This window comes from Triticum aestivum, chromosome 1A (assembly GCF_018294505.1).
Source record: "Triticum aestivum cultivar Chinese Spring chromosome 1A, IWGSC CS RefSeq v2.1, whole genome shotgun sequence".
NCBI lineage: Eukaryota > Viridiplantae > Streptophyta > Magnoliopsida > Poales > Poaceae > Triticum > Triticum aestivum.
The window spans coordinates 86,546,162-86,618,250 of record NC_057794.1 but is presented as its reverse complement, the minus strand read 5'-3'; the positions used below and the strand labels follow the sequence as shown (position 1 = coordinate 86,618,250).

Below are 72,089 nucleotides of genomic sequence, written 5' to 3'. Positions count from 1 at the left end.
CGGTGTATGCATGGGAAAATGGAGGGAGAGGTACGGGTAACCATGTTTTTGGGACGCGCCTGTCTGAAATATGGGAAAGTTACGAACTTATCCCCCATTTCAAATTTGGACGTCTCGTTGGTTGGGGATAGGACGGTAATCTCGCATCTCCCAAATATTTGTCGGTAACTATTTCGGGCGAGGAGGGGGTGTTTTTCCGCCCACGGTTGGCGCCCACGGTGTATGAACGGGGCTGACATGTAGGGCGGTTGTGTCACATCTGATGGAAGTTACACATCTGCCCCTATTTAAAATATTAGCCTACATCTATTTCGTATGAGGAGAGGGTGTTTTGCTGCCCACCGTGTATGAATGGGGAATGGAGGGAGAAACAGAGGTCTTTCAGACGAGCTTGAATCAAATGAGTTTTGCCGCCCATGTTTGACACCCACCATGTCGGAATGGGATCAGAGGCGGTCGTGTCACGTCTAATTGAAGTTACTGACCTACCCCTATTTAGAGCAGTGGAAATCGGGCCGATGGATTGTCTGTGTAATGGGTAGACAGTAATTCCATCTTGGCTTCGGGCAGCCAATGTGGGAGTGGACATTTTGCTGTTTCTTTCGAGTTTTGGGACAATAAGCATCCACGTTTACCCTGGCAACTAAATTCGAATCCATTTTGTATTCCTATATGAATCTTTATAAATCATTCTATGTGTTTTTATATATCTTCAAAAGGACGACAAAGATGTATTCCACTGTCATATATGAATATGGTTTACAAATGCCGATACTCAAATTCAGAAACTAGAATCCAGTTTAAGGTGAATTCGAATATTTGGAACACTTCATGTCCAACTCAAATGTCACACGCAGCATAATGTGTACTCCCATTTAGATATGTACACAAGCGATGTATCAAGATTCAAATACCGAGTCAATCAACCAAGAATGTACGGAACTAACAGACATATAAACACTTATAGAGTATATGGATCAATAATATCAACTAACATACATAAGCCAGGCCGCTGTACTTTTTTTGGCTACAACAGCATCCTTTTTTTAGCCAGCATCTTGGCCCTTTCCGATGCGTGCCACTTATGGTCCATCTATACTACTATTGTTGAATGCACATTCAGCCCGATTGGCATATTTGTAGGTCTGGCACAGCAATCCAAATGAAATGTCTCCGAGTCTTATCAATTAATACAGACTTGTGCTCAAATAAAATTACAAACAAAAAAAAAACAATTATTACATGATCTCTAAAACAAATGGTTTGATTGATTACATGAACAGACAACACAAAGGTTATTCAACTATGGAAAGAACATTTCACCTATGATTTACCAAGTAGGAATTTAATTTCCTTTTTTCCTTCAGGACCTTAACAATCTGGTCAGTCTCAGCTTGCTTCGTTTTGAAATCCACCAAATATTTAATGGTTGTCTTGAGTACTGCTTGTGATTGTGTTGTTTGCTTCCTCAACATGTCAACTTCATCTCTAAGTGCAGAAGCAGAATCTCTTTCTACCACTAGTTTAGCCTCTAGAGCATCAGCAGTTGGCAATTCATAATGCACGATTGGGCCGGTGCCACTGCTGTGGGATGATGCAACGTCCATGGGGACCTCGCTCTTTGATCTTGGGCTAACCTGTTTTGCCATTAAAGTTCCGATTGGATTCAGAAAAGTTGAAGTTAGCAAAACATCTCAACTGGGAGTTATAACAGCAAACCAGTTAAACAAACAAGGAATTAAAGAGTTTCAATTGGATGCTGAAAAGTAGTTATTAACATCATTGTAACCCGCTGTTGCAGCAGCAAAGCAGTTAAACAAACAAGTAGATATTTAAGTTAAGGCAAACAGGTAATTCTTAACAGTAAGTATCAAACACATAGATAGGCGCAGTCTACAATATGATTAACAGGCTGTGCCATTATGTAATCAGTAGCAAACTAAATTAAGCCAAGCAACGTAATTGAACAATTTTGCAATAAGTGGCTAACTAAAATTCCGAGAAGCAGGTAACTGAACTTACGCTAGTTCTTTGTACAGGCACACTGCAACTTCTTTTTCGCTTACAAGGTTGTACGAAGGAGTCCATGGCATCAATTGCTTGGATACGCAGTCCCAATACTTCTTTCTTCCCACACTGCATGGGTAAGTCGAATGGTTAATCTGGTAAGATGGTGCGTCCTTGATATGTTATATGAGGACGTGTAGTCAGACTAGTTGTAGCCAAACACATCACACTGGCTTTTACTGTATATTTCATGCGATTACTTTTGGCATATCGAGATCTAAGCAATCTACAATAGGATGAAAAGACTGGCATCCTTCACATTATTGGCGAACTCAGTTCATAGAAACAAGCAATTCAACCATTCTGTGGGTAAATCAAAAGCGCCACTGGAATATTTTTCACTATCCAATCATACACGCAAAAAGGGGCGACGCCACCATAGGGGCTGGTATGGGCGGCCGCCTCAGGTGGCTGGAAAGTGTGCACCTAGTTTGAGTCGTCCAGGTTGGCCCATGCTAGTTTTGTTCGTCCCAACGCACGAGCAGGCAATGTAAAAAATGAAGAAAAATGTTTCAATTTGGATGGGCCAATAACATAAGTGCAAGGCAGGCCCTATAGCAGGCTCGCGGCCCAAACGAGCGCCTCCCATATCGATCGACAGCAGGAAAAATCCCAATTCATTCGCTCCAGCCTCCAGTCTGGTTCGCTCCTAACCTAGCCGCCGCTGGACAGACCGACACAGCACTTCCTCGCGCCCTCGTTGGAGGGCGGTCGCCGGGCTTCAAGCGAACGGAAGGACAAGAAGATGAAGATCCAACCCTGGGTGTAGCCTGCGTGGGAGGCAGCGGCGGCAGCACGGGCATGGCATCGAGCTTGCGCAAACGGACAGTCGCAGCTTGCAAGAGTAGCATGCGCAACGAGCAGGTACATCACATCCCTGATTATATCTAATTCAACTCTTCAATTTCTGGCCAATAGTTAAACCTGACGGTGTTGTAAAACTGCTTGTATGTAGGGAATCTATGAGAAAATGAAACCAATTTCTACTTATTTTATAACTCCCCCAATCAATACTGAACTGACTGAATCTGATGTATCTAATCAAGTTTCCGGTGCAAACATACAAGCTCATGTTGTTCTTGAGCCTGAAGTGTCTAATGAACAGACTGCTAATGAAGGATTTGATGCAAACATTTTACATGCTCCTGGTGATGAACATATAGTGTCTAATGAGGGATCTAATGCAAGCATTTTGCAAGCTCATTGAAGGATTTAGTGTCTAATGATGATCTACTATGTTGAGAGAGACAGAGATTTGCAGGCATTGATGACAAGCAAATTATAGTGCATTTTCATAGCTTGAGGAAACGTCGAGGCCATCTACCAGAAAGTCCCCGTATCATGACAACATAGCATAAATACTTTTCTAATCTGTTGTTTGAAACTATTGGCATACTTGTGCAGGATAGATATATTGATATGCAGTTTGCGCACTGGTTATACGTGCAATTACACTTCGATATTTTCAGCCAGAGAACGAATAATTCAAGCAGGTACAGACCATGTTTGTAGTCCTTGTACACCATGTTGCATTTTGTGTTTTTTGGTGCTTGCATCATTTAGTGTTTATAATCTGAACTACTTTGGATCATTAGCTGGTTTTCAAAGTGCATGTAGCTTCACATTTCTCAAGTTATGTTGATTTCCGGAGTGCAAGTGCCTTCGTATTTTTTAAGTTAAATGTTCGCCCCTGGTAACTTGAATTCGTGGATCAGCCACTGCACACAAATCATACACGAATGCCAGTACGAATTAAATGAAATGCAGGGACTTACGCTAGCTCGTTGTACAGGCTCACTGCAGCTCTGCTTGCGCTTGGGATGTTCCATGTACAAGTCCATGTTACCACTTGCTTGGATGTGCAGGCCTTGTGCTCCTTGCATCCCCCTCTGCATTTTTGACACGGCGAATGGTTGATCAAATAAGAGGAATCGACCTTGATGTTGTACCGGAGGACAGATACTTACAAGGTTATACGGGTGTGCAGGATGTGTACCAGATCCCGTAGCGCCGTCATGCTTCGCTAAAATATGGATTTGCTTGTTTCAGATGATATCTCCAGAAGAAATAAGAGTTAAGGTCAGAGTTGCATAGGCGTGTAAGCTAAGAGAGCAGTGAAAGGATATCCAAACATCGTCGGAACAGTGCACAAGGGAGTGATGTGTGGATACCTAGTTCGGGCCGGCGTTTGGGCATGCTCGCCTAGCTAGAGTGCGGGTCATTTCAGAGCCGTTGAGGGTGATGCACTGGTGTTGGCTGGCCGCGCACGGATGCAGATCTTGAGTGGCAGCGAAGCGCTACGATGCGGTGGACGAGACCGTTGGTGAAGCCCCAATGGCCTCGGGGGGCGGAGGTGCGACGATGTGCTCGGTGAAGTAGCCCCGGTGAGCTGGGAGACGGCATCGGTGAAGCACACCTGATGCGATGGAACTTGGTGTTTGTGAGGCACGTCGGTTGCGGCGGCCGACGTTGTCGGTGGACCACCCAGTGCAGTGGACGAGAGCATAAATGAGGTAGCTCCGGTGCAGTGGTGAAGCGCGACCATCATCGTCGTCGTCCAGCACAGAGGTGGGGAACGGTGGGGAAAGAGACAAGACGAGGGGCGATTCGAGGGTTGGCGGTGAATTAGGATTTGACCAATCTGGGCGCGGAAGGGGACGGTGGAGAAGAGAGATTTTGCACGGCTGGAATTGGGGCCGCCAGATATTTCAATCCGAAACATGGAAGCGCGAACTTATATTGTCTTCATCCTTTTTGGGGGGACGGGGGTGGGTGGCTGGGTGCTACGCGTCCGTCCGACACACGCGACCACCCCGACATGACTATGCTTCGGTGCCTTAAGGCACCTGCCTTTGTGTCCATGACATATGGGCCCAACAGGTGGCTGGCCCACATGTCAGTGACCCAAAGGCAGTTGCCTTTAAGGCACCGAAGCAGCGTCCACCCCGACACGACCCTGGTTTTCCTGGTGCACCTACATTTGAGAATGCAAACGAATATTCTTTCATTTGCAAACGAATCTGTATGTATTACCATGCCCGTGTTTTCCTTGCAATAATTAGTCATTCGAAACGAGATACTCCATCCGTTCACTTTTGTAAGTCGTTTCAGACAACTTAAAATGAACTGTTTTGCACATTGTCTGAAATGTCTTCAAGGTCTTATAAAAGTGAACAGAGGGAGTACTATAAATTAATTAATGAGGAGTTATTTGAAAAAAAATCGAAATGGTACCCACGCTAACGTGGATTAGAGTGTGTGTCACATAATTAGTTATTTGAATTAGAGTGTGTGTCACGTAGTTAGTTATTTGAATTAGAGTGTGTGTCACGTAGCGATCTCCAATTCTAACGTGGATTTCGCATTTCACTGTATCCACGCTACTTTTTTAATACAAATTCATATGTATATGATGAACACCATGGTAGTGAGAAAACTTTTGGATGGATTCAAACATATGACCTACAAAATAGCACAACAAACTGAGTCAATGTCAACTTTTCGAAACTTAGTATGGCACGAATTCGAAATAATTACCCGTATGCCTGGTCCTCGGTTCAAATCTTACAATGTACACCGAATTGAAACATCGATATTAAGTCTCGTACTATGTACATTCAAATGTTGTTTTTAGCCCCCCCCCCCCCCGCACAAACGCTACATACTTCCTGTATCGGTCAATCTTCCTCTCCTAACCACCTTAGGAAGCTATCGGTTTCCAACACACGTTCATTCTTTCTCTCCATGTTTCGATCTCTAAGTCTCTCAACTACACAACCCCTTTTTCCACTCTGTTACCAAATGTATTTACCTCACACACCCGCCATTGCACCCCATGCCGAGCTCTCTCTCTCCCCCCTCTCCCTCTCACCCTCTCGCGCTAAATACATGCATTGCCTATCTAGCCCCCAACCTCTCGTGCATGCGCACGCACGCACGTTGTATATCTAGGTCACTCCCTCGAGACTGTCTCACTCTTTCTTCCACACGGCGGGCCACACTCGCTCAATCTCGCTCTCTTTATCTGAGTCTCGTTTAACCTCGTTTTCTTTCACACACAAATGATATATCTCCCTGTTCGGGCCTCGATCGACACACTCTATACTCTCTCACGCAGATTGTCTATCTAGGTCAGTCCATCCAAGCCGCCACCACTCTTTCGACCTCATGGTGGGCCACGCTCACTCAATCTCTCTCTCTCTCTCTCTCTCTGTATGTCTCGATTGACCTCGCTCTTTCTCGGACAAAAACGATATATCACCATGTTTGAGCCCAATTCGACCTATTCACATTGTATACTCTCTCACGCACATCGTCTATCTAGGTCACTCTCTCCAACCCGTCTCACTCTTTCGATCGCACGGCGACCCTATGTGATCGGTTGACCTTGCTTCCTCCCACGCACAAAATATATCTACACGTCTGTGACTGGATCATCTCTCAAGCTCTATCTTACAGCCCTCACCCTTGCCAAAAAGCTCAATCGGACAATATCTCTCCAGAGCATATATATTTGTTCAATGAATGTCGGACCACACTCACTTTGTCTCTCTATCTATATGTCTCTCGATTGACCTCGCTTTCTCACACCGTATCTTCCACGCGTTGAAGCTACTACCTCTCCATCCCTCGCAAAGCCGGAGCTATTTACATTGCGAGGGGCACTCCAACCTTGGATTAATTTGTGTAGGCATTTATTCCGGTCGGTTTAGATTATATTTTCGTAGCATTCGGCCCACAACTACTCCAATCACCGTAGCGGGTAATTAAGCTACGGGAGCACCTAATATGAGCACCGGGGAGCCGTTGGATCGAAGATGCAGCGGCACACACGAGGCCTGAATGTTTTATTTGCAAAAAAACCTTTGGAGAGTTTGGAAATTGCGCATAATTACAAAGACTACTCCCAAGCCATTGGATCTCACTTCCAACGGTGTAAAAACTCGTATCACCATAGTATCTAAGCTGCGGGGTGGATGTGATATTCTATGCCGCTGTCATTTTTGTTCGTAAACTTGCAAAAAACGTGTAACTCGTGCCGTTACTTGTCTAACCGCGCAAAGTGTTTGTTCAAAAAAACCATCCTACACTGAAATATCGGAACAACACACGGGGGTCCCACTTGTCATTAATCAAATTTGGACCTAAAACTAACAAATCTGAAAGACGAGATTCGAACTGGCAACCTGGACTACAAAGCGTAAGTCGATAGCCTGAAAAAACGAACGGTTGTTGGCTTTGTCCCATAACTTGATTTTATACAGTACTTGCGTTGAGTAGAGTAGAGGGAGTGCTTCGTCAACACGTGCATGACCGTTATCTCACTTACTGGTGGGTCCCAGGTCTACGATCTCAATCTCTCTTCTCTCCATCGTCTAACCTTTGCATGGGCACACACGAAGAGCGGCGCTAGCTTGCCGTGCTGTTATTACAACTAAAAAAACTTGGAAAATAGAAGAATCGCCTATAACAAGAGACGTTGTGGCTGGTCGAGACGGAGCTAACCACATCTATCCTCCGTGCCACGTTTGCATGATGAAGCTATGTGGCTAGTGGGGTGTTTTCAACCGACTGACTGGGTCCCGAGGTCGAACCATAGGTACTCTACTATGTCTGATACAATATATTTTTACATGCACATTTTTCCTCCGTGCTGAGACGTGGCACACCCTACCGCGCGGTTTAGGGGTCCTCCCGGGTGGTGCACGCATATATTCTTCCTGACGTGGGACGCCCTACCATGTGTTTTCTGGGTCCTCCTCGGTCGTAGCACCGAAGCAAGTAAATGAGTGGTCAAATCACGAAAGACCACCTTTCCTGCCGAGTACATCAGTGAAGCACGGTGGCTAGCTAGTTTGGCTAGTTCGACCGATTAGCTAGGCCGCCGCCACATTTGTTTTTTCACCCCTTTTTTATCTACTTGCCGGCAGGTAAATTTAAATATCCACCGTAGCGTTGCTCTGGTGTTTGGGTGCGGCAGGATTTTTAATTTTTTGATTGACAGGAGCAGGCGCAGCAGGATTTTTAATTTTTTGATTGACGGGAGCAGGCGCGGCAGCAATTAGTCATGATGACTCCGCTTGTACCCACTGCTCCCTGATGTGAGAAGTCGTCGACTGGTGTTTTACCGTGGTGAAAACCAAAAGATTCCCTGCTCCCTCCGCCTTCCCGTAGATTGCACTACCTTTCAGCCGTTTCGCCCCCTTTGCTTCCTCTCTCCATTGCTTCTACCTGGTGCCATGCCGGCGTAGCAGATCATGGAGTCCAAGGTGAGGCTCCTAAAACAGGAGCTCCATGCCAAGGATGCGGAGCTCAGGGCCAAGGACATGGAGCTCCGTGAGCTCAAGGAGGAGAGGAGTGCCATGCTCCTCCGTTATGTGCGGGAGTTCACGGAGCTTCAAAAGCGGCAGGCGTCCACCACAAAGATGCTCGAGGCGTCGGCGGTGTTGCTGCAGAAAGCGGGAGATACGATAGGCCGTCAGGGGAGCCGACTGGAGCGCGAGCGGGCGGATCGTGACGAGGTCCAGGATCGCCTCAGCCACTTGGTGAACCAAGTTGCCACACATGTGTTGCAGTTGTGCAATGCCTACCGTCGTGCCAGCGCGACGATGTCGGACGTCGGGCTAAACCCGTTCGACCACCCGGTCGACTTCAATGAGCTGCGGCTTCCTGACCTGGTCTCCTTCTTCACCTATATCTCCGAGGAGCTGAGCCGTCTCCGCGCGATGGTGGGGGCTGAGCTAGACAAGGAGGGGTTGTGGGTTGCCGTCGCTATTGCCGGGCGAATCCTTTCAGGGCTCCGTCACCGGAATCCGTTCATGCCATTGGACGCCGTCTTTGACGAGCTGGCTCAGTCGACCGGGAGCGGGCTCTGCGGGCGGTTGCACCCTACATCACCAACGTCGTACGCTTCGAGAAGCACAGGGACTTCGGTGGTGTTTAGGCGCCCTCTGCATGGGCATGTCCATGTCTCGGCGCAACATGACCGTTGGATCAAACTCAGACGGTGCAGATCAGTCATTGTAGCACAAAGCGTGTGGGTGTGTTTGGTTGCATTCTCATCTCAATATAGTTGTTTCCTCTTCGTGTATTTTTGTCAACCTACTAGTGTGGACTCATGCACCCTTCATGCACTCTGCCAAACACCCAAAAGTGGGTCGAGAAGGGAACTTTTGCTCCCATCCCGTGCACCCTTCATACACCCTGCCTAACACTATTCGTGCTTCATATGGTTCATGTTTCGTGGAGTACTGTAGCACCGTACTCTCCGTGCGCTGTGGACCTAGTTCTGTTAACATTGATCTCACCGTCCATTCTCGACCGGACAGTCGAAAAAGCGGTACTATGTTACATATAGGAGTAGTTGACATGCGCACAACATCATTTGTTATCGTCATATCTTACTACACTAGCAACAAGATTGTGTAGTACTGACGTATGAACCACTGCACATGCCTAGTAGTAGGAGCACTGTGTATGTTCAAGTGGCTGCCGTGTTTCGCACTCCTCCGTCATAAGAGTGGAAACACTTGCTATAATCATTTTTTTCTTCTGAAAAACAGTGGACACGCTCTACCGTGTGGATCCTCCTCCATCCATGCACTAAATTACTCACTTTCGCCGACGTGTGGGACAGACAGCATCGAGGTCCACCAGCCATGCACTAAATTACTCCGTAGTAGAGTGACGGTAGACTACCCCGATCGAAGCGCCGCAGTAATGCCCAATGAGCCGTCAAATCACAAAACCCCCTCCTTTCCAGCAGTAAGTTGGACGGACGAAGCAACCATCATTTCACTCTTCTCTCTCAGCTTCCTCTCTACCCAACCCTCGCTTCTGCCTCATCTTTTTCCTCATTTCTTCAAGAAAACCCTGACCTGCTTCTGCCATTGTTCTTCTCTCCCAAAGAAGGAAAGGTGAGCGCATCAATGGTGTTGATTCTGGCCAAGGCCCGGTCTTGCAACCCCGAGACTGATCCTATAACTCCCTCTCTTTTCTTCTTTTGGGTTTGTGATTATGGTTTCTTTTCTTTTATTTCTATTTGACAGTTTCTTGATGGACGCTGGAGCACCGGCCGAAGTGATGTCTATGGCTCCGGCCAAAACCGTCGAGGCTCATGGTACGAAGAAGCGCAAGCACCCCGCCGAGACTACCGCAGACAAGCTCAAAGCCATCGCCCTGTCCAAGCCCCCCTCTCCGGGATCCCTCATTAAGCAAGTCCAGGTAATATCTCTTCTTGACGATCTTTTTCTCGATCTTGATCGTGTTTTTTCATCTAACACGCAGTACTAGTACTAGTAGTACAACTTTCTGGGTGATCTTGCATGTGATTTTTGTGTGCCAAATGACGGTTCTAAATTCCTCTTTTGACCAAAACATGCGAGAGGTTGACACTGATTTCTTATAGATTACTTTCAACTACTCCCTCTGTCCCAAATTTCTTGTCTTAGATTTGTCTAGATACGGATGTATCTAATACTAAAATGTGACTTGATACATCCGTATCTAGACAAATCTAAGACAAGAATTTTGGGACGGAGGGAGTACTTTATGAACATCAATGCTACCTTTTAAGAGGGTATATTTGCCTCAGTAACTTGTGTTATGGATATTGCATGTAATCCCTCTGCTCTCATGCCTTTGAAGACATGTTCTAGTGTCTTTGTTCACTCATTTCTGTGCGTATATGTAGTCATATATGGAGTATAATATCGAAAATCATCTTATATTTCTGAACGGAGGTAGTAATAAAATATGGTTTCTGTTTGAATTAGAACCAGGTCCGCGGTGGAGATGAAGTTCTCAAAGTCATGCCGTGTGAACTGGAAGACCTGATGATGAGTTCTACTGCTGAACTATCCAGCTGATGTGTCCTTGTCGCCACGTGTCCTGAACTAGTGTTTTCCTGTAGCATTGTTGTCAGGCGTGTTCTCGAGGCTGTACTTGACCACAACAATTTCCTGGTTGTGCCTTCGATTACGAAGGGTGTGGTTCTTGTAAAGCTTCCCAACAAATCTGATGCGGCCTGTCTTCATCATCATGTTTATGAGTGGAAAGACCACTCTGTTAGGTTCTCCAAGGTTGACAAGATGGTGATGGTGCATGTAGACATCTCACACGAAGTCCATGGCCTAGTCAGTTATGCGGGGTTCATCCCGTAGGTCGGTGGCAAAAAATAGTCTGCAGAGTTTAGTTAGTGCAACTTTGCTTGTCTGTAGTAAGTACTATTGTTCAGTACTTGATTTGTGTTTGTGAACCCTGTATTGTTTATTAGTACTGCCGCTTTTGGTGTGTGGTCAGTCCTGAGAACGGTCTATGTTAATGTCTGTCCACTCAATTCAGTCTGTATATTTTGAAGTATCCATATCATATTTTTTGTGAGGACGGTCTATCAATTATGGTTACACTCCAATATCTGTATGCATTGCAGGGTTTATCGCACCCACCAGGATTTCCAGCCCCATGGATGTTCGGTCCATACGATTTGTCACGACCTTTGGACTGTCCTGCTTGTGGGAGTAGGCGGGGCCCCTGCATGCCACGCGTAGTTGGACGATCAATCTTCTGTTTAGTACTTCAACATAGTGATTTCCTGGTAAGGATTCACTCGTGTCACATCAAGTAAATCTTATTGATTTACTGTCTAAATCTTATTGATTTAATGTCATGTTTTCTTTCTTTTCCTGCAATTTTACGATGCAGGTTTTGCCATGTGACATTCATCACAGAATAAACCGTTTGGTTTGCTCTACGATGGCTATTTTTGCAGGTTTCACTTCTTATGTCGTGTCAGTAACGAAGGCACTGTCCATCACTTATATTACTGGAAAAAATTGGATCAGTCTGTTGTCTGAGTACAAGCTGAATCCCTATGATGAACTGCAGTTTGGTTTAACAAAAACGCCACAATTAGTCCTTCTCGCGTTTAAAAGAAATGAAGAAAAAAACTGGATCACGGTCACGGATCCTAGTCAAGTTAGAAAGCTGATCATAGCAGACCAGACACGATCGCCGCTGTCTCGCACAGATCGAGCACCGACAGTTGCTCTAGCACTGACAGCGGCAGCAGCTCAGTCTGATCCAGCTGAGGATTGGGCACCGACCGCGTCAGCGGATCAGTCTGATCTACCGGAGGATCGGGCATCGACACCGGCACCTGCTCCGACACCGGCACCAGCTCTACAAGGAGCACCATCTCCGGCAGCAGCAGCGGCTTCGGCACCTGCACCAACACTTGCACTTGCATCTGCTCCGGCCCGTGCAGTTGCACCGGCAACAGACTAGGCTGCAGTTCGCACTTCATATACCAAAGTCCTTACAAAAACCGACATGTCCACCTTCTTGGTAAGCATTGGCCGCCCAAGTGCTTCGTTCTTTTTTCTTTCCATGTTGTTTCACATGATTCACTGTGTTGATCTAACTGTTTGGGTATGTCTTCTTGTTTGCAAACAGAGAATTCCTAGAGCAACGAGGGAGTCGTTCAACAATCCGGGCGACCGCGGCCAAGTTTCTCTTACCATGCGCAGCCTTGGTGTGAATGAACCTGCTCAATATATCGTAAGTACAAAGGATGGTCGCATGATGATTGATGCTAAAGGATGGTCAAGGTTCAAATCTAAATCATATCTTGCGGTAGGGGATGATGTCAAAATCGAACTTTCTCGGCAAGGAGAGCTGGTCCAAATCAACTTTGAAATTCTTCAGTAGCAGCACGCAACTGCCTAACTGATCTATCCTCCGAGAGATTTTGATGTAATAATCTGGCATGGTGAAACAAGTGTCCTGTGTGTATAAGTAGTACGATAGTATTATTTATCACATGGTATATCATTGATAGAATTGCAACTCTGATTGCTGGTTAGGAACTGTCGTTCGATTTCATTCCAACAGCTGTCGTGCTTTATTCAATTTTGTGTATTCGCCTTGCGACAGCATCTAAAACCAGCGCCGTACCGATCGCTTGCAATATGAAAAGCGCTGAGGTAGAACACATGGGCCCCCAAACATGCAGGGTCGGCCTGCGGCCCAAAGTCCAGAACCTGGTTTCGAGAAGCACTAGCTCAGTGCAGAAGTGGCGTCCTCCTCCTGCTGTGGGTTGGGCGAAGATGAATGTTGATGCTGCGTTATCTCGCAATGGTGAAAGGGGAGCCCTGGCAGTTGTGAGCCGGGATCATACAGGCTTCTTCCTTGGAGCATCGGCACTGGTGTGCGAAAGTGTTACTGATCCAGAGATCCTAGAGGCAATGGCATGTTGCGAGGGGCTATCTCTGGCTCTTGACTTAAACCTGCAACAAGTTCAGATTAGCACCGATTGTTCAGCAACAGTCAAGCATATCGGAGAGGCATACTTGGGGCCCAACAAAGTTATTATGGACGAGATCAAGATGAAGAAGAATATGTTCCAAACCATGGAGATCATACATGAAAAACGCGAGTGTAATGTTGAAGCGCGTGTGCTCACAAAAGCTGCTACTTCTTTGCCCTATGGACGCCATCTTTGGCTCATAGGAACCCCCAAAATTATTTGTATACCTATGACTGTTAATCTTCAATAAAGCAGCTTTTATCCCTCAAAAAAACATCTGAGTATTATATTCTCAGCTGAACCCTCATAATGCTCGTGCGTTGCAGAGGGAGTATATTTCTCGGCAAGGTGAGCATGTGATATAAAAGATTTGTATATTTCTTTACAGAGGGGGTATCTCTCTGTCAAAAAATATATTTATGTGTAACTAGTTACTCCTGTCTTTCTACTTCCTTTCGCTGATATGTGGGGCAACCGGCAACGGGGTCCATGTGCCATATGCACAAATTAGAGTGCACAACTTCACGGTAGACACACCCCGGTCGTAGCACCGCAGTAATGCCCAATGAGCCGTCAAATCACAACCCCTCCTTTCCAGCTTTAGCAGTAAGCTCGATGAATGAAGCGGCAATATTTCTCTGGACCGGACTCCCCTTCTCCCTCGTCTGCTTGTTCAGAGAAAACCCCCTCTCGACGATTTCATAGGGTTTTCTCATGGAGAACCAGGTACGAATTCTTCATCCATCCCTGATAAACCCAAGTCCCTTGGTCGCAGGTAACCCTAGGATGGCAGCCGCCGCCGTTGATGCATTTTTCTTCCTACTGAATCTAGTGTGTTTCATTTGCAGTTCCCAAAGTGCGAGTACCCTACAGGTTTCTGCTCCCTCGGCGAGACGCCACACTTGTTCCTTCTCATCCTAACACAGCATTTTGAAGCGCGCACAGTATGTTCCTAGAATCCTCTTTTCTATCCTAGTGTTTTCCTGACATCTGGGACCCACAACATTGGGAGCATATATAGTCAATAGACAAGAGAACAGCACAAGATCGTCTGACACCTGGGGCGTAGCTACTCGAGCAGTATTTTTTTGTTTGGTATTGTTGAGACGGGGCAGGGTTTGAACTGGGTTGTGGCCTGTCTAGCCCAGGCTTATATTTTATGTTCACCATGTGACCAGCCCAGCTATTTTTTCTTTGTGAAAATGAGCACAGTTTATTTTTTCTGAAGAATACCCAATCCAGACCTACTTATTTTTCTACGCTCTGATGGGCTGCAACTCTTTCAAGACGCCTGCAAATCTTGAAAGTAATATGAAATGGGTTGTAAATATAAAAACAGATAACAAATTGGCAATTACTTTATAATTTCTGAATTTTATTACATTTTCAGATTCCTATTTCACTGGGCATTAACCTAATTTAAATATATCTTCGAAGTACTTTAAATTTGGCTGGACAATTCTGTACTAAAAATAGTTTGGAACCCACAGAAATATGTGAAATTGGCACAGACCAACCAAAAAAACAATTGCAATGAATTGCATAAGAAGTTGCCATGAGCTATATATAAATTATTAAAAAAAGAGGGAGTGGTCTGACTTGTGGGCCTATTTAGTTGACGTGTATGCAAGATTTTCTTAGTTATTATAGACGCCAACAAATGATTCTAGCAGACGTAACCATTGGATGTCAATCCAATGGCCGTCGTGTTTCTTCAATCTATGATATTCTTGATCCAGCCGCCAAAGCAGCGCCGGCGGGACCGCCTACTCCCGCCTCCCGTGGCTGGCTATGCTGCCGCGCAGGCCTCAGCGCCCCCTACTACTCACACCGCTGGCAGGGCATCCTTCTACTCACCCACACATCCTGTTATTCTGCGGCGACGGCAGCCTCACACCGCAAATGAACCGGTAAACGCTCGTACTCCTCTTCGCGTGGGCATCCACTGCCGCGTCTTCCCCGGCTCTGCGTCGTCCCCTTCCTATGCCTCGCCGTCATCCACCGCCGTGGTGCTCTCGGCGCAGCGTGGTCAATGTGGTCAACGACCGACTTCCATTGGAAGAGTACTGTGCGTGGAGACGCTGACAGCTAGGTCCACGGCCGCAGCAAGGAAGTGCCTCCTTATTACGCGCAAAATAATTATTCCTCCACCTGACAGCGGGGACTCACCGTACAGGCCACCAGTATTTTGCAAAAAAACGTTTCCCCCTGACTGTTGGGACCCACCGGACGGGCCACTGTATTTCGCGAAAAAAACGTTCCCCCACTTCAGCTCGGACCCACCGGAAGTGCCTCCTTATTATGCACAAAAAACTGAATACTCCCCCGGCTAGCTAGGACCCACCTTGGTGGGAGGCTGACTTGTGGGCCTACTAAGCTGACGGGGACGAAGGGCTTTGTCAACTTAGTCAATATGAACGATTCTAGCTCCAGTGACCGTACGATGTCCATCCAACGCCATAGTGCTTCTTCAACCTCTGGTCTTTTGCTCTAGCCGCCCAAAGCAGCGCCGGTCGTGCCGCATGCTCCTGCCTCCCATGGCCGGCTGTGCTACCACGGAGGCCTCACCGCCCCTACTATTCCAACCGCTGGCCAGGCCCTGCGGCGACGGCAGCCTCACACTGCAGCCGAACCAGTGAACCCTCGTATTCCTCTCCGCGCGGGCTTCCACTGTCGCGTCTTCGCCGGCTCCGCGTCGTCCCCTTACTAGGCCTTGCCGTTGTCCACCGCCGTGGTGCTCTCGGCGCAGCATGGTCAATGTGGTCAACGACCAACTTCCATTGGAAGAGTACTGTGCATGGAGACGCTGACAGCTGGGTCCACGGCCGCAGCAAGGAAGTGCCCCCTTATTACGCGCAAAATAATTATTCCTCCACCTGACAGCGGGGACCCACCGGACAGGCCACCAGTATTTTGCGAAAAAAATCGTTTCCCCCTGACTACTGGGACCCACCGGACGGGCCACTGTATTTCGCGAAAAAAACGTTCCCCCGTTGTCAGCTCGGACCCATCGGAAGTGCCTCCTTATTACGCACAAAAAAATGAATACTCCCCCGGCTAGCTGGGACCCACCTTGGTGGGAGGCTGACTTGTGGGCCTGCTAAGTTGACGGGGACGAAGGGCTTTGTCAACTTAGTCAATATGAACGATTCTAGCTCCAGTGACCGTACGATGTCCATCCAACGGCCGTAGTGCTTCTTCAACCTCTGGTCTTCTTGCTCCAGCCGCCCAAAGCAGCGCCGGTCGTGCCGCATGCTCCTGCCTCCCGTGGCCGGCTGTGCTGCCGCAGAGGCCTCACCGCCCCTACTATTCTCACCGCTGGCCAGGCCTTGCGGCGACGGCAGCCTCACACCGCAGCCGAACCAGTGAACCCTCGTATTCCTCTCCGCGCGGGCTTCCACTGCCGCGTCTTCCCCGGCTCCGCGTCGTCCCCTTCCTAGGCCTCGCCGTCGTCCACCGCCGTGGTGCTCTCGGTGCAACATGGTCAATGTGGTCAACGACCGACTTCCATTGGAAGAGTACTGTGCGTGGAGACGCTGACAGCTGGGTCCACGGCCGCAGCAAGGAAGTGCCTCCTTATTACGCGCAAAATAATTATTCCTCCACCTGACAGCGGGGACCCACCGGACAGGCCACCAGTATTTTGCAAAAAAAACGTTTCCCCCTGACTGCTGGGACCCATCGGACGGGCCACTGTATTTCGCGAAAAAAACGTTCTCCCGCTGTCAGCTCAGACCCATCGGAAGTGCCTCCTTATTACGCACAAAAAAATGAATACCCCCGGCTAGCTGGGACCCACCTTAGTGGGAGGCTGACTTGTGGGCCTACTAAGTTGATGGGGACGAAGGGCTTTGTCAACTTAGTCAATATGAACGGTTCTAGCTCCAGTGACCGTACGATGTCCATCCAACGGCCGTAGTGCTTCTTCAACCTCTGGTCTTCTTTTTCCAGCCGCCCAAAGCAGCGCCGGTCGTGCCGCATGCTCCTGCCTCTTGTGGCTGGCTGTGCTGCCGCCGAGGCCTCACCGCCCCCTACTATTCCCACCGCTGGCCAGGCCCTGCGGCGACGGTAGCCTCACACCGCAGCCGAACCAGTGAACCCTCGTATTCCTCTCCGCGCGGGCTTCCACTACCGCGTCTTCCCCGGCTCCGCGTCGTCCCCTTCCTAGGCCTCGCCGTCGTCCACCGCCGTGGTGCTCTCGGCGCAACGTGGTCAATGTGGTCAACGACCGACTTTCATTGGAAGAGTACTGTGCGTGGAGACGCTGACAGCTGGGTCCACGGCCGCAGCAAGGAAGTGCCTCCTTATTACGCGCAAAATAATTATTCCTCCACCTGACAGCGGGGACCCACCGGACATGCCACCAGTATTTTACAAAAAAACGTTTCCCCCTGACTGCTGGGACCCACCGGACGGGCCACTGTATTTCGCGAAAAAAACGTTCCCCCGCTGTTAGCTCGGACCCACCGGAAGTGCCTCCTTATTACGCACAAAAAACTGAATACTCCCCCGGCTAGCTGGGACCCACCTTGGTGGGAGGCTGACTTGTGGGCCTACTATGTTGACGGGGACGAAGGGCTTTGTCAACTTAGTCAATATGAACGATTCTAGCTCCAGTGACCGTACGATGTCCATCCAACGGCCATAGTGCTTCTTCAACCTCTGGTCTTCTTGCTCCAGCCGCCCAAAGCAGTGCCGGTCATGCCGCATGCTCCTGCCTCCCGTGGCTGGCTGTGCTGCCGCGGAGGCCTCACCGCCCCTACTATTCCCACCGCTGGCCAGGCCCTGCCGCGACGGCAGCCTCACACCGCAGCCGAACCAGTGAACCCTCGTATTCCTCTCCGCGCGGGCTTCCACTGCCGCGTCTTCCCCGGCTCCGCGTCGTCCCCTTCCTAGGCCTAACCGTCGTCCACCGCCGTGGTGCTCTCGGCGCAGCGTGGTCAATGTGGTCAACGACCGACTTCCATTGGAAGAGTACTGTGCGTAGAGACGCTGACAGCTGGGTCCACGGCCGCAGCAAGGAAGTGCCTCCTTTTTACGCGCAAAATAATTATTCCTTCACCTGACAGCGGGGACCCACCGGATAGGCCACCAGTATTTTGCGAAAAATCGTTTCCCCCTGACTGCTGGGACCCACCGGACGGGCCACTGTATTTCACGAAAAAAACGTTCCCCCGCTGTCAGCTCAGACCCATTGGAAGTGCCTCCTTATTACGCACAAAAAAATGAATACCCCCGGCTAGCTGGGACCCACCTTAGTGGGAGGCTGACTTGTGGGCCTACTAAGTTGACGGGGACGAAGGGCTTTGTCAACTTAGTCAATATGAACGGTTCTAGCTCCAGTGACCGTACGATGTCCATCCAACGGCCGTAGTGCTTCTTCAACCTCTGGTCTTCTTGCTCCAGCCGCCCAAAGCAGCGCCGGTCGTGCCGCATGCTCCTGCCTCTTGTGGCCGGTTGTGCTACCGCAGAGGCCTCACCGCCCCCTACTATTCCCACCGCTGGCCAGGCCCTGCGGCAACGGCAGCCTCACACCGCAGTCGAACCAGTGAACCCTCGTACTCCGCTTCGCGCGGGCTTCCGCTACCGCGTCTTCCCCGGCTCCGTGTCGTCCCCTTCCTAGGCCTCGCCGTCGTCCACCGCCGTGGTGCTCTCGGCGCGGCGTGGTCAATGTGGTCAACGACCGACTTCCATCGAAAGAGTACTATGCGTGGAGATGCTGACAGCTAGGTCCACGGCCACAGCAAGGAAGTGCCTCCTTATTACGCGCAAAATAATTATTCCTCCACCTGACAGCAGGGACCCACCGGACGGGCCACCGTATTTCGCGAAAAAAAACGTTTGCCCCTGATTGCTGGGACCCACCAGCTACATCTTCGCACGCAAGGAAGTGCCTAACAGTCGGGACCCACCTGGTCGAAGCGTACGTAGCGTTGTCATTCTGGTCGCGAACGTGTACATACATATATACTGGTCAATGTAGAGGCGCGCACGTGTCGTAGTAGAGGCGCGCACATAGCATGTACACGTACGTACAGAGGCCAGGGTGCAAGAAAGAATAATACGGCCACGTATGTGTACATACGGGCGGGGTCTCAAACGCCTACTCGCGCATATGTACGGCCAGGGCTCGTGTACATGGCTGGGTCGGATCGGAGAAACAGCGTCATCGTCGTGTTCATGGGGAGGCAACGAAATGCGTCGTGTTCATGGGGAGGCAACTGAATACGTCGTGTTCATGGGGAGGCAACGGAATGCGTCGTGTTCATCGGGAGGGCTTGGATGGAATAGGCGATGAAAACGAGGCCTGGCGTACCGCAGAACAGAGGAAACGGCCTTGTGTTCGACCGGCCACGTTTGAAACGGGATCCTGTTGATCGGGAGGGGTCTGGTGTACCGCAAAACGGAGGAAACAGACCTCCTACGGTCGAAACAGGGGTCCTGTTGATCGGGAGGGGTGTGGCGTACCGCAAAACGGACGAAACAGACTTGTGTTGGAGCGCTACGGTCGAAACGGGGGTCCTGTTCATCGGGAGGGGTGTGGTGTACCGCAAAACGGAGGAAACAGACCTCCTACGGTCGAAACAGGGGTCCTGTTGATCGGGAGGGGTGTGGCGTACCGCAAAACGGACGAAACAGACTTGTGTTGGAGCGCTACGGTCGAAACGGGGGTCCTGTTCATCGGGAGGGGTGTGGCGTACCGCAAAATGGGACTCCATGGGATACTGTTCATCTCCACCGTCGACCCCCTCCAGCCTCCACGAGCTACTGTTCATCCACCGTCGACCTCCTCCAGCCTCCACGAGCTACTGTTCATCCACCGTCGACCTCCTCCAGCCTCCACCTGCACTGTTCATCCACGGGCTCCTGTTCATCCAGCCTCCACCGCGCGCTACTCCATCGGCTACTGTTCAACCAGCCCTCTCCATAGGCTCATGTTCAACCACCCCTCCACGGGCTACTGTTCATCCTGCCCTCCACCGTCTACTGTTCATCCTGCCCTCCACGGGGTGGTCCTGTTCATCCAGCCCTCCACAGGGTCCTGTTCATCCAGCCCCAACCGGCTCGATCGATCGGGGTCCTGTTCATCCAGAGGCAACACCACAGGGTCCTGTTCATCCACCCCCACCGGGAACTGTTCATCCAACACCCCCCCTCCCGCAACGCTCACTGTTCCTCCAGAGGCAGCATCTATCGGCTTCAGATAGCAGCAGTAGCGAAGGAATCGCTCGATCAGGTTCAGTTAACAGCCATCGATTGTTCGCTCGGGTTCAGTAATGCGTAGCCTGCAGTGCACTCGCTCGGGTTCAGTTAGAGCCCAATGCCTCGCTCGGGTTCAGTTAGAGCCAACGCCTCGCACACATGCGTGTACGTGTATGAGAGAAACGAGCATCGCTCGGCCCCCGACCTCCCACCGTAACCGGGAACTCCCCGAAATTTTCCTCACCCTCGCTTCTACCACGGTTTTTTCTGTCATGGATGGCCCAAAGAATGTCATGCAGCTGCGCCTCTGGCCCGCCCAGGATGAAAAGCCCATTTTCTGTTATGATTTTTTATCATAGAAGTAGGAGCCCACCACATCTATGATGATACCTAGTTTTGTCACAATTATCGTCATAGAAGTGTCATATGTATGACAGGAAAAGAATACGTTCGGCCAAAAATGTCACGGATGTGTCTTTTTTTGTAGTCACACTGGCCGCCCTTTGGTTCCATGCGTGTGCAGGCACGCCGCGTAGGGCGATCGGGACCAGGAAAGGCAGTGAAGCCGCCGTCGCCTGCGCCTGCCTGTTCCATGGCCGGAGATTGAGCTCAAACCATGAGGAATGCGCGTGCCCTGCATGGACCATCCTATCACGGATCGCCCCGTCCCGGCACAACACGAGGAAATCATCAGGAAAGTAAGACCGAATGGACATATCCGCCGGACCGATATCGAACATGGCATGCAAGGCCTCCGCCGCCGACGCCAGATCCACCGTAGGCCTGTGGCCAGTCACCGTAACCAGAACGGCCCGAGCAAGCTCCGCCTCCATCTGCCATAAGTCATCAGACGCCTCCGGGAAGCAAGCCTCCACCGGGTCCTCCTGCTCCGCCTGAGCACGCACCACCGCAGGCCGCACCGGCTTGTGCTGGCCGAAAGGCACCGAGAACTCCGGCCCAGCAGTCGCCCTGGCGGCCTGCAGCGTGCCCTGGGCAGGCTCCCATACCACATCACTCCAAAGCCGAATGGCACCCGAAGGAGGAGGGCCGGGCGGCGGCGGGGGAAGCGACTGCGAGGAGGCAGAGCGCCGAGGCGACGGGGGAGCGGCATCCTCCACCCAACGACGTAGAGCAGGCGTCTGCAAGGGCTGATCTACCAGAGAAGGGCTACGCGGCCTGGTACACCCGCGCGAGATGTGACCAACTCCATGGCAACGCACGCAGAAGGGCGGGTTTGAGCAGTCCACGAGATGTGCCCGCCGCTTCCGCGGTTGTAACAGCAATCATGTAGCTCCACCGGAAGCCGCGAGGAGTGCGGCGGACGAGGTGCAGGCAGCACACGAGGCCGACCCGATGAAAGACGACGCCTTGGACGCCGATCCCGGCCAGGAGAAAACCGTGGGCGGTGGCGCACCATGGTGTGCCAGGCATCCTCCGCTCGACGCGGAGCAGAGGCACGCGACGGACCACTCGCCTCCCCATGAACAATCGGGCCGAAGTCCGTGCCCAAGACAGGTGGCACGATGATGGAGCGCAGCTGGGGACATGGCCGCACCGAGGGAGACAGGGGGAGATCCGGGCGAGGAGGTGGTGGCGGGGGATATGGGAGCGCCAGATTCGCCGAGGGCGCCAAGGACGAGCCGGACCCCGACGAGAGCGAGCCCGAGAGGGAGACACGAGATATCATAGCAACGAGACGGGGGGGCGGCGCCATCGGAGCGGGGGACGATGCTATGGTGGCCGTCGGCACCGGAGTGGCGGCCGATGCCGAGCGCTAGGTAGGGGAGTGGAGCGCTAGGCAGGGGGGCGTGGGGAGCCCATTTAACACTATCATGTCACGCTACATCTCTTGTCATGTCACGTTACATCTCCAGGAGCTTGGCGTCCAAGTCTAGGTAGTTAGGGAGATCTAGTTATTGTTATGTCATTTATCTTTGTATCTCTCTACTCCCTTATCTCCATGTATCTTTCCTGGTAGTTGCTACTACCGAACCAATGTATGCCTCTGCGAAAGCTGGTCTCACCTCAATCAATATATACCCGTGGGCTGTCATGTATGACAGTTGAGATGCTTCTACAAAACCTAGTAATATAAAATCATGTAGTAAGGTTCTCATTCCCTTCGTAGAAATCGGTTACGGAATGGTCTACGCATAGTATTGGAGACCCAGGCCCTATATTTTCATCAAGAATTGGGGGGGCCAACATACCATGCCTCACCAAATATTGCCCCGATGCAAGCAATACCAATCAGATGATAGGTCTAGATACGTCAACCATATGCTTGATGAGGAAACTGTGAACCTTCCTTCTTTTTTTCCGGATGAGCATGTTCATCCTTCTGGACAATTAGACATGGCATATCTCTTTGTATAATCCTGATTTACACGTCATTTAAGACTATATTTGTTTTGTACTCATGTTAATTCATATGAGATTAAATTTATGACAATGTGCATTGCCCCCTGACATGTATATGCTTCTAGATGCATGTAGCGACCTGACCCGAATGGGTCAAGTCTCTATGCTTAAGTGTCATCCCTGGATCGGTATGCTGACACACACAGTACTCGAGGATTTATAACAGAGGTAAATCACATGTAAAAGTAACGTAAATACTATTACCTCAAATCCAAAATAGCGGAAGTAACAAGGTTGTGGATTCCCATCAACACCAACGGCAAAGTTGAGTGTAGAAATCGTAACCCTAACGTATCACTTACTCGTCGTAAGATAATCCTGCAACATGAGACGTTGCAGCCACAAAGGGTCAGTACATTGAATGTACTGGCAAATTCACACCATAGAGAATGATGAATAAAGACTATCACTACATGCATATTTGGCTGGTGGAAAAGCTCTATGGTTATAAGGTTTTTGCGTAAAGCCAATTTTTCCCTACTGCAAAGGAATAAATTTTATTTAACTATCATGGTGGTTGTTGAACATTGAGAATGGTTGACAGCATTCTCAATCCCAATTAAGTAACATCATTAAACCCAACAATATTCATTTAAAGTAACGTGATGAGATCAACAGGATAATCTAAGAACTAGATACTCAAGATGTCCATAACCGGGGACACGGCTAATCATGATTAGTTTGTTACACTCTGCAGAGGTTTGCGCACTTTTCCCCACAAGACTCGATCGCCTCCGTTGGATTTCTCGCACTACATGGTGTTTGAGAAACGGATGACCGAGACACAGTCTTTCAGAAGCGCTAGCACCTTACGATGGATAGACTGGTACACCTACTTTCCCCTACATCTGCTAGTCTACCCTATAAGAGTTCGCACGACTTAATCAACTATGCCAGAGCCCATAATGGCTTGTGGGTGCACACGGAAGTTTCTAGTTTGAAAAATCTCATGATCCCTTTGAGCCTGGGTGGCGGTCCAAAAGAAAACAGGCAAGTCCTGGATTACCCACGTGCCTAGACAGGCAATCCTAGAATAACCAGGTGCCTCAATCCACCCAGATGTGTGTTTAAGTTGCCACCTTAAGTAAACCATTAATTAACAATCTCACATATGTCATGGATACTCTCAAAACCCAATCCACGTCTACGAGCATAGCATGGCCATGTAAGCATAACGTAAAAGTAACTCCCAAGGTTTGAATGCAGGGCAATAGGTTCCTACCTCATCAACTACTTCCCAATACCCCCAATTTAATTAGATCCTAATCATGCAATGTTTGAGGTTTGATCTAATGCAACAAAAACTGGGTATGAAAGAGGTATGATCAAGGTGTGAACTTGTCTGCAATGTTGATGAAGATGATTCGCACTCAAAACTCTTGATAGATCTACTCGTCACACTCCGGTCAATCTATCGTAAGCAAACAATAGTAACCACACATAAGCAATTACTCAAAAGATCAGAAAGAATGAAGAAGACGATTTGGAAACATCAAAACCAAGCAAATAGCTCTTGCAACATAAAACAATTTCTAACAGTACCAAAATTATGTGAATTTGGCCTTATTAGAAGGTTTAGGTCAAGAGCTTCGATTTGCAAAAAGAATCAACTCAAACGGAGCTACGAAACTCAAGTTATGATCAAACGAAGTTTGAATTCAAATCTGATCTAATTTAAATTTTGAACTTTTCAAAAACATGTTTAAGTTGTTTATCCGGATAGAGGAGATCATAACGAAGAGTGGGCGTTGGTTTCGTTGAATTTGGACTAACGAGTAAAAAGTTATAGTCGTTTGAAACCGAGGGACTAATCTGTAAGAAAAACTATCACAAATAGGTCCCTGGCTGAAAATAACAGAAAAAGAAGAAACTAAAGGGCGAACGTTCGTTTTCTATACCTAACCAGCGAACGTTCTCTAAATAATAAACCTAACAAAAACCGGTTTTAAAAGAAAACCAGAGAAAACCTATAAAATATAAAATAAACCGGACAGGGGCGGTTTATACCGGTTCGGGGCGGTTCGGGGCGAAAAACCAGCGGCGGCGGTGTTCTTCGGCGAGCGAGGCGAGGCAGCTCCTGCGAGCGTGGCGAGGCAGCAAGGGCGGAGGCTACGCGAGTAGCGGCGGTGCGGCGCGGCAAGGCGGCGAGGCGCAGCTGCGGCGTCGCGGTAGAGGCGGCAAAGCAGCAGCAGCTAGCGGCGGCGGCGGCGATGTGCGTCGGCGGCGCGGGCAGCCAGCAGCGGCGGGAGGCGGCGGTTGCGGGGAGAGGAGAGAGAGAGGAGGCCCGGGGCTCCGGATTTTATAGGAGTGAGGAGAGAGGCGGCGAGGGGAGTCCGGGCACGGTAGAACGTCGAGGCGGCGGCGGTCGCGGCGTCGCTCGGGACTTCGTCCCGAGCTGGAGGGCGAGGCGGACGGGGAGCTGGGCTGGGCCGCGGCCTGGCAGGAGCTGGGTCGGCCCAGTCGGCGAGGGAAGTTCTTTTTTTTTACATTATTTTCCAGACAAATAAAATAATAAAAGCAAAATAATTAAAAATATTATATAGGCATATAATATATCAAAATTTTCAGAAAAAGATTTTCTGCAACATGAACATTTTTTTAACTTCAAATAAAATCCACACAAATTCAGATAATTCAAAGAGTGCTACTGGTCTAATAGAATCCAACAAAAAACATTTTAAAAATACCAAAATGATTTCAAATAAATTTTTCTCCAATTCTCTAATGTAGGGAATCATGTTACCCTATTTTCCATGTATTTTGATTTTGGAGAAAAATAATTTGAATAAAACTCAAATAAATCCAAATTGAAAATAAATTCAAAAGAACTTTGAATTTAAATCTTTGAACTCCCAACTCATATTTCATATAATTTGAAGAAATCATTTTATCTTCTCTCGTGAAAATCATTGAGTTGCATAAAGTTTCAGAATTGAAAATATTTTCAAATGAAATTCAAATATTTTCAACAACCCTTGTCATTTAATTTAAATGGAAGAAGTCATATCATCTTCTCTCGAGAGTTTTGTATTTGAAAAGAATTTGAATTCATGGAGATCAAAATGCAAAATGAAAGTTTGGGAAAGTCCTTTTATTTCCTCTCATTTAACTTTCAAAAAGTTTCGAATTCACTCACTTTCAGACAATCAATCAAACAATCAGTCAAATCCATCTATTTATTATAACATTCCAAAATTTAGAATTTTGGGATGTTACAATGCATTTATTTAACCAAAGGAGTGGTGCATTTTCTGATACATTTTTTCATCAAAAGAAAGGAAGAAAAAAAGATACCGGACATATGTATTTGTGGCATTCACAATTTTGAAGAACAGCCAGCAGCTTCTCAGGAATAATGAGAATGGCCTTTGTAGAGAAACATGCTTAGGTACATTACAAAGTAGATTATCTGAACTATAGCTTTTCTGAAACAAAGAGAATGACCATCCTTGACTTTGTACAAAAACATGCTAGGTTCATTTGCAATATTTTTGACTACTACTATCGGATTATCTTCTCTATACACGTGAATTTTCACGTGCACACTTACTAATAGACAACTAAGTGAATGCGGCTGAGTGGTTATTGGCTACAGTAGTCATCGTGTGTGTGATGATACTTTTTCTTGTTGCGTTTGCCGTTCGAATAGCAGATTATTGGGCCACTGAGTTCACAATTAAGCTGCAATCTCATATGAATTCATCGTTGGTACTCTCTCTGTTCACTTTTATAAGATCTTGAAGACATTTCAGACAATGTACAAAATAGCCCATTTGAAGTTGTCTGAAATGACTTACAAAAGTGAATGGAGGGAGTACGTCTCTTTCATAATCAGATGATTTCCTTCTTCTCAATCTATGTTACATTGTTTTATGGGAAGAAATATGTGTTTTTTTGCATAACACTCTGTATAGGGATTGCCTGCATTATGTAATCATGAGAAACATATCATGATTTGTATTATGAAATATTTTATGAGCATACAAGAGAAAAAATAGCTTTTTTCTCTTTGGTATACACACCTCAGCTTTAATATAGGTCTTATGACAATCTAGGGGTATTACCTGCTTGACCAGAACATTGAGACCGGCACCCTCGCGCCAAGGCGTGACCCCAATCTAGTTGATAAACAAGGAAATGAAACCTAAACCCGTTAGATGATTACACATGTGGTGTCGTAACAGAACCACCTCCCCCTGATATCGATTTAAGGCGGTGTTGCAATAAAGCAAACTTCAGAGAAAGGTACAATAAAGAGAAAGGTACCGCGCATATACTTGTCTAGGCTTCCATCACATCCATGCTCAAAGCAGAGCAAGCTTGCTGGTATTTTAGCAAAAATAAAACTCTAACGACTTCTTTGCAGGTATACCGCTTCCCAACTTAGTTCAGGACAGTAACCTACAAAGTGCACCAGGTTATGGTGCTTGATCCTCATATAAGGTACTTGACCTAGTTCCGGAACTTCTCCTCTCCCAGCTTATGCAAGCCAAAGAGCTTCACAGCAACAATTTTCCCACTCGGAACTGAACCGAGAACTCTCCGCGATTCAAGTCAAACACCTGTTCATAAGTCATAACACACATCAAAGCAATATCTATCAGACCTGAGAGCCAGCTTAGAGACGCAGTACCACGGAAGAACGTAACACGAACCTGGTTTAGCTGAGGCCTGAAGGCCCCTCTGGCCTTGTACTGAAGAGGATACTTTTGCTCCCAGATCCAGAAAGGTGGGTGGAGCTTGGTAAACGCCTAGTGTCTAGGGAGCAGCGATCTTGTCCCTCCAATAAACAAACATCGCATCCTGCCGGATCGCCTTTGAAGCAACGAGCTTCAGACGTGGGAACTGATCATTGACCAAGTAGAAGCACATGGGCAAAGCCTGTTTCTTTTTTTCTTTTCTTTTTTGTTCCTCCAGCTTCTACATTTTATTGGTAAAAAATTATTTAGACGTAAATATGAAGTGACCTTGTATACACTGAGGCCTCCTTTGATTCATAGGGTAGAAAAATCATAGGAATAGAAAAGTCATAGAAAATGAGATGATTATGAATAGGAAAGAACAATGCCCTTTGATTCACATCATAGGATTTTTTTTTCATTAAGTCTAAGCTAATGTTTATTTTCCTACGAAATGTGGAGGATAGAAAGGAGAACTGAGATGGAGGGAGTATCAACTATACTTAATTCCTGGTTCTAAGAATATATTTAATTGCTACCAAAAACTACATATAATTCCAAAGTAAGGTAGAACCAAATACTGACTAAGTAACTATAGATTACTGTCAAACAATCAAGGAATAATTAACAAATCTATTAAAATCAATCAGCTTGTCTGTACAATAAAGTAGAAGACAATCTTGAACAAGGAAGCAGTCGGTGACATGCGAATGGCTTCTTGGGGCAATCAGGTTCACGACGTCCGAGTTAGCAGGTCCACTTGCACTAAATTGCAAGCAATCAGCAATACTCTGATCATGATACCACACCAGATCAGTTATAGCATTGTCATAGTAGGAGATCAGCAATACTTGTATTTGCATGTGCAATGATACTAACATGTACTTTGACAACACTAAATATGGTTTTATATCGGCATCATGAGATTCTATTCCTCGTAGCACAACACTTAGCAGGTCCACCATCTTAAATATCAAATGGTAGAATAATACTTAGTACTAAATATTATACATTTCTCGGGCAGGATGTCAAGGAAGATTAGGTGTTACAACTACCAAAAATACAGATAATCTTCCAAGCATGACTTGGTAATAACAAAGTCAGGAAGAGTTCACAAGTTAGCTACTAGAAATCTTTTTTATTTAAGCTCTGGTCCAAAGGTACACCTTGCTGGTGCAGCTTGAACAGGCAAGATAGCCAACTTTATATGGGTGTGCAGAAAACCGGTTTGGAATGGATGTCATGTGTTCACTCCTAAGATATGAACTGTTCTGAACAGAGAGGCCACTGTCATTGACATCAACTGAGATAATGTCTATTCCCTTGCTCATGTTTCCAACATATAGGTCGGTGTCGTTCCAGCCCCAGATTACCCTGCAACCATTCAATCTTGTTCGATCAATTACATTAACAAATACAGTAGTATTCATTTAAGATCACAAGAAGAGGTGAGACGAGCTGTCATACTTGAATGCAGAAGGCCAAATGCCTGTCTGGTTATTATACTCCACACTATGCGACTTTTCAAAGTCATCCACGCAAAATATTCGGACAGTACCACAAATGCTGGAGCTGGAGCTGCATACAATGAGAATAACGTCATTTGAAAGGAAATAATCCAGAAAAACAGATTTATCATCCAGATGTCAGTGCAGAATATTTTAATTCTGAAACTAGGCACTACTAATGCGAGATGAAAATACCCACGCAATGTTGCCAGAATATTGGATGAAAAGTCACAGCATAACAAAAACTATTTAAAATGATATCGAGTTATGTTGATATGCCAATCAAAAATCTCTACTATTAAAAGAGAATCGAACGTCGTCACGGTTCGACCTTCTCATGCTACTCCCCCGCCTCGCTGGAAAAAAATCACAGGAAATAGAACCCCACGTTCCACGGTAGCCCGCACGTTCTCCACCTTCTACCCGACCTGTCCATCTCATCTCCGGATCTCTTTGGCACAAACCCGAACGACCCGGCTCTCTCCTCTCCTCGCGACCGCGCGGCACCCTCCCTCTCTAGGTTGGCCATAGCCCGAGCCCCAGGGCGACGACCGTCCGAGCCACTCTACCGTCATGGATTGAAGGAGGCAGCGGCGGGGGGCGGTGCGGATCCCATCTTACCCTCCACCGTCACGTATGGAAGGAGGCCATGGCAACGAGTTGTGCGAAGCCAATCCTTCGCCTGGCAGTTATGTGCGGCTCCCTCCGCCGGAGCTTCTCTGCACATGTACGTTGTCTCGTCGGTCTCTTCATCCCTTTGGTCGGCACGCACCGGCGCTGCTGACCCATGGTTGACCAGCAGCGGAGGCGTGTGTCAGGAGTCTCCAGCCGCTGCATGCTACATTATCAGGTTTGATCTTCTGTTAAATCTTGATCCCTTCAGTTTCCGTTTGGAACATTCCATTCTTGTTAGTGATCATCAGGGATCCCATCAGCCCTCATATCTGGATAGATATATGGGATTTTTCATCCGTGTGTGGTTCAATTGGCATATTATTAGGCATCTGATAAAATTGCCTAAAGGTGACCGCCGAATACCATCCCCTCACCGATCAGGCCTAGAAGATGGTGAAACTCTCACAAGGTCAACACCATGGGGTAAAGCTCGCTTATAATTTAGTGGCGGCGTGGTGTCATCATGGTCGGAGGAGGCAACTCATATGGGGATGCCAAGGAGATCAATCAGAATTCTGTCGCTGTTGTTGCACCAAAATATCTTTACAACTGCTATTTTTTAAAATATCCCAAATACAGATTATTTTGTCAATGCAACAACATGATCAATCTCAATCTGGGGCAATGCATTACTCATGGTATACTTAATAATTAAGTGGAGTTCCAAAAGCGACGGTGATGGTTGTGCCACCACCAACAGCAGAGAAGAAAGAGGCGTGGCAGTGGTGGTGCAGAAAGAGCTATAGAGAAGTGGGAGGAAACTATAAGTAGCGGCATTGGTGTAAGGACTAAGGAAGAAGGGGAGAGCATGGAGAGCAAGATGAGGTTCTGGGGAAATGTGACAAGGTAGTTGCTCCCTAAGCCTATCGGCATGACCCAATTCACTCCAATTTTTCCAGGTTCAGTTTTGTTAGCATTGGTATTCACATTCTACTGTTTAGAGAAAAATATATTCATTATTACAGGGTGGAAGTTATCTGTACTTTTGTTTTGTGCATTTTTACAGCTATACCTTAGTGGAAGTGAGCCAGGCCCTTGAAAAAAACTCACGGTAGTCACTTCGTTCAGTAATATTTTTGCATGTATAGCATGTAGGTTTCATTCACATCTAGCAAAAGACTCTCCAGACAACGGAGGTTTGCTTTGTAGACTTTATTTTCTAATACAGTCAAACTTCAGCATATATGTACTTTTTTTGATAATCAACACACACATTCAATCGAACATACTACCCGCAGAAAAGTAGTCAGGCAAACATGCTTGCATTTCCTTAGATGGTATATAGGTCCGAATTAATCATTGTAGGTGTTGACATACTATGTACAATGTAAGAGAACAACATGGATGATATATTATTAGAGAAAAAAATGAAAGAATTAGGGTGGACGCTTAATTTGCTGGAAGTTAGTACTCCACTACAATGCTTGATAGCTTTATAGTTCTATATATATATGATGCAAACCTATGTGTTCAGGAGCCGTTTTTGCTACGGAACTCTGAAGCATGTGGTTGAAGTAAACACTGGACGGAGAAAGACTTCGCATATTCAGCAACAGACTCAAAGCTGCTGGTGCGAAAACAGAATTTGCACCGTACAACAGGCAAAGCCTCACTACAGAGTTCCGCCTAGGGATATGCTTTTTGCAAAGGTAATTGAGATTTTTTGAATGATGATAATAAAGATTTATACTTTTAATACATGTTCCAGGCAAAAATCACATATTTGACCTGAGGTCCAAATCAAATCACAAACTGACCTCGTTCCGAAAAAATTTCACTCTGCTGACCCTTTCATGTGGCGCCCGACAGCTGGGCGCCACACACTACTATGCAGCGCCTCTCTCTTGGGCGTCGCACCTCGTGCCAGCGTGGCAGCCCTGGTCCAGTTGCGGCCCTACAGATAGCACTGCAGCGTCTCAGACTTAGGCGCCACACTTGTAATGTGCAGCGCCTAGCTCTTGGGCGCTGCACAGTGAGTTAAAGCGCATCAGCCCAGCCCGGCTAGGCAATTCTTCCCCCTCTCCGCTCTCTGGACAGAGAGCAGCGGCGGCGCCCCCATCGAATCCCCCCCCCCACATCCCTCTCAGATCTGAAGATTTGATCTGTGGATTCGATCTCCAATCCATCCTACTAGGTAAACTCCTCCGTTCCTTTTCTTTTCCTCCGTAAATTTGTTGCCATTTTAGAGATTTGTCCAAGATTTGATGGAACCCTTGATTTGCTTGATTTAGGATGTGTAGTCATAGTGGTAGTACCGTAGTATTGTTGCTTAGTTCACAATATATAGTTCTTGTTAGTGAAACCCTAGATTGTTTTGTTTATATATATATATATATATATATATATATATATATATATATATATATATGAGATGCCTATTTATATAGATAACAATGAGATGTTGAGTTTTGTAGAGATATATGATCTGTTTTTTTAGATATATATTAGATGTTGATTTTATTTGAAATATTAGATGTTGAGTTTATTTGAACACATATAACATATTCATTGTGTGAGGAGATGTTGAGATTCTTGTAATTGAACACATATTAGATGTTTAGTGTATACCGATATTTGAGATGAAGATGAACTCATATATGTTTATTGTTTGAACTTTGTATGGATGGTTTGGCTTCTCGACGATGTCTACGACACGAAACACCGGGCCTACATGATGCGTGAGGAGATGGTAATAACGAGTAATCTAAATATTTTGCCTTAAGTTGAAATTTACATGCCCTAAGATTTGTCATTACTTGTTTTTTGCAGAAGCTTGAACCTTTGAAGATTCGGTATCACGGGGTCTCTGGTCCTGCCATGCCTTATGATGAGCGGTACACACCGTACATCAAGCAGGCAGGACTACTCTCGTGGATTCAGTTGGTCAGCCGGTCCACGCCGAATCTGAACGCTCCCCTGGTGTCCGCTCTTGCAGATCGGTGGAGGCCGGAGATGCATAGTTTCCATCTTCGGACTGGAGAGATGATTGTGACGCTCGAGGATGTCTCGTTGATCACCGGTCTTGCTATCGACGGGATGCCTCTCTGTATGAGCACCGATTCTGATGGGTGACGCGAGCAGATGATTGCTCTTATCGGTATGGCTCCTACCGAGGCTGAGGCTGATGTAGAGGAGGGAGAAGAGAAGAAGAAGAAGGAAAGGAAAGCAGCCGGAGCTGCTTTCACGTGGATTCAAACTCACTTTGCGACGTGCCCTCCGGATGCCACTGATGACGTGATCCAGACACATGCTCGTGTCTACATGTGGTATGTTGTGTCGAGGACTTTGTTTCCTGACTCCACTGGCAAGAACACTCCATGGATGTGGCTGAAGGTGTTGACCGTCTTCGATAGCAAATGGAGCTGGGGTTCAGCGACTCTTGCCTACTTGTACCGACAGGTAGTTGGTCTGTTTTGTGATCAACTCATTTCTTCATTAGCAATGCAAGCTTGCTGTCAAGTTAACATTGTTTTTCTTTCATATGCAGCTGGACGATGCGTGTTGTAGGATCACAGATAGTGCAGGCATTGGTGGTAATATGCTTCTACTTTCTGTATGGAGCTAGGAGCGTCTGCCTATTGGACGCCCGAAGAGCGTCAGGTTTAATCCTTGGTATGAAGATGAAGATGAAGAATTACGGCGCCCCACTGGGATGTGGTTTCCGAGATGACGAACGATGTCAATCTCATGTACCAGAAGTACGTTGCCGAGTTGGACACGATTACGCCTGAGCAGGTAACGAGGTCATTACTTCAGTCATTTCTCATGTTTGCCTGAAAAAATTCACCAATTTTGCATTGTTGCCCTATTTCATAGGTGGAATGGCAGCCATATGGCGCCGATGACAGACTTGGGTACACCCCGGAGTTTACCATCAACCCGATGTGCTTGCGGGATAGGGATCTCTGGCATATGCGGTGCCCACTGATATGCAACTGGGTTGTTGAGTTTCATTTGCCACATCGCGTGTGTTGTCAGTTTGGTCTGTTCCAGCCTCACCCGCCGGAATGGGTGGATACGGACAAAGCACTTCATAGGTAAGACAGCATGAACCGTATTGACTAAGCATCGTCACTCCTTGATTTTGCTAATGTTTGGTTTTGTACCATGCAGGTTGGACAGGAGAAGGCAGCGAAAGATAAAGGACTGGGACAAGCATCATGCTTCGTATGTTACCCGCTTCCAGCTTTGTGTGGAGGAAGCTCGTAGCAGTGCACGCGCCAAGCTTCGTGAGCATAGTCCACTTGCTTTTGATAACTACATACGATGGCTTCTTGAAAATACTCGAGTTGAGATATGCCCGCCGGCACATAATGAGGATATTCTTGAAGAACCCGTAAACTTTGAGGATCTATCAAAGGGGAAGTACAACAGAGATGTCAGGGTAGGGCACGGAGTCCCTGCTATTTCGGTGATTAACTATGTGGTAAAGTGTTTCTTCTTTACTTTCCCGTTGGCCGCATTACACATGTTTGAATTGCTAACATGTTCATTCTTTCTCATCCGCAGCGCACCGAGATCAAGAAAGCAGCTGATGAGAGCCAGTCTATTCTGGAGGAAACACCGGTTGGAAAAGGCAATGATGATGGTCCACTACGAGCATTCCTCAAGGTACAAATCGCATTCACTATGAGAGGTAGTCTATGTTGCGGAGTTTCATATCTTCCACACTTTTTCATGTTACAGCGTTAGGCCAGGAAGTTAAGGCGGTTATCGAATCTTCTCGGTTGTCGTGATCCCGAAATTGATGAACCATCTGCCTCTAGGTCTGGTACACCATCAGACCCCTCATCTCACCATCAGAGGGACGATGTGAGTTCCTCATATGCTTATCAGGATGATGAGGGTGCGGTCACCCAAGAGGTATGACTAATCCTTTAGATGTGATTCTCACTTGATTACGACGTCGGTCTTCACCATATTGTTTGATTGTGTGATAGGGCGATGAGCTTGATGATGACATGACTTTGGCGGACGCTCAACTTCGGTCCCCATATGTGTTCAAGCCTAGGCAGCCCAGACGCCGGTACACGCCCAACGACTTTGACAACAGAGGCAACCCAAAGGTGGTCGTAGGGACCTCGCGGATGGCTAGCTTGGATCATGAGGCGGAGGCGGAGGAGGAAGTGCAGGAAGAGGAGGCTCGTCCATCTAGGAAGAAGAAGATTGCCTGCAGGCGTGGCACCAGGAACACGCGCGGAAGGCATTAGTGTTTGTTACTATGGAAGTGCTCTCTTGTAGGCGTTTCGTTAGGTTGATGAACTTGTTGGGTTATGTTATATGTTGGTGAACTCTTACTATTGTGGCATTTGTGTTTCCGAACTAGTAGTAATGTTGAATTGTCCTAAATGATGTGATGTTCAAATTATTAGTTGTCTTTGTTTAGTATTTGTCCTAAATGATGTTGTCTTTGTTCAGTTGAATTGTTCAGTATTTGTATTTGCCAAAATGGAATTTGTTTCTGCAGTTTAGCAGTTAACAGCACGGCAGCGCCTGACAGTCAGGCGCAGCACTGTACTATGCAGCGCCCAAAGCCTTGGCGCTGCACCTCACAGTGCAGCGCCCGTCCCATAGGCGCTGCTTCACTGGCCATGGCTGCCCATAGGGCCACAGAAGGCTTTGAGCACTGACGATCCATGAAAATTACCAAGTCATAGTGCAGCGCCCCAGAGCAAGGTGCTGCACTTTACAGTGTGACGCCCGTCCATTCGGCGCTGCATAGAATAGTGCAGCGCCTTTGTTCTGGGCGCTGCACGGTTGTTTACTGCAAAAACAGAGTTGACAGCACATTCATTTCACCGAAACATCATAATACTTACAATGACTGCATCATCACAACAATTTGAACAAACAAAAATTTTATGCCGACGAGTTCATAACTTAAGACAATTCAAACATTACTATGACATGGTTCACAACACATTCATTACAAATGACAAATGGCAGCTTGCCCTAGAAGATAGTTCACCAACATCTCACATGCCCTCACAAGTTCACGACGAGTGCACCGAAGCGAAGTCCCTACTGAGTAGAGCGAGGCCATTTCCCCTTCTTGTCATGGGCCGAGTCCTCCTCTTGCGCCTCGCGAGCCTTTGCAAGCTTTTTTGCCCTCTCCTCCTCACGAGCAAGTTTCGCTTGGCGTGCCCTCTCCTCCTCTCATTTCTTCCGCTCCATCCTCTCCTTCTGATGACGCTCTTCCTCCAAGCCTCTTCGAAACGATTCTTCGAACCGCCGTTGCCGCCTAAGACAATCTTGGTATTGGTCCTTTTTGACATCTTCTGGCACTTCAAGATCTATCCACATGAAGTACTTTCATAGAGGAGGCGGTGACTGCATACAAAATTTTTGTTAGTGTTGACACACATTTGATAGTAACATTTTACTTCTCGAACTTACCGGTGGTTGGTCATAGGCGTTAGTTGGAAGTGCACGATCATAAGCATAGTTTGGGCATACAAAATATCTCCACCCTTCCGTCCATGATTTATTTCGGTCGGTGGATACCTTCACCTTGCAAACATCTCCACACCAACATGGCGGGATGTTGGCATCTTTCTCCTTCACCTTGTCCAAAGATGCGTCCTCCCACTTGTTCGGCATGTCTTCTTGGTTAGCACACGGTGGCCTCGTCATGGAACCGGATGAAGCCATGCCTACAAAACCGATAATTCTTGGTTAACCCTAACCCCCACTTAACAATAACCACAATCCTAACCATAGCATAACCCTAACACCAACATCAAACACACATACCCCTAACCCTAGCATACGATGAAAGCCTAACCAACCCAAATTAGCAAAGAAACTTAACATCATTCAACAAATATTTGCAAATCCAAGCCAAAACTAGGGTTTCCCCAAAGTAGCAAGATTTGAGCAAAATGTGACAATTCCTATGGATGAAAACAAGGGGAACGGAGGAGATTACCTTAAAGGAGGGTTTGGCTTCGAAATCCACGGTCAAATACTCCGGATCTGAGGAGGATTTGAGAGGGGGAGATGAGGGCAGAGGGGAGGCACTGAGCTTCGGGTTTGTGTGGGGGTGGGGGTGTGTGGGGTGGGGATGGGTGGGAGGAGGGTGAGTGCAGCAAATAGATGTCCAGCCGTGCAGCGCCTAAGGGAGAGGCGCCACACACCATAGTGCAGCGCCTACCCTTTAGGCGCTGCACTACTGGACATCCCAGTCCAGAGAGCAACAGAAGCTTCCAGTATGTTTTCTGCCCAAAAAAATGCTAAGTGAGTGTGCAACGCCCAAGGGATAGGCACTGCTCTGTACTGTGCAGCGCCCAGGAGTGAGGTGCTGCACATTACAGTGCAGCGCCCCTCTCCCTTAGGCGCTACACTGCTGGACATCCCAGTCCAGAGAGCAACAGAAGCGTTCCAGGAGCTTTTTCACCCAAAAATTTGCTAAGTCAGTCTGCAGCGCCTAAGGGAGGGGCGCTGCACTGTAATGTGCAGCGCCTCGGCCTTAGGCGCTGCACTATCTGATGTTTTCATATACAAAGTGATTTTTATGTTTTGTGATTCACATAGATGGCACATAATCATATCCAAAGCACATACTCATACACACATAGCAATAGAGTTGTCCAATCATATAATCATACACAAACATTTAGCCAAAAAAACATAGTCATTTACGTCTCATATCACATAGTAGCACACATTTTGGTTCATAGAAAAGGTCATGGTCCTTGTCCCTTCTTCTTCCTCTTCTTCTTCTTCTTCGGCCGCCAAGCATTGAGCCAAAAGAACAAGATCAATATAATAGTTAGTCACACAATGCAAAATGACAACACAAGCATTGAGCCAAAAGAACAAGATCATAGTAAGTCACATACGGTAATGGTCCACTGAGCCAACTGAACATTCCTCCACCACGGCCGCCGCCAAGGCCAAGATCACCACCACGGCCTAGACCACCACCACGGCCTCTACCGCCACCATGGCCTCTACCGCCACCATGGCCTAGACCACCACCACGGCCTCTGCCACCACCACGGCCAAGACCATCACCACGGCCTCTACCACCATCACCACGGCCTAGACCATCACCACGGCCTAGGCCTTCACCACGGCCAAGACCATCCCCACGGCCTAGGCCATCACCACGACCTCTACCACCACCACGGCCTCTACCACCACCACGACCTCTTTGTTGCCTAGTGCCTCGTTGGCTTGGTTGACTTGGTTGGCTACTCCTTGGTTGAATTGGTTGGCTATCATTTGCTTGGCTTGTGCTTGCATCATTTTTCTTTGATCTTTTTCTTGATTTGGGACAAGTTCTTGTGTTGTGTCCCCCATGACTGCAGTCCCCACAACGGGATTGCTCACGAGGCTCTTGGAATTGGCCGGTGCCGTATTCTCCACCGCCATCACGGCCCCATCCGTCCATGTCACCTCTAAGACGCTTTGTCTTACGTCTTCCCCGTCTAACGACCTTCAATTCCGGGTCCGGCCATAGTTGAACTCCATGATACTCCGTCCATTGTGATTGGTCCAAGTATGGCTGAAACCGGGGAGCCCATGTATTCTTTACCGTCATCATTGAGAACTCGGACTCCCTCACGGTAAGAGGGTGATTGACGTCCACATTCCTAACACGGGCTGCATTTAACAAGTGCGAGCATGGGAGATGAAGCAACGATGGCCTCATGCAGCTGCAATCACACCGTGTTAGGGAGACCTTGAAAGCACGGCCTCCGTGTTGGTGGCCATCGTTTGTGGTTCCTCCAGGCTCTTTCACCTCATACTTCCACTCGTTGTCATCATATAGTATAGCTTCTTGGGAGTCTGCCTTTCGTGATTGAAAGTCCAACCATTCTTCAACCTTTGGTGGGAAATATTACTTATGCTTATCCTTGTTCTCACCAGCAATCTGCTTATCCGTCTCCATTGAATACTTCAAAAAGTATCCATTCATCTTGTCAAATGTGTATTGAACTATTGCCATCACGGGTAATGCACGTACACCCTTGAGCACCTTATTGAAGCATTCTGCCATATTGCTTGTCATTTGACCGTACCTCCGGCCATCTTCATCGAAAGCACGTGCCCACATATTCCTTTCGACAATGTTCTTACTGAGAAATTCATGACCACCGGGGTCAAGTTTCTTGTGTCTGAGCAATGCATTGAACAATGTGGCAAACCGCTTGTTGGTGAAAGCGAGACAACAATCTTGAAGATCATCGGCCAACTCCTTGATACCACATGCCCTATAGAAGTTTGCACAAAAGTGCCTCATGCACCATCGATGGTGCAACTTTCTATGTCCGGGAATGTCAACCACCACCGCATTTAGAATTCCTGGATGGCGATCCGATATGACACAAATTTCCCTTTCAGCCGGTAATACCCTTGTTCTCAATTGATGCAAGAACCACTCCCAGTTATCATTGTTCTCCACCTCAACCAAAGCGAAAGCCAAAGGCAACACCCGATTATTGGCATCACTTGCTATTGCAACCAATAAAGTGCCCTTGTATTGTCCGGTCAAGAACGTGCCATCAATGGCGATGACGGGCCGACAATGCTCAAAAGCCCTTATGCATTGCTCAAAGGCCCAAAATGCACGACCAAATACTCGGACGGTCCTCCCGTTGTGAATCAATGTTTGGTGCCCATGAGGCTCAACCACGTGAACCATGCCTGGGTTTGTGGTGGCCATAGCTAACAACAACCTAGGGAGTCGGTTGTATGCTTCCTCCCAATTGCCATACAACATCTTGAATGCGGCTTGCTTTGCCTTCCATGCCTTGTTGTACTTCACCTTGTAATGAAAGATGGCTTTCACAAGGTCAATGACACTCTTGATGCTCATTGTTGGAAGTGTGGATATTTAATTGGAAAGCCTATAAGCGATGAACTCGGACGTGAGTTGTTTGTGTTGTTGGTACACAAGCTTGTCATCTGCATTCTTGTGCCGGCACATGTGATTTGGTAGACAACTCACTATGCGCCAAGTGGGACCTCCTTTTCATGGCCTTGCACGCACAATCCATGGACAACTTGGCACTTCACATTTGACCGTGTAACGCACATTGACGTCCGAGTTGGCCACTTTATGTGGACGATAATGCGTAACCGAGTAGTTGTCGAGCCACATCTTCAATTCCAAGAAGGATTGAAACTCACAACTGGGATATATCCCGTTCTTGCCGTCTTCCAAATCACGGTGAGAACTTGGCCTAGCTCCAAGAGATATGCATCTGCCACCATCCACAACGGTTTCATCCGCGAGACTTAGATCCTTGAACAATGGTGTCTTGTGATCCCGCCCGAATACCTTCTTGAATGCTTGGGCCTCCTTCGGTTTGAACCCCTCCTCATCAACTTCTTCATCGGGACCATCGTCATCTGAGTCCGATGCATATGCACGGGAAAAAGGGATGGATTGGTCCATTGTCTCTTGCACATGATATTGGTCGAGATCACCCACATTGTTGTCATGGAGATCAACTTCGTTGTCATCCTCCTCGTACTCATCATTCTCCTCTTCAAAACCTTCATTTTGGTTGTTTGGAGTCGGGCTCAATGTTGGCCAATCTTGTTGCGTGAAATGAGGTTCACTCATTTGATCTTGGTTCATGGGTGGTGGAGTGCTAGCAACCAACGGTGAGGGGTTCCGGTTCAAGTCCAAATTCAAAGTAGACTCAACCTTCTTGGAGGCAAATAACTCAAGAGCCTTGTCTAGAGATTCGGCAACCGTCTCCTTGTATGCAACCCAACGTTGCTCGGAGTTCACACGCATTGTCTTCCAACGGATGTGCATTCCAAAACCAACATTATGCCTTCCCTTGAACTCAACAACGTCACTTGGGTCCATCCAATTCAAATCCTTCCTCACTTGGTCCAAGAGCTCCGCATAGCTTGGACTACTCTCAAACACCATGTCAAGCTCATCCGGGTCTGGCTCAACATTGCCTTTCAAAAAGGCCTCTTTATCCACATGATGAACATAAACACATGTTCTCCCCATCCCTACAGTAATAAAAACACACATATATCAAGTAAGTACTTAACAAAAAATATTTGCACAAAATACATATGCCATAACATATATATGAATTAATAACTCTAACCCCCACTTAACAATAACCACAACCCTAACCATAGCATAACCCTAACACCAACATCAAACACACATAACCCTAACCCTAGCATACTATGAAAGCCTAACCAACCCAAATTAGCAAAGAAACATAACATGATTCAATACAAATTTGCAAATCCAAGCCAAAACTAGGGTTTCCCGAAAGTAGCAATATTTGAGCAAATGTGACAATTCCTATGGATGAAAACGAGGGGATCGAAGGAGATTACCTTAAGGGAGGGGTTGGCTTCGAAATCCACGGTCAAATACTTCGGATTTGCAAGATTTGAGAAGGATTTGAGAGGGGGGAGAGGGGAAGAGAGGAGGGGCGCAAGGCTAAGGGTTTGTGTGGGGTGGGGTGTGTGGGGTGGGGGTGGGATGGGAGAGAGGGTGGGGCCAGCCTAAGTGGAACACAGAATGTGCAGCGCCCAAGAGCTAGGCGCTGCACATTACAAGTGTGGCGCCTAAGTCTGAGGCGCTGCAGTGCTGTCTGTGGGGCCGCAACTGGACCAGGGCTGCCACGCTGGCACGAGGTGCGACGCCCAAGAGAGAGGCGTTGCATAGTAGTGTGTGGCGCCCAGCTGTCGGGCGCCACACGAAAGGGTCAGCAGAGTGAAATTTTTTTGGAACGAGGTCAGTTTGTGATTTGATTTGGCCCTCAGGTCAAATATGTGATTTCTGCCCATGTTCCAGCTATAGGAGGATGCCAAGGAGATCAATCAGATTTCTTTACACATTAAGACATCGTCATCTTATATTGCTACTGTTGCAGCACAATAGCTTTACTGTCGCTATTTTTCAGAAAAATATACCAATTTACACATTGTTTTGTCAATTTTAATTTTCAAACGGAGGTTTGTTTGGTAGACATTACTTTCTAAATATAATAAACTTTAACAGATATATACATTCAGCAGAGTCAACTGAACATGCTACCGGCAGAAAGAGTCAATTAAAACATGATGTACTTTCTTAGTTCTTAGATGGTATGTAGGTCCTTTACTGATAATTGTAGGTGTTGACATACTATTTCTATTGTAAGAGAACTATGTGGATGCTGCATCATTAGAAAAAATTAACAGAATTAGGATGGTTGTTATTCTGATGGACGTGATTACTCCACTACAATGCTTCTAATAGCTTTATAGTTTTATGATGCAAACCTATGTGTTCGGGAGCCTTTTTTTCTACGGAAATCTGAAGCATGTGGTTGAAGTAAATACTATACGGAGAAAGAGTTTGCATATTCAGCAGCAGTGCAGGCTGCTGGAACGACAACAGAATCTGTCCAAGCTGAAGTGAAACACATACGGCAAACTGTCAATCTTGTATCGAATGAGAGCCAAAAATTGATGGTAACTTCCTTCATCTTATCAGGACAAGATAGGAAGATCTCCCGAGTACACGGTCGAGAGGAAGCTCGACAAAGGGGGGCCCGACCATGTTTTCGTCAGCCGGCATTTAGCTGGTGCAACAGGATGGTCCACATGTGCGAGTGCTCAACAGGTGGGTGCTATTTTTACATGTTTCCCTGCTTTCTTACTATGCCCTTTGCCAAAAAAAAACTTTGGCGTCGGGTTTTGTACTCACTGATGTGAAGCCAGAGGAAAGCTAATTGCACATTTGTTCACGTTACTGTCTCTGTTTGTGGGTTGTAAGGACTTTGAGATTACCACATGTCCCTTGTTTAATTATCTATATTAAGGCGTGGCCTTCATGTGTAGCAATTTTTTCTAAGAAGCAACAAGAACCTACAATTCATTGGAGTTGGATAAAGAGTGCATGTGTAACAAAAGCAGCTGCGAGCCCGAGGCAGAGACGAGGAAGGACAGAGATGTACCATCGTCATGCTTTATCTTCTTCAGGGTTGGGAGGAAGAAAGGGAAATGGTGATTTCCGGAGAGGAAGCAAGCGGGAGAATTGTAGTTTTTCAACGAATGTTGAAAACTGAATGAACGCCTGCTGGACAAATTACATGATCTGAAAACTTGACGCTGTGTTGTTGCATATAAATAATTTATCATCCAGTATTCACCAGTCTCCCTGTGTTGTTCAAATTCCCTTCAGTGATGACAAAGCATGCAGGCAACTTCGGGTATATGTTTCTTATATATCATTATCAGATTGTAAGATGTTGACGTGTTGTCCATCTTTCATTTTCAATGTCTCCAACACAGTATGGTTTTGAAGTTTCTGCACTTGCTTTGACCAGACAAAGGCAATTAACTCCAGGACTTAGCCAAATAGGAACACAAGGGAAAGAGGAATAAAAAATTATATTTGAATGGCCTGGTGAGTCCAAATCCGATGGATATCTTCCCAAGTCCTACTTATTTTGCAACATTCTATAGATTGATTTGTTATGCTGATTATATATCAAATGTTCCTCTCGGCTCTTGCATAAATTATGTACTTAATTCTGGGAAAGACGGCGGGAACAAATTCCATGATGAAGATATTTGTATATGAAAGAACCAACGTGTGTAGTCGCAAGGATCGAAGGAATGATCAACACATTGATATTTTGCATGGTAGGCATAACAGAATGAGATGTCGCACGGATAAAGTGGGTTTCGAGGCGTACATGATAATCGATGAGGGACAAGGCACTATTTTCCTAATGCATTATATAGTTTACTGTTGTCACTGTAACAACGCACGGGTATTTAGCTAGTCTAGCGATATATTTGCACAACTCGCAGAAAATCTAACAGTAACTTACATTTATTGAGTCTAGCCATGACATAACGGTGGTTCAAGAAACATGTTTCTTAAATCAAAGAGGGAGGGGAACCTTCTAAGCAAGTTGAAGGGTAGAAAAATGGTCAGAAATAAAGTACCTTGTTACTGCTAACATGCGGCCACTAGGTGAGAAATAAGCTGACTGAGCAGATTTCTCAAGTTTGAAAACCTTCAGGCTATCTGGCTCCTTCCTTTTTATATTTCTCACATCCCATATACAGGCTGTTTGATCCGTTGAACTCGTAGCAAGCATATGTGGCTTCTCCGGATGAAAATCTATTGAGTTGATTCTCTCCTCATGCACATCCCATGTAGTTAACACCTTACCCTCACGCTCATCGAAAAGTGTCAGGCCACCCTTTTCATCACCAAAATATAGGCATCGGGCACTATTTTGTGCTTGACAAAGCGAATAAACAGGCCACTCCCTTAAATGAACCATACTATACATCTCCTTCTCAAAGTCCATAAGACAAATTTCACCCTGATGGCTAGAGCTGTAAAACTGTAGCCAAGTAAATGAAATACTCCCTCCGTTCCTAAATACTTGTCTTTCTAGGCATTTCAATAAATGACTACATACGTAGCAAAATGGGTGAATCTACACTCTAAAATATGTCTACATACATCCGTATGTAGTAGTCATTTGAAATGTCTAAAAAGACAAATATTTAGGAACGGAGGGAGTACATCACAAAATAGAATTACAATTGATAGAGAACATTCAATGAGATATACAACATCCAAATAACTATTTGCGCACTGGAAATGGGATAAATCCAACCTAATTTAGCTACCTTGATCATGATTAGCAGATGCACCTATTGGATGACTCTAACGAGGAGTCCCAAGAAAATGAAAAAAGAGCCGAAGGAAGGTCACCTTGTGTGGTGCCACCTGGTGCGCCACGATTGCTGACACAGGGCACTTGTGTGGCCAATAACTGAAGACGACCCCATCCACACCGTCGGCATCCTCCGAGACACCGTCGACGTCCCAGTACCCGATATTCCCCCTTTTGTCCCCCGCCGCCACCACGGTCTGGTCGGCGAGCGGGAGGACCCGCATCGACTCTATGCTACAGGGCACCACGTTTCTCACGTGTGCGCGCATCAGCACCATGCCCCTCCCAGCATTGAAGTCGTCCGCCGCACGAACATTGGTCCCAGCCCCGCCCCCGAGGATGGAGGAGGCGAGCGAGGGTGTGAGGCTGAGATCCGGGGGCAGGTTGTCGGGAGCGATGCCGCGGGCGCGGCCGGAGGAGCGGACGGGGCCCGTCGGGGCCTTGGGCCTGACCTGATACGGTCGCTTAGGTTTAGCGAGCCGGATGGGGGCGGAGAGCTCGTCGGCCTTGCGGCGGATGGGGGCAAGCTTTTCTTGGTTGCGCCGGATGTTCTCCTGGCGAAGGCGCTCGTAGTCGTTGAGACCGTCTTCCGCCATTGTTGTTCGGGGAGAGGAGTGTTATGGACCTCAATCTAGGGTTAGGAGTAGAGAGGGAGAGGATGGGGAAAAGAGGATCGGCTGATGAGGACGGACCTCGATCTACAGTTAGGAGTAGAGAGGGAGAGGATGGGGAAAAGGGGATCGGCTGATGAGGAGAAGAAGGAGCAGCAGCGTGGGATTGAGAGAAGGGCAGCAGGGAAGAGGGAGCAGCAGTAGAAGAGACGAGGGGAGGAGCAGAGGTCGGGCGCAAGCAGTGCAGCAGCAAAGACGTGGGAAGAGGAAGCAGCAGCAGTTTTAAGCAGAGGAGCAGCAACAGTGTTGATAGGAGGAGCAGCAGAGGCGTGGGGAAAGAAGAGCAGCAGCAGACGAAGGACGAAGGACGGCAGCAGGGGCACTCTCGCGCGGAGGTCCAGCCACCCATCTAAGGGCAAATCCCCTCAAAAAAATTCTAAGGTCAGAATTACAGATAACCTTCCAAGAGTCTGACAATTACAAGCTAATATTCCTGAATTATTAATTTAAGAAACTCATACGAACAATTTGCAAGCTAATGTTCCTCAAATTGTTTAATCAAGCATACATTGAACCTGCCTAGGGCGTCCAAAAATAAATTCAAGATTATGCTATAATATTTACCTTAATATTAATACTTTTTACATGTTTACCAATTAGACTTGAAGATTAGAGATTTGGGGATAAAGTGGAAGTCAGAATAAGAATCCTATATATATAAGAAGTTGATCTTCACTATCCTATTTATCTCAACATGCACACACGCCACCTCATCAAATGCCCACCACTACATGCATGAGAAAAAAATTCCATTATTAGTTGATCTCATGCACACCTTTCACCTCACATGCCACCTCATCAAAGGTCCACTCAAAATGCAGAGTATTTAACCAAAAACTACCACAATTCATGAAACCATACCCAGAAACTACCACTTTATGCTTTTGTGTGGAAAACTACCACTTTTGTTCTAATCCGTGGCAAAAAACTACCAAATGTGAAAAGTGCCCGATTTACCTCTTCTAAACGCCTTTCTGTCATGCTGGGCCCACAAGTCAGGTTGACCGTTAACTTTGACCGTTATTACAGATAGGGCCAACACGTCAATCCTCTTCTTCCACCTCTGTCCACCCTCATGAGCATTACATCGAACAGGTTATGTGCGTCTTGTGGCAGGCGACGTGGCCGGCGAGCCACACCCTGATGCAGTCCGAGTGGAAGGCTTGGCTGCACTTGGGGAGGAGCCGGAGCCGGAGCTGGTCCCCGTCCCCGAACTCGCTGCGGCAGATGGCGCACTCGAGCACGGCCGTGTCATCGTCGCCCTTGCCTCCCGCTTCCTTCTCCCGAAGCGCCCTCGCCTCGGCGTAGGTCATGGCGGGGAACGAGGCGACCACCTCCGGGTCGAGCACGCGCAGCCGCCAAGTTGTCAGTGGTTGCGCTGCGCACGCACGCCGTGGCCAGCCAGCAGCGGCTGCGCGGGCTCGCACGCACAAGGCGGCCAGCCAACGGCGGCTGCGCTGCGCACGCACGCATGCACATGGCCTGCCAGCGACGGCCAGCTAGTAGCAGCTGCGCTGCGCACGCGCACACGCGCGGTGACCAGCCAGCCGCGGCTTCGCATGCACGCACGCCCGCCGTGGGCTCTGCCAGCGGCGACTGCTCACGCACGACCTCTGTTCGGACGACCGCGTACGCAGTCCAGACAGTGATACGACCACATGTGGGTAGGGCAACGGCAGCGTCGGCGAGCAGGCCACCGCGCCGTCAAGCAGGCAGGCTGCACCGCCGGGCGAGCAGGCAGGCCGCACCGACAAGCAGGACGGGCGTGCTGCCGCGCCGCCCGGCAGGCAGGTCGACGCGCCGTGCGCTGGCCTCCGCTCAAGCTGGCTAGCTAGCCCCCGCCGTTGGCCTCCCGTTAACGGTCAAGCTGACTTGTGGGCGCAGCATGTCAGAAAGGCGTTTACGAAAGGTAAATCAGGCACTTTTCACATTTGGTTGTTTTTTGCCAAGAATTAGGACAAAAATGGTAGTTTTCCGCACAAAAACGTAAAGTGGTAGTTTTTTGGCATGATTTCATGAATTGTGGTAGTTTTTGGTTAAATACTCCAAAATGCATGAAAAAAGTTTTCCATTACGTTATGCCACTTATATTCAAAATATTTTTTGACTACACAATAATCAAATACTCCCTCCGTTTCAAAATAAGTGCATCAACTTTATACGAACTTTGTCCCAAAATAAGTGTCTCAATCTTAATACAACTTTATACTAAAGTTCGTATCAAGTTGAGGCACTTATTTTGAGATGGAGGACGTACAATAAATATATTTATTTTTAGCTTTAGTTCATATATTATTAATTCAACTATGGAAACTTCATACAATCAAATCACTGAAATATATTGCAATCGATTCTCGCAGCAACGCGTGGGGTATTCTCTAGTTTATATAAATTTTGTGGTGTCGTATATTTTTCTCCTAGTTCTTAGAATGAAACTAATTCGAACAATTAATTATGTTGATCGTCCTGCTGGAATCATGCTACTTGGCCTATTAATTTTCTTTATTTCTTCTTTGGTTGCATCGTGGTTTGATTTTTTGAATCCTTTATAAGTCCGCCCTGGATAGCTTCAAATCCTGGATCCGCCACTGATCCCATGCCACACGAAAAGGCGCTTGACCCGGTTGTAAGTAGCATTAAATCCCGAGTGCCCGCCTGCCGTGCTGGAGTGCAATGCTCTGATCAGGTTCTATATGTCAGGGTCTTTCCCAATCCACACGCGCCCGTGAAACTTCAGGATCCCGTCTTGCAAGGAAAATCCCGGGTCACTGTCCGGAGCCAGCGCCAACTTTGTCATGCACTGAGTAGTTGCGGTATCTTGCCGATAGCTTTGTTTGATTGCTTCCAGCCACGTGGGCTTGCACACCGAGATCACTGCCATTTCTGTTTCATGTCCGGGTGCGCGACGAGAAAGCGCATCTGCAACTCTGTTGGTTAGCCGCGCCTTATACTGAATAGTGAACTGCAGGCCGACTAGTTTGGTGAATGCTCGCTGTTGTATTGGCGTATTGAGCCTTTGATCCGTCAGGTTGAGCAAGCTCTTTTGGTCCGTCCGAACCACAAACTCTGCATGCTGGAGGTAGGGGCGCCAGTGTTCCACTGCCAAGAGAAGAGCCAGGAACTCTTTTTCATAGGTTGAGAACCCAAGATTGCAAGGGGCTAGAGCTTTGCTCAAGTAAGCCACCGGATGGTTATTCTACATAAGAACTGCCCCTATACCCGTGGCACTTGCATCCATCTCCACAACGAACTGCTGGTAAAAGTTGGGCAGCGCCAGCACAGGAGCTTCGATCAGTGCTTTTTGGAGAGTGATGAAAGCTTCGTTAGCAGTTGGTGTCCACACAAACAGGGTATTTTTCCTAAGCAGGTTGGTGAGCGGCTTGCTGATGACGCCAAAGAACCGAACGAACTTCCTGTAGTACTAGACCCAAGAAACCCCTGAGTTCTTTTGTATTGGTTGGAACAGGCCACTGTTGCACATCCAGGACTTTGATGTTGTCCGTGGCCACTCCCTGGTCACTGATGATATGCCCCAAGTAACTGATCTTTTGCTACGCAAAGGTGCATTTGGACATTTTGGATTTGACCCCATGTTGATATAGGAGACCAAGAACTTGTCGCAACAACTTTTTGTGAGCCTCCAATTCTTCTGTGTGAACAAGGATATCACCCATGAAGACGAGCACGCCATGGCGCAACATGGGAGCGAGTACAATATGCATGCTCCCTTGGAATGTGCCTGGCGCATAGGCCGGTCCATATGGCATCACCCAAAATTGACAGTGGCCCAAATGAGTTTTGAAGGCTGTTTTATGTTCATCTTTTGGACGCAGCCTGATCTGGTGATACCCTGCATGTAGATCCAGCTTTGAAAACCATTTGGACCCAGCAATCTCATCCAACAGCTCATCGATGATTGACATTGGGTAAGTACTTTTGACTGTGATGGCATTCAAATGCTGGAAATCCACACAGAACCTCCACGTCTGATCTTTCTTTTTGACCAGCAACACCGGCGAGGAAAAGGCACTGTTGCTGGGTACAATAAGTCCAAGGCGAAGCATCTCTCTGACTTGTGCTTCTATTTCATTTTTTGCTCTGGTGTGTATCTGTACGGACGCATGTTGATGGGGTTTGCACCTGCAATGAGGGGGGTGGCATGATCCCATTCTCTGTGCTCAGGCAGATTGGTCGATTCTGCAAACACTGATTGAAAGTCATCGAGGATATGTTGTATCACTGAAGGCACTGGCTCGTTTCCTTCTTGATGTTCTGCTGCACAAATCATCATGATGTGCGCAATTGAGTTGCCATGTTCCATCTTGAGGAGTTGCAACAAAGTGGCCTGCTGCACTTGTTGGACTTGTGGTTGCGGCCCCTTCAACACAATTTGCTCCCCCTACCGGTCAAACTGCAATGTTTTGGCTGCCCAGTCGACCAACATTGGTCCACACTGATCCAACTAGTTGACGCCTACCATCATGTCGTAGCAGCCCAATGACAAGATGTGAAAATCAGTGGAGAACTTGTACCCCCGAGTCTGCCACTTGCAATATGGTATAATTCCAGAACACTTGAGCACACCCCCATCTGCAATTTTGACTGACACTAGATCCATTAGCAACACTTGTTCAACAATCAACTCTGCCACCACCTCGCTGATAAAACTGTGAGAACTCCCTGAATCCACAAGTATGAGAACTTCATGCCCTTCGATCACACCCAGGAGTCTGACGGTGCGGGGTGTCGTTGCCCCCGTTGTGGCTAATTTGGATATTGACATAAGTTGCTCCTCTTCCAAATCCGATTTGTGCTGGCACCGATCATCCACTTCAGCTTGAAGCATTCCCATAGATCTTCAACTACATGAAGTTGGACCGTGGCAGCGCATTGGTGGCCTTGCCCCCAATGCTCCCCACATTTGAAGCAGAGCCCGCGGGCACGCCTGTAGTTGCGGAGTGCCACGATTGGCGATGATCCGGTGCTCGCGCCGCGTCTAATGCGCGATGATCCTCAGCGGCCGCTTGGGGCACTGGCAGCCCTGGCCATGGGGGAGGTGCGCCCAAAGCCAATAACGACTGATCCTTCTGTGGCATGCTTGCCAAGAGCTCCTCCTGCAACGTGGCAAGAGAAAAGGTAGTATCCAAGTCCTAGGGACGGTGCAGAGATGCACTGGCTTTAATATCAATTTTCAGACCATCTAAAAACTGAGTTGTAAAAAACAGAGGATCAAAAACTAAGTTCCTCGAACTGCTCCAAATATTCTGCTACTGAACCCAACTGCCTAAGAGAGTTAAACTGACGCAATTGAGCCGGATACTGTTCTTGGCAAAATTTAGCACAAACGGCAACACACAACTCCTCCCAAGTAAAGGAACCACGATGTGCTTCCTGGACCTGGAGCCAACGCGCTGTGTTGCCCGAGAAGTGTAAAGTAGCTACCAGAACCCACATGTCTTGTTGAATCCCATACACCTCGAAATATTTTTCGCATCTGGCCTTCCAAAACTAAGGATTGTCCCCGTCGAATGATGGGAAATCAAGCCGGGGAAGAGACCAACTGTGATGAGGAGAGTGAGGCGTGTGTGGCGAGTGCTGCTCTTGCTCCTGAACGACACGTACTGATGTATCTGTAGGAAGTTCAAGGGGAGGTAGAGTTAACACACCCTTGACCGGAGGAGGCACCAGGGTGGTGACCACCCTATGAGCCGATCCCCCGGATTCGATGATGTCGTCGTGGCCACTTGGCCTGTGGTGCGTCGTGGCAGGCTTGGGATGTGCCGCCACGGGACGCGCCACCGGATCTGCCATCGGATCACCTTCTGCGCCGCTCGGATCAGCCAGCGTGGGGTGAAAGCGATCCGTACCACTTGTGTGCGCAGTTCATCGAGTTGATGTTGAAGATTCATCACCGCTGGTCGCCACAGCTCGAGAGACGCCTGTATCGCCTCCAGACGTGCATCGTTGGCCGCGCGGCCCTTGTTGACGGACTTGACGAGTGTGGTGATCTGCTCCTCCATGGCCGCCGTTTTCTGCGCTTGCTTGGTGGTGTAGCGGGGGCGGGGGTAGGCTGTCTCCAGGGTGACTGACCTCTGATGCCACTTGTTATGGAGCTCGATCTAGGGTTAGGAGTAGAGAGGGAGAGTATGGGGAAAAGGGGATCGACTGATGAGGACGAAGAGCAGCTTCGTTTCTCTCTTCAAATTCGTTTACAATAATTCTCGATGCCTCCTCATCGGCTCGCCTACTCCCCTAAATACCCAGGCACGCAGGCCACACCACCCACTCCACTCACTAGGGACTCATGCTTGGTCCACTGGTCAGCCCATCTCAGGCCCGCCAGTCTTTCACCCTGTGTCGTCTGGGCCGGTCGACGCTGTCGTGCTGCTGACTAGTGGGGTCACGCTAGCAGCCGTGACAAGGAGTGGCGGCAAAGCAGAGCGCCGCACAATTTCAGGGACAGATGTTTGATGCGTGGTGGTTTTCCAGAAATATACCACGGCACACTTTATTTAATCAAAAAGGTTCATAGGAATACAATGAAGGTCTGGTTGGTTTATAATCCACAAATGGCGCCCATAATCAAGACTAAAAGCATCCTTAATGAGGATGTGTGCCTCCAAATTAGTTGATCTACCTACGAAGTGTTGGGGAACGCAGTAATTTCAAAAAAATTCATACGCACACGTAAGATCCATCTAGGTGATGCATAGCAACAAGGGGGAAGAGTGTTGTCCACGTACCCTCGTAGACCGTAAGCGGAAGCGTTACGACAACGCGGTTGATGTAGTTGTATGTCTTCATAATCCGACCAATCCTAGCACCGAAGGTACGGCACCTCCGCGATCTGCACACGTTCAGCTCGGTGACGTCCCGTGAACTCTAGATCCAGCTGAATGTCGAGGGAGAGTTTCGTCAGCACGACGGCGTGATGATGGTGATGACGAAGCTACCGGCGCAGGGCTTCGCCTAAGCACTGCAACGATATAACCGAGGTGGATTATGGTGGAGGGGGGCACCGCACACGGCTAAGACAATTGTCAACTTGTTTGTCTATGGGGTGCCCCCCTCCCCCGTATATAAAGGAGTGGAGGAGGGGAGGGCCGACCCTCTCTATGGCGTGCCCCAATGGGGATTCCTACTCCTAGTAGGAGGAGGTTTCCCCCTTCCCTAGTTGGAGTAGGAGAAGAAGGAAGGGGAAGAGGGAGAGAAGGAAAGAGGGGGGCGCCGCCCCCTCCCTAGTCCAATTCGGACCAGCCCATGGGGGCGCGCAGCCACCCCTTGAGGCCCTTCTCTCCTTTCCCGTATGGCCCATTACTTCCCCGGTGAATTCCCGTAACTCTCCGGTACTCCTAAAAATACCTGAATCACTCGGAACTTTTCCGATGTCCGAATATGGCCTTCCAATATATCAATCTTTACGTCTTGACCATTTCGAGACTCCTCTTCATGTTCGTGATCATATCCGGGACTCCGAACTACCTTTGGTACATCAAAACACATAAACTCATAATACCGATCGTTAAGCGTGCGGACCCTACGGGTTCGAGAACTATGTAGACATGACTGCGACACATCTCCAGTCAATAACCAATAGCGGAACCTGGATGCTCATATTGGCTCCTACATATTTTACGAAGATCTTTATCGGTCAAACTGCATAACAACATACGTTGTTCCCTTTGTCATCGGTATGTTACTTGCCCGAGATTCGATCGTCGATATCATCATACCTAGTTCAATCTCATTACCAGCAACTCTCTTTACTCGTTCCGTAATGCATCATCCCGCAACTAACTCATTAGTCACATTGGCTCATAGTGATGTACATTACCGAGAGGGCCCAGAGATACCTCTCCAATAGACGGAGTGACAAATCCTAATCTCGACCTATGCCAACTCAACAAACACCATCGGAGACACCTGTAGAGCATCTTTATAATCACCCAATTACGTTGTGATGTTTGATAGCACACAAGGTGTTCCTCCGGTATTCGGGAGTTGCATAATCTCATAGTCAGAGCCAGAGGAACATGTATAAGTCATGAAGAAAGCAGTAGCAATAAAACTGAACGATCATTATGCTAAGCTAACGGATGGGTCTTGTCCATAACATTATTCTCTAATGATGTGATCCCGTTCATCAAATGACAACACATGTCCATGGCTAGGAAACTTAACCATCTTTAATTAACGAGCTAGTCAAGTAGAGGCATACTAGGGACACTCTGTTTGTCTATGTATTCACACATGTACTAAGTTTCCGGTTAATACAATTCTAGCATGAATAATAAACATTTATCATGATATAAGGAAATATAAATAACAACTTTATTATTGCCTCTAGGGCATATTTCCTTCAGTCTCCCACTTGCACTAGAGTCAATAATCTAGTTCACATCGTCATGTGATTTAACATCATAGTTCACATCTTTATGTGATTAGTTCAGATCTCCACGTGACTAACACCCAAAGGGTTTATTAGAGTCAATAATCTAGTTCACATCGCTATGTCATTAACACCCAAAGAGTGATCATGTTTTGCTTGTGAGAGAAATTTAGTCAACGGGTCTGCCACATTCAGAGCCGTATGTATTTTGCAAATTTTCTATGTCTACAATGCTTTGCACGGAGCTACTCTAGCTAATTTCTCCCACTTTCAATATGTATCTAGATTGAGACTTAGAGTCATCCAGATCGGTGTCAAAGCTTGCATCGATGTAACTCTTTACGATGAACTCTTTGTCACCTCCATAACCGAGAAACATTTCCTTATTCCACTAAGGATATTTTTAACCGCTGTCTAGTGATCCACTCCTGGATCACTATTGTACCCTCTTGCCAAACTTATGGTGAGGTACACATCATAACATACTTTATAGAACATATGGCTGAGGCATAGGGAATGAATTTTTATTCTCTTTCTATTTTCTGCCGTGGTCGGGTTTTGAGTCTTTACTCAACTTCACACCTTGCAACACAGGCAAGAACTTCTTCTTTGACTGTTCCATTTTGAACTACTTCAAAATCTTGTCAAGGTATGTACTCATTGAAAATATATCAAGCGTCTTGATCTATCTCTATAGATCTTGATGCTCAATATGTAAGTAGCTTCACCGAGGTCTTTCTTTGAAAAACTCCTTTCAAACACTCCTTTATGCTTTCCATTCTACATTATTTCCGATCAACAATATGTCATTCACATATACTTATCAGAAATGTTGTAGTGCTCCCACTCACTTTCTTGTAAATTCAGGCTTTACCACAAGTCTATATAAAACCATATGCTTTGATCACTTTATCAAAGCATATATTCCAACTCCGAGATGCTTGCACCAGTCCATAGATGGATCGATGGAGCTTGCTCAGTTTGTTAGCACCTTTAGGATCGACAAAACCTTCTGGTTGCATCATATACAACTCTTCTTTAAGAAATCCATTAAGGAATGCAGTTTTGACATCCATTTGCCCGATTTCATAAAATGCGACAACTGCTAACATGATTCGGACAGACTTTTAAGCATCGATACGAGTGAGAAAATCTCATCGTAGTCAACACCTTGAACTTGTCAAAAACATTTTGCGACAATTCGAGCTTTGTAGATAGTAACACTACTATCAGCGTCCGTCTTCCTCTTGAAGATCCATTTATTCTCAATGACTCACCGATCATCGGGCAAGTCAATCAAAGTTCATACTTTGTTCTCATACCTGGATCCCATCTTAGATTTTATGGCCTCAAGCCATTTTGCAGAATCTGGGCTCATCATCACTTCCTCATAGTTTGTAGGTTCATCATGGTCTAGTAACATGACTTCCAGAACAGGATTACTGTACCACTCTGGTGCGGACCGTACTCTGGTTGACCTACGAGGTTCGGTAGTAACTTGATCTGAAGTATCATGATCATCATCATTAGCTTCCTCACTAATTGGTATAGGAACCACTGGAACTGATTTCTGTGATGAACTACTTTCCAATTCGGGAGAAGGTACAATTACCTCATCAAGTTCTACTTTCCTCCCACTCACTTCTTTCGAGAGAAACTCCTTCTCTAAAAAGGATCCATTCTTAGCAACAAAATATCTTGCCTTCGGATCTGTGATAGAAGGTGTACCCAAGAGTTTCTTTTGGGTATCCTATGAAGACGCACTACTTCGATTTGGGTTCGAGCTTATCAGTTTGAAACTTTTTCACATAAGCATCGCAGCCCCAAACTTTAAGAAATGACAACTTTGGTTTCTTGCCAAACCATAATTCATACGGTGTCATCTCAACGGATTTAGATGGTTCCCTATTTAATGTGAATGCAGCTGTCTCTAATACATAACCCCAAAATGATAGTGGTAAATCGGTAAGAGACATCATAGATCGCACCATATCCAATAAAGTACGATTACAATGTTCGGACACACCATTATGCTGTGGTGTTCCAGGTGGCGTGAGTTGCGAAACTATTCCACATTGTTTCAAATGAAGACCAAACTTGTAACTCAAATATTCACCTCCGCGATCTGATCGTAGAAACTTTATTTTCTTGTTATGATGATTTTCCACTTCACTCTGAAATTCTTTGAACTTTCAAATGTTTCAGACTTATGTTTCATTAAGTAGATATACCCATATCTACTCAAATCATCTGTGAAGGTCAGAAAATAACGATACCCGCCGCGAGACTCAACACTTATCGGATCACATACATCAGTATATATTATTTCCAATAAGTCAGTTGCTCGCTCCATTGTTCCGGAGAACAAAGTCTTAGTCATCTTGCCCATGAGGCATGGTTCGCAAGCATCAAGTGATTCATAATCAAGTGATTCCAAAAGTCCATCAGGATGGAGTTTCTTCATGCGCTTTACAGACCTAAACGGCAGTGCCACAAATAGGTTGCACTATCATTATTAACTTTGCATCTTTTGGCTTCAATATTATGAATATGTGTATCACTACGATCGAGATTCAATAAACCATTCACCTTGGGTGTATGACCACAGAAGGTTTTATTCATGTAAATAGAATAACAATTATTCTTTGACTTAAATGAATAACCGTATTGCAATAAACATGATCCAATCATATTATGCTCAACGCAAACACCAAATAACATTTATTTTAGGTTCAACACTAATCCCGAAGGTAAAGGGAGTGTGCGATGGTGATCTTATCAACCTTGGAATCATTTCCAACACACATCGTCACCTCATCCTCAACTAGTCTTTGTTTATTTTGCAACTCCTGTTTCGAGTTACTACTCTTAGCAACTGAACTAGTATCAAATACCGAGGGGTTTGATATAAACACTAGTAAAGTACACATCAATAACATGTATATCAAATACACCTTTGTTCACTTTGCCATCCTTCTTATCCGCCAAGTATCTAGGGTAGTTCCACTTCCAGTGACCATTTCCTTTGCAGTAGAAGCACTCAGTTTTAGGCTTGGGTCTAGCTTAGGGCTTCTTCATGGGAGTGGCAACTTGCTTGCCATTCTTCTTGAAGTTCCCTTTCTTTCCCTTGTCCTTTTATTTGAAACTAGTGGTCTTGTCAACCATCAACACTTGATGCTTTTCCTGATTTCTACCTTCGCCGATTTCAACATCGCAAAGAGCTCGGGGAATCTTTTTCGTCATCCCTTGCATATTATAGTTCATCACGAAGTTCTAGCAACTTGGTGATAGTGACTAGAGAACTTTATCAATTACTATCTTATCTGGAAGATTAACTCCCACTTGATTCAAGCAATTGTAGTACCCAGACAATCTGAGCACATGCTCACTGGTTGAGCTATTCTCCTCCATCTTGTAGGCAAGGTACTGTCAAAGGTCTCATACTCTCGACACGGGCATAAGTATGAAATACCAATTTCAACTCTTAGAACATCTTATATGTTCCGTGACATTTCAAAACATTTTTGAAGTCCCGGTTCTAAGCCGTAAAGCATGGTGCACTAAACTATCAAGTAGTCATCATACCGAGCTTTCCCGAACGTTCATAACGGCTGCGTCTGCTCCTGCAATAGGTCCGTCACCTAGCGGTGCATCAAGGACATAATTCTTCTGTGCAACAATGAGAATAATCCTCAGATCACGGACCTAGTCCGCATCATTGCTACTATCATCTTTCAACTTATTTTTCTCTAGGAACATATCAAAAATAAACGGGGAGCTACATCGCAAGCTATTGATCTACAACATAGATATGCAAAAACTATCAGGACTAAGTTCATGATAAATTAAGTTCAATTAATCATATTACTCAAGACCTCCCACTTAGATAGACATCCCTCTAATCATCTAAGTGATCACGTGATCCATATCAACTAAACCATGTCCGGTCATCACATGAGATGGAGTAGTTTTCAATGGTGAACGTCACTATGTTGATCATATCTACTATATGATTGACGCTCGACCTTTCGGTCTCAGTGTTCCGAGGCCATATCTGCATATGCTAGGCTCGTCAAGTTTAACCCGAGTATTCTGCATGTGCAAAACTGGCTTGCACCCGTTGTATGTGAACGTAGAGCTTATCACACCCAATCATCATGTGGTGTCTCGGCACGACGAACTGTAGCAACAGTGCATACTCAGGGAGAACACTTATACCTTGAAATTTAGTGAGAGATCATCTTATAATGCTACCACCATACTAAGCAAAATAAGATGCATAAAAGATAAACATCATATGCAATCAAAATATGTGACATGATATGGCCATTATCATCTTGTGCCTTTGATCTCCATCTCCAAAGTACTGTCATGAGCTCCATCATCACCGGCATGACACCATGATCTCCATCATCTTGATCTTTATCAATGTGTCGTCACATGGTTGTCTCGCCAACTATTGCTTTTGCAACTATTGCTATCGCATAGCGATAAAGTAAAGCAATTATATGGTGCTTGCATCTTATGAAATAAAGAGATAACCATAAGGCTCCTGCGAGTTGCCGATAACTTTAACAAAACATGATCATCTCATACAAAAATTTATATCTCATCATGTCTTGACCATATCACATCACAACATGTCCTGCAAAAACAAGTTAGATGTCCTCTACTTTGTTATTGCAAGTTTTACGTGGCTGCTACGGGCTTCTAGCAAGAACTGTTCTTACCTATGCATCAAAACCACAACGTAGTATAGTGATTGTTTTTTGATCTTCAGAAAGAACCCTGTTCATTGAAACCGTTTCAACTAAAGTTGGAGAAATAGACACCCACTAGCCACCTATGTGCGAAGCACGTCGGTAGAACCAGTCTCGCGTAAGCGTATGCGTAATGTCGGTCTGAGCCGCTTCATCCAACAATACCACTGAATCAATAATCAACTAGTGATGGCAAGAAATATGTATATACCCACACCCACAACTCCTTTGTGTTCTACTCGTGCATATAACATCTACACATAGACCTGGCTTGGATGCCACTGTTGGGGAACGCAGTAATTTCAAAAAAAATCCTACGCACACGCAAAATCCATTTAGGTGATGCATAGCAACAAGGGGGAAGAGTGTTGTCCACGTACCCTCGTAGACCGTAAGCGGAAGCGTTATGACAACGCGGTTGATGTAGTCATACGTCTTCATGATCCGACCCATCCTAGCACCGAAGGTACGACACCTCCGCGATCTGCACACGTTCTGCTCGGTGACGTCCTGTGAACTCTAGATCCAGCTGAGTGTCGAGGGAGAGTTTCGTCAGCACGACGGCGTGATGATGGTGATGATGAAGCTACCGGCGCAGGGCTTCGCCTAAGCACTGCAATGATATGACCGAGGTGGATTATGGTGGAGGGGGGCACCGCACATGGCTAAGACAATTGTCAACTTGTGTGTCTATGGGGTGCCCCCTCCCCCGTATATAAAGGTGTGGAGGAGGGGAGGGCCGGCCCTCTCTATGGCGTGCCCCAAGGGGGATTCCTACTCCTAGTAGGAGGAGGTTTCCCCCCTTCCCTAGTTGGAGTAGGATAAGAAGGAAGGGGAAGAGGGAGAGAAGGAAAGAGGGGGGAGCCACCCCCTACCTAGTCCAATTCGGACCAGCCCATGGGGGGCACGCAGCCACCCCTTGAGGCCCTTCTCTCCTTTCCCTTATGGCCCATTAAGGCCCATTACTTCCCCGGCGAATTCTCGTAACTCTCTGGTACTCCAAAAAATACCCGAATCACTCGGAACCTTTCCGATGTCCGAATATAGCCTTCCAATATATCAATCTTTACGTCTCGACCATTTCAAGGCTCCTCGTCATGTCCGTGATCATATCCGAGACTCCGAACTACCTTCGGTACATCAAAACACATAAACTCATAATACCGATCGTCACCGAACGTTAATCGTGTGGGCCCTACGGGTTCGAGAACTATGTAGACATGACCGCGACACATCTCTGGTCAATAACCAATAGAGGAACCTGGATGCTCATATTGGCTCCTACATATTCTATGAATATCTTTATCGGTCAAACCGCATAACAACATACGTTGTTCCCTTTGTCATTGGTATGTTATTGGCCCGAGATTCGATCGTCGGTATCATCATACCTAGTTCAATCTCGTTACCGGCAAGTCTCTTTACTCATTCCGTAATGCATCATCCTGCAACTAACTCATTAGTCACATTGCTTGCAAGGCTCATAGTGACGTACATTACCGAGAGGGCTCAGAGATACCTCTCCGATAGACGGAGTGACAAATCCTAATCTCAATCTATGCCAACTCAATAAACACCATCGGAGACACCTGTAGAGCATCTTTATAATCACCCGGTTATGTTGTGAAGTTTGATAGCACACAAGGTGCTCCTCCGGTATTCGGGAGTTGCTTAATCTCATAGTCGGAGGAACATGTATAAGTCATGAAGAAAGCAGTAGCAATAAAACTGAACGATCATTATGCTAAGATGATGGATGGGTCTTGTCCATCACATCATTCTCTAATGATGTGATCCCGTTCATCAAATGACAACACATGTCCATCTCTAGGAAACTTAACCATCTTTGATTAACGAGCTAGTCAAGTAGAGGCATACCAGGGACACTCTGTTTGTCTATGTATTCACACATGTACTAAGTTTCCAGTTAATACAATTCTAGCATGAATAATAAACATTTATCATGATATAAAGAAATATAAATAACAACTTTATTATTGCCTCTAAGGCATATTTCCTTCATGAATATGAGGGCACAATGGTTAAAATTCCTTGCAGTCTCTGTTATCTCCTTGACGGTGCTAAGCATATACTCCTCCAGTCCTGTGATTGATATTTTTCATAGACCACGCCCTAATAGTTGGAAGCAATGAATACACGTGGTACATATAGGTCTGAAGCAAGTGAAAGTGCTTCCCGACATGCCAGTGCTTCCAGAGTAGAAGGACCAACCATCCCTGGAACCTTAATGACCGAGGCGCCTAAAAAGAGGCTAGTAGAATCTATGCAAATGGCGCTGAAAGAACCTTCCAAACTGCTCCTTGCGACCGCTCCATCTGTCGGTGTTTTGGGAACCGGGGTACCCAGACTTGCCTGCCTGCGTCCCACAGCGTGGCTCCATCACCGGCATGGTACGGCCCATCTTCAGCATTGACAACACAAGACCCTCGCGATGGGCCAAGCCTTGTGAGGCGGAAGACGCCAATACCTCCAGAAGGAGCGGCCTCCCTAGGCTGGCTCCTGAGGAGCGGAGATTCCTATGCAGGCACGCAACTCATGAGGTTAAGGTGACACAAGCCATGACGACCAAGGCCAGGCGGGCGCCAGCAGGCACAGTACAACAGGTTTCCTCTTTGGTGCTAAGGAGGCAAGCGCGGGCGTGGAGTCTCGAGGAATCAGCTAAAGGTTTCCATTTCCGTGCTACAAGACCAAGACCGCTAGGACGACAGGACGGAGGTCATCGCTGAGCCCACCATGATGTTACAACCAGAAGCTTTGCAGGCGAAGACCACTTTTCGTTTGGATAAGATGTACTATTTGTCTCCCTTCAAACTTGGCCGTTGCGGGATCCCTTCCCGCCTCCATTTTGGGGGAAGAGGACCAATTCCACTATAAATATAGGTTAGCCACCACCATAGAAAGTGTGGATCAATCCGAACCCTCACCAGCTCACACCAGCACAAGAACAGACCTCCTGAGGTAGTTCTCCCTCTGTACTAGTGTACTGGTATTTGACACCACGGTCGGGTCATTCCGGCACATGCATGCTTGTTGTAGGGAGTTAGGTGTAAAACAGAAAAGTGAGAAGGGCTTGGATGTAATTGTAAAGTGTATATACTAGGAGGAGAGTGAATGGACCGGGAGTGTGGGTCCTCCAAGAAATCTCTGTTTTCCCCTTTTCTGCATGAGTGCTGGAGAGGTGAGATCCATCAAATTAGACAACATGGTATCAGAGCAAGGCAAGAAATCACTCCATTTTCACACGGATTGATAGTGTTGTGTGCTTGAGGTGGAGGCGGAGGTGGAAGTGTCGGATCTGAGTCGAGGTCATGGGGGCGTTGGGCGTGGTGCTGCCCGTGTTGGAGGTTGCGGAGGAGAATTTGTGGGGGAAGACGCGGGATTTGGGCAACCGTGGTGCTGCCCGTGCTGGGGGCCGCAGAGGTGAAGTTGTGGCGGTCAGAGTGCTTGGAGGAGGTTCAGACCAGCAGCTGTTGGACTCTCTGGTTTGACTTGGTGTGGAGCGGACAACAGGTCACAAGGGTGGTTGATCCTGAAGTTGGAAGATTTTTAGGGTGCTAAGGAAGACCAAAGAGGTGAGCTACAATGGCTAAGAAGGATAGTGCTCCAACTGGAGTCACAATAGGAGAGCTTGCAACTGTGTTGTAAGCCATGGGTGAGAAATACAGGCTGCTGTTTTAGGCTATTGGGAAGCAAGGAGGGAGTTCAAAATCAGAACCAGAGATTAAAGAAGAGATCCATCCATTGCAGGTGCCATTGGTAAAGTTAGAAGGGTCTGAACCCTATGCAAGTTGGACAGAGCATGCAAAGACAATTCTTGTCTCAAGAAGGCTAGAGGGCTATATTCTTGGGGCAATTGAAAAACCAGAGGATGAGAACTCTAAGGAAGCACAGAGGTGGAAGATGACCAATGCATTGGTTAGAGAACTGTTGAGTTCACTTTCACCCCAAATTGCCAAGCAGGTGGAAAGGATTAAGGAGGCGTCGGAAATTTGGCGGCTGTTGAAAGGTACATATTCTGGAGTCGGGAATGAGATGCTTGCTTGTTGAATTCAGAGCGAGTTGCGAGTGTTGAGTCAGGGTAATAAATCAGTTGTGGAGTATGTGTCTGAGTTGAAGAGATCGTGGAATGCCATGGACTATTTTGATCCAATTGAGATGGAGTGTGGCAAGTGTATTGAGAAATTTAACAAATGGATAGAAAGGAGATGTGTAAGGGAATTGTGGAAAGCTACCTACACTTGAACATGCAATCTCAGCTATTGTTAGTGAGGAAACCAGGTTGAAATTAGAGGCAGCCGGGTCAGTGACACAAGGCATCATGCATCGGCGATCAGCACTCTAAGCAGCAGATGGTGGAAATTATCAAAGGCCAGGATCAAATATAGCTAAGAAGAAATGCTTCGAGTGCGGTCAGCCAGGACACTTAAGGTTTTCATGCCCCGAATTAATGGGAGGTGGTAGAGGAAGAGGGCAGGACTGGCGGGGAAGAGGTCGTGGCCGTGGTCTTGAAGGACGAGGTGGTCGAGGTACACGTCTTGCTGGTAAAGTAAACACGTCTGTGATCACTGAAAATACTACTCAAACTATAAATGTTGAGATAAGTGCTGAGGATTAGGATAAGTGGTGTCAATTCAAGGGGCTACATTTAGGTGACAAGTCAACAGCTGAAGCGCCACCAACATTTGCCTTTAATGCCTCTGCAAATTTCAGTGGTAACAATTCTCACATTATGATATGTAAATCCATTGATACACCATGGTTACTAGATTCAGGTGCATCTAGACATATGGCTGGCTCCTACAAAATTTTTATTGATTATAATCCTGAGTTAAAGAAGCAAGATGTTAAATTAGCTGATGGGTCCTCCCAACCTATTATGGGCGGTGGGACAATTATGTGCAACACTGATATGTACTTGTCATCTGTTTTGCATGTTCCCTCATTCCCAATAAATCTGCTATCTATCAGCTGCATTATGAAAGAACTTAATTGTGTCGCTATCTTCTTTCCCTCATGGTGTCTCTTTTAGGAACTTGGGACTGGAAGAAGACTTGGGACGGGGAGCATGCGTGATGGGTTGTATTTTCTATATGATAATTTGTCACCCACAGTTGGAGCTGCTACGTTCCATTCACCACTTGAAGAATTCCTCCACCACCGCAGGCTAGGACATATATCTTTTGTCACTCTCAGTCAGCTTTATCCTGATCTCTATAATAAAGTTAACAAGGGGAGTCTAGTATGTGATGCTTGCCTATATGGTAAACAAACGCGTAGCTCTTATACATCTTTCCCGACCACCATTTGGGTAGATCACTGAGAGGGGTGTATTGTGCAATATCTCATAATAGGGGTCTGCTTCTTCAGCTTTGGCATCTCAATTGATCATGCACTCGAATAGAATGGGTGCTAAGCCACGATACCACTCTCAAGACATTTGAACATGAGGACTATTCTCCACAACTGGACAATGGATCTTGTAGGATGTTAACTACCGTAAGTCGTTCTTTGAGCGTAATGGTAATACACATGAACTTTACAAAGCGATGGTGGAAGAGAAATATGACTGGAACTCCGACAAGGATAACATTCTTGACATTGATTATGATCCTGAAGAGGGATACGAGGATAATGTTCTTAGCGTTCAAGAGGGGTACGAGGATAATAGTCTTGACTGCGAAGATGATAGTGACGAGGATAACACTCTTGACGAGGGATATTATGGAAATTATTATTTCCTTGGGCTTCATCCTTATAAAGTAATTGTCTTCTTAATTTCATCAGGGAGAAAAACAAGAGGACTGACCTATGATTGGAAAAAGTCAAAATTTCAGGACTTGGGAAATGTGTGTTCAGCATATTACGACCCCATCTGCGGACTACCAGGCGTAGTGACATATGCAGCTTTCCCGTATACGCCTTGTTGGATAGGTGAAGATCAATGGCTATCTAGGAAAAACTTGGCATTGGAAGAGGAATCCACCTTTACTCTCATGGACTTGTACGAGATGCGCAAGTTCTGTGGGCGTGCCAAGAGGATCAAGGACTCTAACACCAAGATTCGTCGCAGACGCCACTAGTAGGTGTTAAACGTTCATATTGTAACGTAGTTGCCTAGGATAGATATACTCGGTTATGTAGTTTCCTTGAGATGTACTCTTCCTCTCTTAACTGAATATCTCTATCTTCTTATCCCTTCTTCTCCAAGATGTAATCCTAACGATGTATGTGCTACAAGGAGGTGCGCACCTGCCTATAAACACGTATGGTGCCCCCTCACACCAAGGGTAATACTCTTTCTACCTTCGCACATGGTAATCAGAGCAACTCCCTTCCAACTCATCTAGCTTTCAATCTCCATTAATGCCTAGCTATGTCTTCTCTGGTTCCTCCCAGATCGGCCTCAACAACCAGGTCACGGAGAAGCTCACCCGTACGAACTATGTACTGTGGCGCGTCCAGATCACGCCACAACTAAGGGGAGCTGGCGTCTTCGGCTATGCCGATGGCAGCATGCCAGAGCCAGCCCGTTTCCTTCCTGGCAAGGACAAGGACAACAAAGACTCCACCGAGCCCAACCCTCTCCACCCAATATGGGTCTGGGAGGATCAACAGGTGATCGGGTACCTTCTCAACAATCTCTCCAAAGAGGTGTTGGTGCAGGTGACCGCGATCACCATGACGCACGCACTCTGGACAACCTTGGCGGCCATGTTCTCCTTGCAATCGCTTAGCCGCATCAACAACATCTGCACGGCTCTGCTTCATGCGCAAAAAGGAACCCAGCCGGTCGCCACCTTCCTCACCTACATGCACGACCTTGCCGATGAGCTCGCCGCGGCTGGCAAACCTCTGCAAGACAACGAGATCGTCTCCTACATCATCCACGCGCTGGACATGGAGTACCAGCCTCTGGTGTCGGCCCTCGATGCCCGCACCACTCCTGTCACCCTGGATGAGTTGTTCACTATGTTAAGCAACTTTGATCAACGTGTCGCGCTCTACCAGGGTTTGGGCGGCTTCAAGTCATCCGTGAATGCCACCTCTTGTGGCCGCGGCGGTCGCTATGGCGGACCTCCACGCGGCAAGGCCAGATCGGGTGGTAGCGGGAGCTCCTCCAATAACAACAATCCTTGCACCGGGCGGCCCTCCTCCAACAATCCCAAGGGACGCCGCGGCGGTGGTGGCGGCGGCGGCTCGAACAGAGCGCGCCCTGATGCACTGCGCTGTCAAACCTACGACAAGCTCGGGCACAACACCAAGGATTGCTGGTATCGCTACGATGACGAAGATGACTCCTTCTAGGATGAGGACAAGGTGGTTGCAGCTACGGATGGTTCCTATGGCGTCGACACGAACTGGTACGTCGACAAAAGCACCACCGAACACATCACCGGCGAGCTAGAGAAGGTCACCATGCGGGAAAAATACTTGGGCAAGGACCAGATCCACACTGCCAGTGGTGCAGGTATGAGGATCTATCACATTGGTCATACGATTATTAAAACTCCCCATCGCAAACTTCATCTTAGAAATTTTTTGCATGTCCCTCGTGTCAGTATGAATCTTCTTTTCGTTCATAGAACTGCCATTGATAATCATGTCTTCCTCGAGTTTCATCCTTTTTTCTTTTTGATAAAGGATCAGGCAATGAAGAAAATTCTCTATCGAGGTAGATGTGTTCGAGGGCTCTACCCGTTGATCCTAGAGCGTAGAAGATTCAAAAAAAGAGCTTATGGTGTTGCAAAACTCTCGTTAACATGATGGCACAATTAATTAGGCCATGCTTCCTTTTCTTTAGTTGAAAGATTTCTTAGGAAAAATAAGCTCTCGTTTGTTAGTGAGTGAAATATTGAAACAATTTGTGATTCATGTCCACGTGCTAAGAGTCATCAATTACCGTATCCAGTATCCACTAGTGTTTCTACCAAATCGTTGCAATTAATTTTTTCCATTGTTTGGGGCCCTGCCCCTACCTCTATTGGTAGACACACATACTATGTAAGTTTTATCGATGATTATAGCAAGTACTCCTAGATATATCTCCTTAAGAAACGATCTGATGTGTTTCAAGTTTTTCAAAACTTCCAAGTGCTTGTTGAGCGCAAGTTCGACAACAAGATCATTGTTGTCCAGTCAGACCGAGGAGGAGTGTACGAAAAATTAAACTCTTTCTTCCAAAACCTTGGCATTACTCACCATGTGTCGTGGATTTGTCATGCCAGATGTCCTTCGTGTCAGGACTTAGTCATGAGGCTAGTGCACCTATGTGATAGCTTGAGAGGGGTTGAGTGGGACGAGAGACGCGAGGTTTTTTTTACCCAGGTTCGTCCCCTCACGGGGGAGGTAAAAGTCTACATCATGCTTCATTGATATTGATGATGCTGATCACGATTACAAGGGTGCTCTATCTCTAGAGCTATAGACTTGTCTGTCTAGCCCTAACTTGTCCAACTTGTGAAACTTGTCCCTCTTGGGGTGCCCTGTCTCTCCTTATATAAGTTGGAGGGGCGGGTTACATGTGGAGTCCTAGTAGGATTAGGACTAGTATATCTTCTATTACAAATCGGATACAAGTCCGTGTCTTGCTTCCTTGTAAGGGAAATATTCCTCATGCCTTTCCTCTTAAGCCGGCCCATCGTAATATGAGCCAACTTTCCATGAACCGCCTTCTGGGCCACCAGGTGTTGTTGCTCCTCTGACCCACCTGCCGGGTCACCAATGAGTCGACGGGTCAGGGCGGGTCACCAGTGAGTCGCCAAGTCCGGCCGGGTCATACATCCGGCCCGGTTACACCGCGGGGTATATCCCCGACATTAGCCCACAGATTAATTTGGATTTATCCATGTTAAACTGATCTTGCAAAATAAACACAAGAACAAATTTGACAGGTTGTACTCCGGGTTAAAAATTCTTGTAAGCCGACACCTCATCATCCTTAAGTCCTTGTCATTTCCTTCTTCTGGAAAGTCCGGGTTAATAGGCCAACTTCATAATCAATTTGCTGACATTGGTCTCTCACGGAAAATATTGTGAAGAATAATTCATTTGATTCAGCTCCCAATGCTTCACCAAAAAATATTGGTCTTGAAATACTCATCTGATTTTCAACCGGCTTGAAGATGTAGAACTCTCTTATATGCATATCACTTGTAGCCCCCAACTCTTAAGAAGGGAGCGTAGTAACAGCTTAAGACTTGCTTCAATATAAATGTTGCAACCTTGAAGAAATCCGGGTTGTTCATCTCAGTCACTAGTCATAAACTGAATATTCCACATATGTAGCCCCCAAGTGTCGGGTTGTCATGCTTGTAGCAACCTGGGACTTGTAATTGCCTTGTTCTCATAAAAACTTCAACCAGTGTATCCCCCAAGGGCCTGGTCATTATACAATAATGAACAGGGACTTTGTAGATGTTGGGGATCGTTGCAGAAATTAAAAAAAATTACGCATCACCAAGATCAATCTATGGAGAGACTAGCAACAAGAGAGACGAGAGTGTATCTTCATACCCTTGAAGATCGCAATGCGGAAGCGTTACTAGAACGCGGATGAAGCAGTCGTACTCGCGGCGATTCAAATCGTGGAAGATCCGATCTAACGTCGAACGCACGGCGCCTCCGTGTTCAACACACGTACATCCCGAGGACGTCTCCTCCTTCTTGATCCAGCAAGGGGAGATGATAAGTTGAGGAAGAACTCCGACAACACGACATCATGGTGGTGGAGCTTGTGGTTCTCCGGCAGGGCTTCGCCAAGCACTACTACTACTACAGAGGTGTTGGGGAGGGAGAGGGCTGCGCCAGGGGAAGGGTGCAGCAGCCCTCCTCTCTATTTATAGGGGCAAGGGAGAGGGGGGCCGGGCCCCTCCAGATGCATCTAGAGGGGGCGGCGGCCAAGGGGAGGTGGCTTGCCCCCCCAATCCAAGGGGGCGCCCCCTTTATGGTTTCCCCTAAACCCTGGGCGCATGGGCCCTAGGGGGGTTTGGCACCCAGCCCACGTAGGGGCTGGTTCCCTCCATATTCAGCCCATAGGGCCGTCCGGGGCATGTGGACCCTCCGGGTGGACCCCCGGAACCCTTTCGGTGGTCCCGGTACAATATTGATAAACCCCCGAACATTTCCGACGACCGAATAAGGACTTCCCATATATAAATCTTTATCTCCAGACCATTGCGGAACTCCTCGTGACGTCCGGGATCTCATCTGGGGCTCCGAACAATATTCGCTAACTGCATACTAATTTCCATAACAACTCTAGCATCACCGAACCTTAAGTGTGTAGACCCTACGGGTTCGGGAATCATGCAGACATGATCGAGACATCTCTCCGGCCAATAACCAACAACGGGATCTGGATACCCATGTTGCTTCCCACATGTTCCACGATGATCTTATCGGATGAACCACGATGTCCAGGATTCAATCAATCCCGTATACAATTCCCTTTGTCAATCGGTACGTTACTTGCCCGAGATTCGATCGGCGGTATCCCAATACCTCGTTCAATCTCGTTACCGGCAAGTCACTTTACTCGTTCCGTAATGCATGATCCCATGACTAACTGCTTAGACACACTGAGCTCATTATGATGATGCATTACCGAGTGGGCCCAGAGATACCTCTCCGTCATACGAGTGACAAATCACAGTCTCGATTCATGCCAACCCAACAAACACTTTCGGAGATACCCGTAGTGCACCTTTATAGCCACCTAGTTACATTGTGACGTTTGGCACACCCAAAGCATCCCTACAGTATTTGGGAGTTGCACAATCTCATGGTCTAAGGAAAAGATACTTGACATTAGAAAAGCTTAGCAGACGAACTACATGATCTTGTGCTATGCTTAGGATTGGGTCTTGTCCATCACATCATTCTCCTAATGACGTGATCCCGTTATCAATGACATCCAATGTCCATGGTCAGGAAACCGTAACCATCTATTGATCAACGAGCTAGTCAACTAGAGGCTCACTAGGGACATGTTGTGGGCTATGTATTCACACATGTATTATGATTTCCAGATAACACAATTATAGCATGAACAATAGACAATTATCATGAACAAGGAAATATAATAATAACCATTTTATTATTGCCTATAGGGCATATTTCCAACAGTCTCCCACTTGCACTAGAGTCAATAATCTAGTTACATTGTGATGAATCGAACACCCATAGAGTTCTGGTGTTGATCATGTTTTGCTCGTGGAAGAGGTTTAGTCAACGGATCTGCGACATTCAGATCCGTATGCACTTTACAAATATCCATGTCTCCATCTTGAACATTTCCACGAATGGAGTTGAAGCGACACTTGATATGCCTGGTCTTCTTGTTAAACCTGGGCTCCTTGGCAAGGGCAATAGCTCCTGTGTTGTCACAGAAGAGAGTCATCGGGCCCGACGCACTGGGAATAACTCCTAGGTCGGTAATGAACTCCTTCATCCAGATTGCTTCATGTGCTGCCTTTGAGGCTGCCATGTACTCCGCTTCACATGTAGATCCCGCCATGATGCTTTGCTTGCAACTGCACCAGCTGACTGCCCCACCATTCAAAATAAACACGTATCCGATTTGTGACTTGGAGTCATCCAGATCTGTGTCAAAGCTAGCATCGACGTAACCCTTTACGACGAGCTCTTCGTCACCTCCATAAACAAGAAACATATACTTAGTACTTTTCAGGTACTTCAGGATGTTCTTGACCGTTGTCCAGTGTTCCATACCGGGATTACTTTGGTACCTTCCTACCAAACTAACAGCAAGGTTCACATCAGGTCTGGTACACAACATGGCATACATAATAGACCCTATGGCCGAGGCATAGGGGATGACACTCATCTTTTCTCTATCTTCTGCCGTGGTCGGGCATTGAGCCGTGCTCAATCTCACACCTTGCAAATACAGGCAAGAACCCCTTCTTGGATTGATCCATATCTTCAATATCTTGTCAAGGTATGTTCTTTGTGAAAGACCAATGAGGCATCTCGATCTATCTCTATAGATCTTGATGCCTAATATGTAAGCAGCTTCTCCAAGGTCCTTCATTGAAAAACACTTATTCAAGTAGGCCTTTATGCTTTCCAAGAATTCTATATCATCTCCCACCAATAGTATGTCATCCACATATAATATGAGAAATGCTACAGAGCTCCCGCTCACTTTCTTGTAAACACAGACTTCTCCATAAGTCTGTGTAAACCCAAACGCTTTGATCATCTCATCAAAGCGAATGTTCCAACTCCGAGATGCTTGCACCAGCCCATAGATTGAGTGCTGGCGCTTGCATACCTTGTCAGCATTCTTAGGATCGACAAAACCTTCCGGCTGCAACATATATAATTCTTCCTTAAGGAAACCATTAAGGAATGCCGTTTTGACATCCATCTGCCATATCTCGTAATCATAGAATGCGGCAATTGCTAACATGATTCGGATGGACTTCAGCTTCGCTACGGGTGAGAGGGTCTCATCGTAGTCAACCCCTTGAACTTGTCAGTAACCCTTAGCGACAAGCCGAGCCTTATAGATGGTCACATTAACATCCGCGTCTGTCTTCTTCTTAAAGATCCATTTATTCTCTATGGCTTGCCGATCATCGGGCAAGTCTGTCAAAGTCCATACTTCGTTTTCATACATGGATCCTATCTCGGATTTCATGGCTTCAAGCCATTTGTTGGAATCCGGGCCCGTCACCGCTTCTTCATAGTTCGAAGGTTCACCATTGTCTAACAACATGATTTCCAAGACAGGGTTGCCATACCACTCTGGTGCGGAACATGTCCTTGTGGACCTACGAAGTTCAGTAGTACCTTGATCCGAAGTTTCATGATCATTATCATTAACTTCCTCTCTAATCGGTGCAGGCACCACAGAAACATTTTCCTGAGCTGCGCTACTTTCCGGTTCAAGAGGCAGTACCTCATCAAGTTCTACTTTCCTCCCACTTACTTCTTTCGAGAGAAACTCTTTCTCTAGAAAGGATCCATTCTTGGCAACAAAGATCTTGCCTTCGGATCTGAGGTAGAAGGTATACCCAATAGTTTCCTTAGGGTATCCTATGAAGACGCATTTTTCCGACTTGGGTTCGAGTTTTTCAGGTTGAAGTTTCTTGACATAAGCATCGCATCCCCAAACTTTTAGAAACGACAGATTAGGTTTCTTCCCAAACCACAATTCATACGGTGTCATCTCAAGGATTTCGACGGAGCCCTATGTAAAGTGAATGCGGCAGTCTCTAAAGCATACCCCAAAATGATAGCGGTAAATCTGTAAGAGACATCATAGATCGCAGCAGGTCCAACAAAGTATGATTACGATGTTCGGACACACCATTACGCTGAGGTGTTCGAGGCGGCATGAGTTGTGAAACAATTCCACATTTCCTTAAGTGCATGCCAAATTCGTGACTCAAATATTCTCCCCCATGATCTGATCGTAAGAACTTTATTTTCCTGTCATGTTGATTCTCTACCTCACTCTGAAATTCCTTGAACTTTTCAAAGGTCTCAAACTTGTGTTTCATTAAGTAGACATACCCATATCTACTTAAGTCATCAATGCGGGTGAGAACATAACGATAGCCACCGCGAGCCTCAACGCTCATTGGACCGCACACATCAGTATGTATGATTTCCAATAAGTGGGTTTCTCGCTCCATTTTTCCGGAGAACGGAGTCTTGGTCGTTTTCCCATGAGTCATGGT

The 72,089-nt window shown here is 46.9% G+C and overlaps 2 protein-coding genes across 2 annotated transcripts; one reads left to right on the top strand and one right to left on the bottom strand.

Moving 5' to 3' along the window:
- Positions 1-28,817: 28,817 nt before the first annotated feature.
- Positions 28,818-45,537, bottom strand: LOC123191363 (DNA damage-binding protein cmr1-like). Its single transcript, XM_044604136.1, has 4 exons — positions 44,578-45,537; positions 43,794-44,200; positions 29,143-29,247; positions 28,818-29,049 (listed from the first exon to the last, which is right to left on the bottom strand). Exons 1-4 carry the CDS (start codon positions 45,133-45,135, stop codon positions 28,818-28,820), a joined length of 1,302 nt encoding a protein of 433 aa, XP_044460071.1. The 5' UTR covers positions 45,136-45,537.
- On the top strand, positions 33,532-35,172 carry LOC123191373 (serine/threonine-protein phosphatase 7 long form homolog). Its single transcript, XM_044604141.1, has 6 exons — positions 33,532-33,593; positions 33,675-33,895; positions 33,972-34,284; positions 34,368-34,469; positions 34,545-34,721; positions 34,799-35,172. Exons 1-5 carry the CDS (start codon positions 33,546-33,548, stop codon positions 34,548-34,550), a joined length of 690 nt encoding a protein of 229 aa, XP_044460076.1. The 5' UTR covers positions 33,532-33,545; the 3' UTR covers positions 34,551-34,721; positions 34,799-35,172.
- Positions 45,538-72,089: the final 26,552 nt, after the last annotated feature.

What these genes read in the sequence shown, in the direction of transcription:
- LOC123191363 (XM_044604136.1), bottom strand. Translation starts at nt 45,135, where the DNA reads ATGGCGGAAGACGGTCTCAACGACTACGAGCGCCTTCGCCAGGAGAAC. An exon ending in ACCAGGTGGCACCACACAAG is followed by an intron (nt 44,201 to 44,577) that starts GTGACCTTCCTT and finishes ACTTGGCTACAG; the next exon opens with TTTTACAGCTCTAGCCATCA. An exon ending in ATTTGGCCTTCTGCATTCAA is followed by an intron (nt 29,050 to 29,142) that starts GTATGACAGCTC and finishes GAATGGTTGCAG; the next exon opens with GGTAATCTGGGGCTGGAACG.
- LOC123191373 (XM_044604141.1), top strand. Translation starts at nt 33,546, where the DNA reads ATGTACCAGAAGTACGTTGCCGAGTTGGACACGATTACGCCTGAGCAG. An exon ending in ACGGACAAAGCACTTCATAG is followed by an intron (nt 33,896 to 33,971) that starts GTAAGACAGCAT and finishes TGTACCATGCAG; the next exon opens with GTTGGACAGGAGAAGGCAGC. An exon ending in TTTCGGTGATTAACTATGTG is followed by an intron (nt 34,285 to 34,367) that starts GTAAAGTGTTTC and finishes TCTCATCCGCAG; the next exon opens with CGCACCGAGATCAAGAAAGC.